The 72,089-nt window shown below is 35.9% G+C and overlaps 3 protein-coding genes and 1 long non-coding RNA gene across 4 annotated transcripts; 3 read left to right on the top strand and 1 right to left on the bottom strand.

Moving 5' to 3' along the window:
* The first annotated feature begins 1,568 nt into the window (after window positions 1-1,568).
* LOC128219789 (uncharacterized) lies at window positions 1,569-13,258 on the top strand. Its single transcript, XM_052927808.1, has 7 exons — window positions 1,569-1,805; window positions 4,134-4,287; window positions 4,587-4,726; window positions 8,142-8,268; window positions 9,379-9,539; window positions 10,270-10,381; window positions 11,651-13,258. Exons 1-7 carry the CDS (start codon window positions 1,772-1,774, stop codon window positions 11,853-11,855), a joined length of 933 nt encoding a protein of 310 aa, XP_052783768.1. The 5' UTR covers window positions 1,569-1,771; the 3' UTR covers window positions 11,856-13,258.
* An 11,811-nt stretch (window positions 13,259-25,069) lies between these two features.
* LOC128219790 (uncharacterized) lies at window positions 25,070-27,485 on the bottom strand. The gene is made up of 3 exons (XR_008258661.1): window positions 26,966-27,485; window positions 25,938-26,054; window positions 25,070-25,647 (listed from the first exon to the last, which is right to left on the bottom strand). It is a non-coding gene; the product is annotated as an uncharacterized LOC128219790 (long non-coding RNA).
* Window positions 27,486-27,775: 290 nt separating this feature from the next.
* On the top strand, window positions 27,776-41,626 carry LOC128219788 (uncharacterized). Its single transcript, XM_052927807.1, has 7 exons — window positions 27,776-27,914; window positions 30,250-30,391; window positions 30,712-30,845; window positions 32,876-33,002; window positions 34,620-34,801; window positions 35,121-35,232; window positions 39,373-41,626. The coding sequence occupies exons 1-7, from the start codon at window positions 27,881-27,883 to the stop codon at window positions 39,581-39,583; spliced, it is 942 nt and encodes a 313-aa protein (XP_052783767.1). The 5' UTR covers window positions 27,776-27,880; the 3' UTR covers window positions 39,584-41,626.
* Window positions 41,627-47,618: 5,992 nt separating this feature from the next.
* LOC128219786 (uncharacterized) lies at window positions 47,619-71,547 on the top strand. Its single transcript, XM_052927805.1, has 7 exons — window positions 47,619-47,777; window positions 61,148-61,301; window positions 61,672-61,814; window positions 64,555-64,681; window positions 65,738-65,919; window positions 66,468-66,579; window positions 70,722-71,547. The coding sequence occupies exons 1-7, from the start codon at window positions 47,744-47,746 to the stop codon at window positions 70,921-70,923; spliced, it is 954 nt and encodes a 317-aa protein (XP_052783765.1). The 5' UTR covers window positions 47,619-47,743; the 3' UTR covers window positions 70,924-71,547.
* The last annotated feature ends 542 nt before the right edge of the window (window positions 71,548-72,089 follow it).

The following is a 72,089-nucleotide window of genomic DNA, read 5'->3' as shown; positions in this document are numbered from 1 at the left end:
TATGCATCAGATCTTCCACTTTAAGCGTAAACGTTGTATTAATAAATGAGTAGACTGTTAGAGTACCCGATAAGGCGAATATAATATAATTTTAAGCAATTATTGTACGACCACTTTAATGTCAATAAATTTACATGTATGTATAATTATTTAATTGTCAATAATGGACAGTCATTAAGTATTTGAGTTTATAAAGGTCCTCCCGTGCATAAAGGGTGGATTGTGGCTTGATTCTGTCTTATCCCTGTTTGACTTAAGCAGAAAGGGGGAAATCAACGATACACGTTCCTTCTTTTAACTTGTTAGCGCCTGAGTTATGCCTGTTCATTAATGCTGCTAGAAATGGCGTGATGCAAACTTCAAAATGCCAATCATTTGACTGTGCTCTACGGTGTCAGTGTACAATAAATGCAAATGGGTGTGTAAAAGTATTAGCTCGTCAAATTTGTGTTGACAAAAATTGTTAACGCATCGTAGTTCCGCTTGGTACCCGGTCGTCATCGTTCAACAACTTAGTTCTTAAGGAAGATTCATAAAACCTATAAATAGATCATATTAAACTTGTTACACATTTTCCCCGACAAAATACGTACCTGTATAGCATGGACCATAACTCTAGCTTCAATAATAGGTACCCCTTCTACGACAACGTTGGCGTTTGCTACGGTTGCTTTTATTATATTAGGTATCGCGAAGTTTGCTTCAAACATCACCGACGTCATTTTCACAATAGTATAGAAATAAATTCTTTTAGGAGGGATGCATTGAGAAATTGCAAAACTATCTTCCTCCCCTCAAATATTCATATTAGGACGTGATAGATACAAAACGGTAAAAAAAAACAATAAAACATTACTTAATTTACTTAAGAATTGAAATTTATTACTGCTAAATGTATTGGGAGTAGTAATTGTTATCTTAACTTATATAAGTGTCTTAACATAGCATGCCCATCAATGCACATACGCCATAATGTGACAAATTGCAAACAGATTGAATGTACACGAGGACTACTCTATGGTATCGCAATGTTTGTTCAATCAATTCAATCAAAAGCCTAAGGAAAGCAGAGCCGAAAGAGTGTCAGCATTTATGGTAATATATAATACTACTTACCAGGAGATGATATGGCCAAATTCAATGTGATGTCTACATGTTTGCCACCATTTTCAAAATATGACTTAATTACTCATTTAAACCTCCTTGTCCCGCTTCACGTTCGCCTCCCTGAAATAGCTCACGTGCAATATACCAGGCTTAATTATAACTTATATCTTTATAAGGATTTAGTGCCTTCATATTTTATGAATCCACCACCATTATCTTTATATTTCCATTCGAACAACGAATTCTACAATCATCCTTGCTTGCACAGTTTTGAGAGCATCGACAATTACATCGTTTTTTTTAAATGTGCGAACAGTCTTGTACAAAAGCCATCTTCACTCACATCACTTCAGCCAAGCGCAAAGCCCACGGGGAGAGGAAGCGGAAAGATTTCAAATAATAAACCGTCTGCCGTAATGTTCACAGATTTGTAACTAATCGTATAATGACAGCTTTGAATGTTATATTTTGTTTTAAATAACATGAATTAATGTTTATTTTCAAACAATATTCGTATTATGTAAATCTAATTTAATCAATGGTGCACCAAAAAAACAAAACAACAGAAACATGCACCCTAGAAACGATCACATATCGCGAATATATTTCTGTGTGGCATAGTCAGCGTTAAGAAGTTCATTTCTAGTTCAGGACTTTTTCCACTATGGTGTTTAGCTGGATTTTTACTTCGCTTGTGTGTAAGTTAATGTTTTATGAAATAGTTAACGGTACGCTTAATATCTTTTATATATTACATTTTGAGTGTCTTGCTTTTGGCGATTTTTAAGAAAGCAGAGCTAAAAGCAATGAAGACTAGAATTCCATTGTAACTATTTATAGAACCGATCCTATAACAATAACCTTTCGTTCTCGAAAGCAAAACATTTAAAATATCAAATACATTGCTTACAGTAGGGAGTTAAAATTACTGCACTGGTTACTAGTAAGACCTTAGCATTAAATCATTTTTTTAACTTTACACGAATTGCAATTACGTTGCATAGCCTGTTATTTAGTTCAAGGGTAAGCGAGATGTTGAATCATGGGAGAGGTGAACGGCTCACCTAGTTTGTCTTCACCTGTAGAGTATTCTGCAAGTATTATTACTTCATCTCCTTGGTTTAAGAATGAGAACGAAAAGCATCTCATTTAATATTTTCAGGGTTATTTGAGATGCATAAGTACTGTATTGTCGCCGAATTTAAGTAATGATGCTAACATGAAAGAGTCGAATCATAAAAAAATATATATATTTTCGAAAAAAAATTGAATTGTATAATTTGGCAAGTTTTTTAACGAAAGATAGAACCAATATGTATATTACACACAAGTTATCTTTCCTTGTGTTTAGACCTGGTGAGGATAATAGTGGTAAGAAGTAACACACACACACGCACACGCACACGCACGCACGCACGCACGCACGCACGCACACACACACACACACGCACATGCACTGCGCGCGAACACACAGTAACACACACACATACGTACATACACGTACACGCACACGCGCGAACACACACACGCACGCACACACACGTATGCACGCTCGCACGCATGCACTCACACACACTATTTGAATAATCATACTCTTTACTGAATGCTACAATTAATACATATGAGAAGACTGGACCTGGCACCACCATAACGTACTAATATAAACTCGTAAAAATGATTACCGTATGCGAGTTTTTCCTAGGGAATGGGTCTTTAAATTGAATTCGAAGTCAGTATAAAATTGTCGATTGAGATTATTGTATCCATTTTAAGGAATATTGTTCACTTTTTATTGGTTAACTAATTTGAAATGATTGAAAACAAATAATTAAAAATGAGAATATTGCCCTTGCCAGATGTTTCAATGGAACTGTAGGGGTATGTCAAGCGCTTTTACTGAAATATTGCATGTTTGTCATAGTTTCTATGTTTGATAACGTTAATGAAACCATGTTTTTGTACCAGCTGGTTTTATAGAAATGTTGTTAGTATGCTAAACACTTTCATGAAAATGTTGCACTAGTGACATTTCCATTTAAATTTCGGACGTGTGTGAAACATTGTGTATACATTGTACACATGATTGTAAGCGCTTGCTGTCTGTTTATTGTCACACGTCACTGCAGTTTGGAAAGACCAATATTATACATTTTGGCCAGTTCGACCACTTGTAACATTATCATTAATGTCTCGAGCATAGAAAAGTTTTCATTTGGTCGGAGCAAATCTTAATGGGAAGACAAGCTATTTAATTAGCATTGAGTACTTGGTGTACACAACGGTCCAGTTTTGTGCTTAAAGTTACAATAAACTATTGCATACATCTACGAGTATATATGTTTTTGTCAAACTGCAAAGAATTTTAAATTTATTATTGTATCTTTGTGAAGTAAAATTGTTATACCTAGTTCTTGTTTATTGTAAGTTTATGTTTAATTTGTAACAAAACTTAACTCCAAGTTTGAAGCAAATGTCAATACTGAATACAGTACTTGGTACAATATTAAACACACTTGTTGGATAAACATGTATGCGGAAAAAACTTATTGCAGTCAACCTCGCTTTATCTGATGCATCAGCACCACTCTTTTCACAATTAATTAGTATAACTTCATTCTCAGAATTATGAGTGGAAAATACATCAGCATTGTCTGGAACAAGACTTTTTAAGTGTTAAGCCGCGTACCAAACAGAGAAATGACCAATCTTAAAAGCGTTGTTGGTTTTGTAGTGGCCTGATAGGAATTAATGCATTTTGTTGAGATTATGCGACGTCATTTCGCATATCTCTCTTCAGTGTTTAACGAACTCATCTTGATTTAGCTCTATCTATTAATGAAAACCCGTTATTGTTTCAGCCCAGCTGCAGCCTGTCTTTTGCCTAAATAAACTCGCATACATTTATCCCTAATATATTGATAAAAAACCGCAAATGATTCGTCTAAACTGTAGCCTGTTAGCGACTGTAACCCATGGTTAACACAATGCATAATTATATAACTTGATCTGCCTCAAATATTTTTCAGGTGTTTTAACAGTCGGCTGGGCCCGGTCTGCATGCGACCAGAGTACTTTGAACAGTGAAGCGACGCAGAACTGTGTCAAAGGTTTCTATAACTATATCAGCCAGGTAATGAGTTCCGTGTCGGATCCCAGGGAGATTGCCACCATTTTCTGCTCGTAAGTTATGTTTTAAGAAATACTGAAGTTTGTTTGATTTTGGTGAGACACATAATGTTTCTTCAACTCGACGGTTTATTATGAAAATCTTGGCTATGTCGTTGTTGTAGCCTTCACCTATTACGGAAACACGTACAAAATATTGTTTTTCCGTCTGTTTGTTTTCTGTAGATATTTTTCAATGCCTGTTTATCTTCCAATTTGCAAGTAGAATTTGTCGGCGCTTTGTTGTTGCTTTAAATAGTTTATAAATTCGATCTTCTGTATTCGTCGTTTTCTTTTGTTTCTTGTTCAACCAGGGCGGAGGGTCAGAGCGTTATTGAATGCATGTTTCCCCTAATGGAGCAGTGTCCGGAACTCATGGCGAACATGGGAGATGGGGCGATGGCGATGCCCTCTCAGGCAGATCTGCTGAAGGCCTGCAGTCAGATTCCTTCCGGTACGTTCTTCTAGAATGGGAAAGGGACAGTGAGGGGTATAACAGAATGCCAAAGGTTGTTATCAAACCTGATATACATTGCACATCGGTTTTAATGCATTCTAAAGGTTAACTCACATTTTTATGGTATTTAACTAAAGGTTTATACACGGCGTAGCCGGGCCATTGAGGGAGAATTGGCCCGAGTGACTCATAATGGTCCGAGACGCAGTCGTTGGACATTTTGAGCACGAGGGCCAATTTTCTGCAACGGCCCGGCTACGACGTTTATAAACATCTTTAATAAATATGTTGTTGTTTTCTTAGTTTGTAAGTTTAAAGGCGTTTTTTCAAAATTTACATGCAATCCAGTTGTGCAGTCGTATTTCCTTCTGGCTTGTCGACGATTTATAAACTCACTCTCAAATCAAATTTAGATTTTGTGAAACAGCCAAAAGGCAATTAAAATTGTGTTGTGACATCATGTTTCCATCAATGTTTTTATTGTTCATCTTGAAAATTCCCACACGTCTATCCGAATTTTCTTAGTACAGATCACTGACATTTGTCGTTTTTTGTCTTGTTACTCAAATTTAAATTAAATAAACATAAAAACGTAGCAATTCGAACGTTTGTTTGTACTAATACAAAAAACATAGTATAATTAATTCCAACATGTATGCACAGTTGTTCTTTCCAAAAGTTTCCCTTTGTTTTGTTTTTTAGAATATCAACATACAACACAGTATAAAAAACGTCACCCTAACAGTCCACACTGGTTATCAAACGCAAGCATATTTTCCTAAACTGCGTTTGCGTTTGTCTCCATTAAGGATTTTAATAATAAGTTTGTTACAGAAAATTAATAAATTGTGATTATTTAGAGGAGGCATTCTTAACAGTCGCCAAATTGGATCTAAAGTCGAAAATTGAATTTATGTGCGTACGTTCTGCGGGCCGCAAAATGATAATCGATCATAGGCACGGGCCGCAGAACTAATAATCGCTGAGTCATGCAAATAATCGCGTAATTCGTGAACAAATACGTAACTATATATATTAACATAAGTATTGATATACTATACAACTGCCATGAATGCTTTTCATCTTTGAAAGGCTGTTCGTTTACATTATGTCTCCGTATATAAGGGTCAAAACTTGACGCGGATGATTATGTTTTAAAAGCCCGTCGTTAGTGGTAGGTGAACGTACTGTTTGCTATCGTCTGTGCGCATGTGCAGTTGTTTTTTATCTTTAACATACAGAAAATGACTATTGTATACTATAATTATTGTAAGGTATGAATATAAACTAGTAAACGCGTGTGCATGTACCACGGATTAATTGACAATAAGATTGGACAAAAAGCCATGTATTTCATGTTCCGTCGATATCTCTGTTGAATTGTTTTACACTCGAGTTCCCGTTGTATCCAGCTAATTTTAAATTGAACCCTCAGGTTATTTTAAAATAGGGATGTGACTTTCATCCACCTTAACTTAGAAAACTTTTCCGACAAATTTATAAATGATGGCTTATTTGTCGTTTTCTGACTGACTCCTGTCCGGAGTTTCCTTTCCTTGGTTCACCAACCTACCCTTCGACCATCAGTCTTTTGAGGATGACTAAAACGTAATTAGGGATTTGATACTGAGACGCACTTAGTACTAATTATGAAATATTGCCCAATGCTGCCAAAATTGTCGTGCCATACCCACTTGTTTAGTTTTTTAGAAATATTAACATACACATTTTCACAGCGATTCCAAATACATTTCAGTTACCAGTCATTTTGCTGGTAAAATTCGGTCGAGGAAACAAGAAAATAAAATAAAGATAAAAACATTATCAATATTCTGCAAATAGCTCAAAGATATTAAAGGATTGCCTTCGCGAACGCCTTCTGTACTCATCTCGTAGAGGTAGAGTGATTGCTTTGTCAAACGCCATCGGTACCCATCTCATAGAGGTTAGAGGATTGCTTTGTCAAACGCTTTCTGTACTCATCTCGTAGAGATTAAAGGATTGCCTTGTCAAACGCCTTCTGTACCCATCTCGTAGAGGTTAAAGGATTGCTTTGTCAAACGCTTTTTGTACTCGTCTCATAGAGGTTAAAGGATTGCTTTTACAAACGCTTTCTGTACCCATCTCGTATAGGTTGAAGGATTGCTTTGACAAACGCCTTCTGTACCCATCTCGTAGAGGTTAAAGGATTACTTTGCCAAACGCTTTCTATACTCATCTCGTAGAGGATTCTTAACTTATCTGATATAGGTTAAAGGATTGCTTTTACAAACGCTTTCTGTATCCATGTCGTAGAGGCAGAATGATTGCTTTGACAAAGGCCTTCTGTATCCATCTCGTAGAGGTCAAAGGATTGCTTTGAAAAACGCTTTCTGTACCCATCTCGTAGAGGTTGAAGGATTGCTTTGACAAACGCCTTCTGTATCCATCTCGTAAAGGTTAAAGGATTGCTTTGACAAACGCTTCCTGTACCCGTCTCGTAGAGGTTGAAGGATTTGAAGGGTTGCTTTGACAAACGCTTTCTTTACTCATCTCGTAGAGGTAGAATGATTGCATTGACAAACGCCTTCTTTACTCACCTCGTAGAGGTAGAATGGTTGCATTGACAAACGCCTTCTTTACTCATCTCGTAGAGGTAGAATGGTTGCTTTGACAAACGCCTTCTTTACTCATCTCGTAGAGGTAGAATGATTGCTTTGACAAACGCCTTCTGTACTCATCTCATAGAGGTTAACGGATGGCTTTGACAAACGCTTTCTGTACTCATCTCATAGAGGTTAAAGGTTTGCTTTGACAAACGCCTTCTGTACTCATCTCGTAGAGTTAGAATGATTGCTTTTACAAACGCCTTCTTTACTCATCTCGTAGAGGTAGAATGATTGCTTTAACAAACGCCTTCTTTACTCATCTCGTAGAGGTAGAATGGTTGCTTTGACAAACGCCTTCTTTACTCATCCCGTAGAGGTAGAATGATTGCTTTGACAAACGCCTTCTGTACTCATCTCGTAGAGGTTAAAGGATGGTTTGACAAACGCTTTCTGTACTCATCTCATGGAGGTTGAAGGTTTGATTTGACAAACGCCTTCAGTATTCATCTCATAGAGGTTGACGGATTGCTTTGACAAACTCCTTCTGTACTCATCTCATACAAAATATGGCTTGCTTTTACGAATGCCTTCTTATATGATATGCCTCTTCTTAACATTTATTTGTTCATTCCCTACTGGTATGTATTTGTTTTTAATTTGAACCTGGAGATAAGAGAAGTTTCGTTTTGGAATATCCTTTGACTCAGAATGTCAATATACTTCATAGCAGTCCATTTAAGGTCTATTTTTTCCAACTAAGCCATTAAGCTGTTATCAATTAGTTTTGATGTACATATGTCTGATCCATTTGTGTACCATTTCAGGCCTTTGTTTGACAGCAATGACGTGCGTATCCAACGCTTCTCATGCGGCTCGCATGGGTATTGACGAAAACTTTAGACCAGCTAACAACCTGACCTTCCTCCTTCCATATATGGGATTGTACTGCGGGTACAAAAGTTTTGTAAACTCTTATGACCGTAAACCGTTTAGTCTTTAGATTCTAAAAACAGTAGTTGAGTATCGGGCCCTTCCTTTTAAAAGTACATTGTGATTGGTAGATTCCTTCATTTTTTCAATGTCAAAGCATTGTGGTTGAGCGAGCACCTTAGCACACGACCGTGTAAAGACAAGTCTGCGAGTTTAAGGACACATTTTGTCATAGAACAGCGTATAAGCCTAGCCGCAAGATCCGCATAAATGCAAGGGCGTTTGTTCATAGATTCATTATGTCAGATTAATGGCCTATTTTAAGCCTTCTATAAGTGACAGCCCCCACCCCCTCACCAAGCCGTGTATAGTACACAACTGATGTGAATTGATCTTTTTATCAATGTGCTGCTTATCAGATCTTCGATCTTATTGCCCAGCTGTGCAGGTGAGGTTTTATTATAGAAATGGACATTACATTTTGCCTTTTAGTTGTTGTTGTTATTGTTTTCGAATGAAAATAATAATATTATAATTACAATACCTTTGAATAAGAATAAGAGTTATGTTATATATAATAGCCAATTAAAATGATTTAACCAGGATGCTTCACAATTTGGATATAACAATTGTGGCCATGCATTTAAAATGGATTTAAATATAAATAATTATATTAATGCTTAAAAACATATCAATCTTATTTGTTTATTACTTATTTCCAATCGGTTAAATTAATAAATACATTTGCTATGCATATTGTTTTTATGTATTAGTGAGACAATAAGATTGTCTACTCTATAAGTGTCAATTCTAAATGGCTCTGAGCCAATAAAAAATACCCAGGAAATGGCCCCTTCTGTGACACCAGTGTATTCTAGCCCATCTAACGATTTGGCCTGATTCATCGTTGACATGCTTACAATATTGATAATTCGGGTATATCTAGAATGTTTCAGTTTAGAACGGCACTTCATTTCATCGGGAAAAAAAGAGAAAACTATCAGTTCGACCCAATAAAAGTGTATGCCTGTTTCCAGACACCGTTTAAATGTTCTGTTTTTGTCGTTCAGTTTTCAGACAAAAATATGCAACAACTTAATGCTGTGATTTTTTTTTGTTTTATCAAATAAGGCCCGTAAAGGAGCAGTTCGACTGTTTAACACCAGAAGTGGAGGAACAGTGTCAAAACCACACTGACCAGATTAAGCAGATGATTCCCATGTTAAACGCCGACATGCAGTACGACACCCTAAAACTGCATATCAGAAATGGATGTAAAGACGTCCCAAAAGGTGCGTTAATTATAACTTCACTGTGTACACTGGGGAGAATGTAATTTAGTTTAATGCTAACAATAAGTGGGAAAAAAATGTGACAAACAAAATGGCAGATTTAAAATGAATATTGACGATCAGGGTACCAGTTTTTGCTTGGTGAGTTGACTTTTTCTTTAAATTTTAATAAAGTCTGGCGTCCAGTATATGGCGAAAGACATATTCTTCGATCGACGTCATAATTTGGTTTTAAAAGTTTTAGAACCGATTAATTTTAGAAGGCGTTTACAAACAAACGTGTTTTATCCAAATATATATATTGTTTTTGAAATTAAAAGAAAGGAACCGCGGCGTTAATACTTTTAATACCTACATCGATAGTTTTCATTATAAATCCGCCATTGTGTTTCCATGAAAACATAAATTATGTCTAACTCTCCCTCCCTTTTGTGTTTGCATGTTGATAGCGCCATTGCAAAAACTACAACAAGTTAACTAGTAATACAATTTGTATGTTGCTAAATGTGACGATTTCCGTTTTAAATGTTCACTCTAGGTAATTGAATGACGAAATAGGTTAAATCCAGGTTCCTTTGCACTTGTTTGTGTAAATGTATTGAGCAGTTGAAAAGGTAATTTAAAAGTAAAATAGAACTCACTGTTTGTACATCGAATTGAAAAATACTAGTAATACCACCAAGAAGTTACATTACACGTTTGACATACGATAGTTTTTCTCTATTAATAGACATCGGTACCAACAAATGTGTAAAAGACCATTTCGAATCGGCGGCATTTATGGAGTGTATGTCAAAAGTGAAAACCGACTACAAAACTGAAGTTGAGATGAAGAGCTGTGGGTATGTTTTATATTATGTATTACTTTTACTAAAATAAGCGGCCACTTGCTGACTAGAGCTATTCCGTTGGTTTCGTTATTCTCGTTTTTTATAGCATTCGTAATTTACTTAACTTACTATGTCAGCCATCAATCTGAATATGTTCCGAAAGTATATGACCTATATGATCGAGTATGGTTCGCATGCATATAACCTTCTTATCAAAGATTGTCCGAATACGTATAACCAAATGATCGAGTATGGTTCGCATGCATATAACCTTTTTATCAAAGATGGTCCGAATACATATAACCTACAGGATCGAGTATGATTCGCATGCATATAACCTTCTTATCAAAGATTGTCCGAATACGTTTTACCTTCATACTCAAGTATGGTCCGTATACATATCACCTACATTATCGCTTATAGTCTAAATACATATAAACAGCATGATAGAGTAGGGTCCAAATACCTACAACCTCGGGTCCGACTGGATATCAAGTTAGATCTGAATGCATATATCTTATATGATTGAGTATGGCCTGAAAACATATAACCTACACGATTTAGTAGGGTTCGAAAACATATATTAGTAATCTAATCGTATGATCTGAATACTTACGACCTATATGACCGAGTATGATATGAATACATAATTATAAACTATGTCATCGTATATTGTCCAGTATATGTTAGTCCACATTTTAGTTTGGTCCAAAAACATAGCCTACATTACTGAGGTTTGCCAAATGCATATATCATTAATAACCAAGTCGGGCCCATATACATAACCTATATGATCAAGTGTTTACCTACATCCTCGATGGTGGTAAGAATTCATAAAGCTTATATGACCATTTGTTGGCCAAATATCTGGCCTACTAATTGAATTTCATCGACAAGTGTACCCTCTCTGAATAAGAGTGTTGTCCAAAAACATAGATATTCTTGACACTAGTAATGTCTGAATCAATGACCGAGTTTGTCCAATTATAATATATATTATATATACATAAATGTTGTAGCCAAGATGCTAAAATGGGTTTTGTTCCCTTGTACTCCGGTTAAATGAATGTCGGAATATAATGGGTGTGTCTTCTTGCAATGCAGTGATTTAGATTTAAACTAATTGTTTGTGTAACATTAAGAATCATCACTCCTAAAATTCTGACGCGTTTTGGACTTAAGAGCGCCACTTAATGACTTTTTCTTCTATATTTCAAGGAAGTTTTTCGCACAGGATTTTATCCAATATGTATTTATGGATTTTACTTTTCGGTGTTGTAGAGCCTCGGATGCCCGCCTTATGTGCCTCAAAGAATCCGTCGAGAAGCCATGTGGTAAAAGGTATTACACCGCCCTAGCCACCAACGCAGACTATTTTCTCTCGAGCAACCTTTTCACGTGTGACCGTTCCATGAGCACAGCCCCGGTCGTCCGACTGTCTGCCGCAGCTTCGCTTGTAGCTGTATTAGCTGCCCTTCTTTTGTAAACTCATTGGTGCATTTCGATGTTTGAATACAAAGGTGTATCCGTACTAAAAACGTTTTGCAATCTGACATCAAGCATAGTGATCATGAATCATCTGTTTAGGATTTGTAAACATATTATTTTAATCAGATTTACATTCAGGTCTTGAAATGTGCTCGTTTCGACTAGTTGGGTTTTAGTTTTTAACAATTTGAAACTCTTTATGTACTCAAGGTTATGGATCAGGGTTAAACAGGGTTAAAATATTTGGAAACACTAAGATTTTCTAAAATTTGGGATTTTTGTTTCTATTTGGTGATGACATTGATTAGCTGGAAAAATGGAGTTTGTGTCTGACATTTTGAAAACGTTATTGTAAGGATAGAGAACCCGAAGCCTTCAGTTATTCAAAATCTGTGAATTGGCCACAAATCTAGGTTTCAAATAGAATATGATATACTTATCAAACGGATAATCTAACGACCACTGTTAATACTGTTAAATACGTATATTCTAGTCAACAAATCAAGTCCGGTCAACTCTCAAATGCATGTAGAACATCAAACTATTAAGGTCGATAATACGGACACTGCAGTTAAGATTCTAACGTTTAAATTAAATATGTTAACAAACGTGGTAAATAATGATTGTAATATTTATTGCTGCATTTCAGCTTGGATTGTTTCTAATATTGCCTTCCAATGTGTGATCGATTCGAAGTGTATAATTGTTATTTCAATGGCCATTTCAAATATGTGTAGTTTATACATCGTATTTTTGAATGATATAAATGATAAATCTGTATCCTAATTGCTTTGTATGCCAACTATAAATACCAATGGCATTATATTCCTCTTACATCAGAGAGGGTTTAGTATACAAACAAATAAGAGATTAACATATATATAAAGAACCCTACGCTACAGGCTTGAAGTAAACAAACATAAGTGAAAAAGGAATTGTTTTTAAAAAAGATTGTCCTCAGAGTGCCATTTTTCCAGAAACATGTGAAGGATTGACGTGTGTCGAAGTTGGTGTGTTATAGAAGAAATGCATTGATTATTAATGGTTGAGTGAGGTTTTTAGGAAAATAAAGACGAACATTCCGAATTGATACGGACAAATATATTTTATATGATTGTTAACAATGACCTTTTGTCTACTGCAAGCCTGCGAACGTGGTCTTAATTCCATGAGAAGAAGACGTTGGTAACTAAGAAAGGACATAGTTTCCAATGAAATCAATGGTTTTCATAGTTGTTAAGGCCTAGTTTAAGCATTCCTAAAGTGATCCCCCTCCATGTATGGAACACAACTTCTGTTTATTGATCTTAATCTTTATTGCCTTGTGCTGTCGATCTGAGTGTCATGCTGTGCAGTTCTAAAGGTTTTATTATAGAAATGAGCAATATATTTTGTCTTTTAGTTGTTGTTGCTTTTTTCAAACAATAATACTAGTATTATCATAATGCCTTAGAATGAGAATAAGAGATAAGACATACATAATATCCTATTAATATGATTAAACATGATGCTCCACAATTTGGAAATAACAATGGTAACCTTGCAATTAAAAATATATATGTTATATAACTTTTTGAAAACTTTTAACTTTTATTTGTTTATTATGGCTTTCCAATCAGTTCAATCAATTAATTAGCCATGCTTATTGTTTATATGTATTAGTGAGACAATGAGATGATCTACTCTAAAAGTGTCAACCCTAAATAGCCCTTAGCCTATAAGCAAAAACACAGGAAATGGACCCTTACTGTGACACCAGTGCAATAAACAGGAGATGCACAACAGGGGATTAGCATGCCATTTAAGGTGGCATTTATGGAAGACATTCAGTTGCATAGGATCAGTAAATAACAACAACAAATCATCGCGTAAATACATGTTCAAACTTTAAAAACAACCTGCTTCCTTACAGTATAAAACAACGACAGAGCCCAGGCCTGGAGAAGGTTCGGTCAATTAAAAACAATGCTCAATAATGAAAGGAACAGGGTTCTCAGTAAAGTCCTTAACACTTATCCATCAACAAATCGAAACACAATTTAATCTTTGTATGCGACCCGTGACCAGTACGGACGCACGTAATGTCAAATTTGCAGTGATACTCAAGTAATAAATTTAAAATAAACACGGGGAGAGTAGGTCCGGGTGTGTCACACAATATTGCCCTATGCATATAATTACCCCGTAGGGTACGCATTAAATAACAACAACGAAACATCGCGTAAATACATGTTCAAATTTAAAAAAAAAACCTGCTTCTATACAGTAAAAACGACGACAGAGCCCAGGACTGGCACAGGTTCGGTCAATGTAAAACAATACTAAAAAAGGGACGTAAACTTAGAATAACGAGCACGATCATTGCCAAGAACCACTTATCTGGACCCCTTACAAAAGGGTGGTAATACAATGACTGCTTTAAATACAATAGTTTCGAGTAGGTTCATAACACTAATTAAACTAAAATGGAAATTAATATATACTAACAAAACCATGAATAAATATTTCAAAGGGTGGTGGTAATACAAGACTGCTTGACACCACGAGCGGCAAACACGAGAGTGATCTACGTGAAGAACGAAACTCTAAAGCGAACAGCCAGATGTATATAAAATATATATTGTTTCACATGTTTTACTGTTTGAAATCGTCGAATATTACGTAAAGAACTTCATGGACTCATGGTATCAAGAACGATAAAATAATTGACTAATAACATATGTCAACATTACCGAGCCCGGTAAACAAACACTTCTTCTCCGGAGTTATGAGACGAACGCGTATAATTTGGGTTTCCAATACTTTTAGAAGTTATAAATTATTTCAATGATGTATATTCTACTTTGAGGTGACAAAACATTTCTTTTCCTTTCTTCTTTCGTTTTCACATGAAAGGACGAGGTATTACAGAGTATGATGGTACACATACAATTCAAAGTTTACGTCACCGAATTATTGGTAGCATGAAGTTATATGTCTTTCCCTTTTAAAGTTTGAAATTTCAACTGGACCGTCAATTATTAACTTAAAATGAATGAGTATACTCTAGACCTCTTAATTGCTCTAAACTAGAAAAAAGAAAACACAATTGATGTAACTTTCATTCAACCCTTGTTTTAGCAACAAAAGCAAAGAATTTCTTGGTAACAAAATGACTGGTAAAATGGAGCTTATAGACGCGGTCGACTGGCCGATGAAAAACTGAGATAAAACCCTCCTTCTGGGGAAAACTCACAAACCTCTCCCCTTTTGTCATCCCGATTTACAGGATTTGTCTCGTACCACTAGATGTCGGACCTCATCACCCATAAGCTCCTTAACATAGATGTATATCATTTCTATTATTCATGTATACGTACTTTATCAAGTTATACAAATGTATACTACATGATTAAACATATTTATCATTCATATGATGAAACTGCATAGTAACAGAAACCTTTCAAATTAAACATTTTCTTGTAAAATTTAACAATCAATTGAATCGATGTGAACGGATCGATTCCCCAAAGCTGGATTCCTTTACATTCATATTCGCACGAATTTCTCGTGCTTATCACTCGCCACCTGGCGGTTATTTCATTATAAACAAGGGAAAATATTTTCCTTCTAATTCGTTTTACTTTAACGTAGGAAATCATATTTAAGTTGATTTTATTGTAAGTAATATTAAAAGTTTATTTTGTAAACATATTAAATGTCTTAAAATCTGTAAACGGCTTTCATCCAATCTGGGTAAAATGCTAGTGTTTAACTTTCTGGCCCTGCTTAAAGCTGAACATGCACATCTTGATTAATTGAAGTTGAAAGAATACATCATTTAAGGTCCCGTTTTTTTGGTTTTATAATTTAGCCGTTTGAGGTTTCCACTAAAAGCTGGACCTTTTTGATAACCTTTTAAATTGATTATTTATTTAGTTGAATAGACCATGTTGTTTCGTCATGACAATTTCTTTTATCATCCACTTTCAGTGAAAACGTTGTATAAATAAATAAGTTTATAGTTACAGTTCCCGATAAGGCAAACAAGCCATATGATATACTTTTTAAACAATGTAAATAGGACCAAGTGACCCCACGAAGCATGCCCATAAGAGATCACACTTAAAGGTCAATACGTGTTTTATTTTATGTAAAATTATTTAATTGACAAAATGGACATTCCTAAAGTATTTGAGTTAATAAAGGTCTTCACGCGCATTAAGTCTAAATTGTGGCTTGACCACCGGCACAGCCCTGTTTGACTAAGGCAGAAAAGGGAACATCAACGATTCCTGTTCAAGAATTCCAGAAGAGATACATTAAGAGATTGTAAAACTATCAACCACACTCTCAAATGTCCATATTCGTTCGTGACACATATTAAAATGGGCCGATTGTTAAGAATTTTGTTAAATTTAGTTTAAACTGATTTTACAACGATTGTGAAACAAGCTAGTGCAACTTATATTAATCACTCTTGTTGTCACGATGTTGCACGAGAGTGTGGTCTTGTGTTGTGGGGGAAACCGGAGTACCCGGAGAAAACCCACTTGTCCGGCTTGGTGACCACTTACCAAACTCACATGCGCCCAGGCCAGGAACCGAACCCGGGTCGCCATGGTGAGAAGCGAGTGCGCTAACCGAACAACGTGGTTAACGTGGAATATGATGTGCTCATATATTTGAATAGAAGTGAAACAGCTGTCTCAAAGCTTTTTCCAAAATCAACATATCGCAAGTCTAACTTCCACAGCAGTAAAGATTTGAACGCTAAAAACGATAACATTAATAACGTTGTTAACTGTAACTAAGTTCTGAGCAACCGGCATTGATTTACAAATAAGTATCGATTATATGGTATAAACAGACAGAAATATTATGAGCGATTGTAAATCTTGTCATGCGTTAGAAATCCCTAGACATTAGCACCCAATTCAATATGTTAGGATTATTCTGATTGGTCAGAGTAAGTGGCTTTTTGAAACATACTAGTACACCTATAGTTTTCTGAAAAAGATATGCAGACATCCACAATTTCCTAAAGATGTAAGTGTAACTATATTCAATGGAGACACTCATATATGGTTTCACCTATTAAGATATGTAAAATGCTCCTTTTTTAGGGTGTATAATATACACGGTAAATCTATTAATTATGCGTGCATCGTGCATTTAGGACTCTTTGACCCTTTCGTACACTTGACATTTGATCGCATTCTGCGTATGTATATTTTGTGTCGTACCTGTTGTAATATGATATCGGCTACCTGCGAGTGGCCAGGCTTATCAGCAGTCTGTAGTAAGCTAGCGTCGATAAACATCGTAAACTACATTGTAGTCTTTATCTCTCATCCCAATAGTTAATAAATAATACGACATGGTGGCAGCGCGGGATTAAACTCAACAATAATATTGGAACTATTTGCACTAGTGTTAATAAACAAAATGGTAAATTTTAATTTCCAACATCCGGATAAATTTGACTTCCAAAATCAAGAACAGTGGGAAAAGTGGTTAAAACGGTTTGAAAGATTTAGGCTTGCGTCAGGATTAGGAGAAAAAGACGAAGAAGTGCAAGTTAACACTTTAATTTATTCAATGGGACCAAAAGCAGAATAAATTATGTCATCGTTCAATGTTTCGAATGAAAACAGCAGAAATTTGACACTGTAGTAGAAAAACTCAATCAGCATTTCATTCCTAAAAAGAACGTTATCTTCGAGAGAGCCAAATTCAACCAACGATCACAAATGGCTGGTGAAAGCGTGGACAGTTTCATCACAGAACTGTACCATTTGGCAGAAAATTGTTTAGAGACTTACACGATAGTTTAATTCGCGACAGGATTGTGGTCGGAATCCGAGAACACAAATTGTCCGAAAGACTGCAGCTTGACCCAACACTGTCGCTAGAAAAGGCGATGACTGAGGCCAAACAACGAGAGTACTTAACTACTCTTATTTCTGAAAGGACGATTCTTGATCTGGACCCCAGAACCACGAGTTTTTGTCCTTTAAAAGGTCTCGCAATTGATTGCTGCACATTCCAAGAAATCTCCGGATATCTGAAATATTCTGCGGGTTTGGCATGTCAATAATTGCTTTCACTTTGGCTGGGTCGGCCCCAATTGTGCCACGACCTACAACATGACCTAGAAATGTCAAACTGTGTTTACCAAACTAGCATTTTTCTTTGTTCTGTGTGATGCCAGCCTCAGAAATGAGCCCTAACACGCGAAATAAACGCTGATTATGTTCATCTTTATTCTCACCGAATATGAGGACGTCGTCCATTTTCGAACTACGCACGGTACTCCTTCTAACAATGCTGACAGAATTCTGGCATAGCATTTATACCGTATGGCGAGACATTAAAGCAAAACCTACCGAGTGGGGTTATGAATGTAGTTAAATGTCGCGATTCACGTGCTAATCTTACTTGCCAGAATCCGTGGCGTGCGTCAATTTTCGAAAAGAAACGTTCTCCAGCGAGCTTTGCAAGTGACTCGTCTACGGATGGTAATTGAAAGCGCTCTCGTCTTACTGACTGATTCAATTTTGACAGATCTACACATATCCTAATTTGACTATTTGGTTTAGGAGCTACTACCATTGGCGAACAGTACTCGGTCGGCTCTGATACTTTTGAAATAACCCCCGATCTCTCCATTTGCTCTAGCTCGGCTTTGACTTTTTTCATTAAAGGCAATGGTACTCGACGCGGTGTAGACAATGAGTACGGCTTTGAGTTTTCACTTAATGTGATTTTGTATTCCCAATCAGTTTTACCTAATTTGTCGCTAAATACAATGGGGAATTTCTCATATACTTTTCATACGATGCTTTGACAGATGAAATGTATTTAAAATCATTTACCTGAACAATTTGTAAAGCCTCAATAGCAGGTCGGCCAAGGAGAGGAAATTCCAAACTTTTTACAACAAACACTTCTGTAACACACATTTTTGATGAAGATTCAATTGTGGTTTGGAATTTACCCAGAACTGTTAATTTAGAATTGCCTGCGCCAAATAATGATCTGTTAGTTTTCTGTATTTTCACTCCAAACATGTGTTTTAACAGTTTCTCTGGGATAATTGTTACGTCTGCCCCGGTGTCGATTTTGAACGTCACGTCTGCTTCATCATTTACGGTTAGTGTCACTTTCACGGGTCCGTGGTCGTTGATGCCCGTACTGTACCAAGGAAGGACTCGTCTTCGTCGGAATGCTCGGTGTTGCTAGCTTCGTTCAAGGCTCCAACGGTTGAGCGGCATTTCTTTTGGAAGTATCCTACTTTTTGACATTTACGGCACTTCGCATCTTTTGCCGGGCACCTGTTTCGAGGGTGCCCCGGCGTGTTGCCACAACGCTGACAATCCCTGCTTGCTGGCGTAGATGGGACCGGTTTTTTCTCTGGCTTCCAGTTCCGGTGCCCGTGAGTCTTGTGTTGTCGTCTTGTCACTGTCTCAACTGTAGATGACGGTTCGCCTCTTCTTGTTGGGCTCGAACCGTCTCTAAGACTCGTACTGACCCCGACTCTAACCGACCGAATAAGTTCTCCCAAGGTTTTGGCCCAGTATGATCCTAATAAGGAAACAATGGTCTCAGCAGACTCTTCTTCATTTGGCATGGGGGGAGTTGTTAGGCAAAAGCAGGGAAGTACATGGAAACCGATAGCGTTTGCTTCTCGTTCGCTTACTGAAGCAGAACAAGGGTATGCTCAAATAGAGAAAGAATGCCTTGCATTAACATGGGTTTGCGAAAAGTTTCAAAACTGTTTAATAGGATCCAAGTTTGTCCTAGAAACGGATCATTAACCGTTAGTTCCTTTATTAAGTACGAAAGACTTGACCGATTTACTTGCTAGAATCCAGAGGTTTCGCATGCGCCTTATGCGTTACGATTTTAGAATTGTTTACATAAGCGGATGTAAACTGGTTACAGCCGACTGTCTATCAAGGTCACCTCTGTGTACGTTAATTGATAAAGAATCCGAAAGTCTGCAGTCCGCGAGTGACGCATATGTTCAAATGATTTTCGATGACATTCGAGCGACCGCTAAACGATTGGAACTAATTAAGTCTCTTTACAAAGAGGATAATATCTGTACACAGCTTTTGTTGTATTGTAAACAAGGGTGGCCAGATAAGTCAGCACTTCCTGAATACATGAAACCATACTGGTGTTATAGGGGTGAAATAACTGTTTAAAGAGGTCAATTGTTCAAAGGAACGCGACTAGTAATACCAAGCACATTACAGTCAGAAATGATTGATAGACTTCATGGTGAAGCGCATCAGAGAATTTCGAAATGTAGGAAGCGGGCAAAACAATCTGTTTGGTGGATTGGTTCGAGCTCAGCTCTAGAAAAGCTTGTAAAGTCATGCCATAAATGCATTGAAAACGGTTGCGATAGAGCAGAACCGCTTATGCCGTTGAATTTCCAAAACGCCTTTGGCAACGCGTAGCAACAGACTTATTTGAACTAAAAGGTCACAAATATTTGTTAGTAGTGGACTATTTCTCGCGTTATATTGAGCTGGCAAAACTTTCAAATGCTACAGCAGCGTGCGTAGTAAATCACATGAAGTCCATTTTCGCGCGACACGGTATACCAGAAATAGTATTTAGTGACAATGGGCCGTGTTACAACGCAGCGACTTTTAAAAAGTTTGCACGGGAGTATGGATTTGCACACCATACTTCTAGCCTAAAAATGCCTCAACGTAATGGTCTTGCGGAAAGGTCTGTAACAACTATTAAAGAGAGAGCTGAAGAAATCTGACGACCCGTATTTCGCACTGTTGTCATATCGTGCAACGCCATTGCACAATGGATTCAGTCCGTCAGAATTGTTAATGGGCAGAAAATTAAATACGTCAATACCGGTTAAACCCGAAATCTTGAGTGGCCAAATTTAAAAATTGTCCGAAATCGGGAAAATAAGATTAAAGGTCAACAAAAAAGAAATTTCGATACAAGACACAAGGCAAAACCTATGCCTTGCCTTAAAAACCGCGACCGAGTTCTTGTAAAAGATCAAAACAAGTATGGGGTAATTAAATCACAATCTGTATTCCCACGTTCATACAATGTTGAGACTGATGAAGGTGTTATCCGCCGGAATAGGCGCCATCTTATAGAAACTCCCAGGCGGCCTAATGGTCAGCAGGGTGGTCAAGGAGAACAGATGGTTCAGAATAATGAGAGTGATAGTGAAAATTCTTTTTATCACATGCTTACCCATGTTTTCCGTGTAATATACCCATTACGAATATTTTTATCTTACACATGTGTAAGATAACCTATCAGACATTTCTATTGGCTAGACTAATCACACGCAACCTAGATATCCTTCCGCATTGTTTGTAAACAAAATGGTTTAAATGCCAACAAATACTTACCTCAATAATGAAGCTGTAAGACTTCCGGGAGACAAATGGCTAACGAATCATAGTGCCAGAAAGCATCTTGTACAAAAACTTTCTGATAACAATGTTCCGCGAACCAGATAATGAAGATCATTAGTCACAGAAATATCCAGTCAGTCAACAAATACAGCTATATAAGTGACGAACACCACACAAACATTTCAAACATTTCCATCTTGACCAACACAAGCAATATGCAATCAATGCCATTTGCTTGCCAGTTTAATCAGCTGTCGGTTACCGAAAACACAAATACGAATTCCGCAGCACAGACATCTCCTTACACATCCCATGGCGGCTAGAACATCATGTTATCTGGAAACATTCTTGGTGGAACTTTTTCAACATCAACATCCATGCAGTACAAAGAAAGGCTTCGCCGTAATCATCTTAAGCATGTTGTGAAACTCCATGTACACTAAGAAAACGCTGCAAAATCATCGTAGAAAGCGACAGCGAATAACTTTTAAACCCATGCACACAGTAAAACTTGACAGACCGATGTAGGTCACATAAACCGCGTAAATGCATGTGCTCTGAGTGTGACGTCATCAAGATTTGTACTTATTGGGGGGTTTTTGGTTAAAATCGTTCGTTATTCATGCTGTTGGATATTTTACTACACATTTTTATAGTTGTGACTTGTTAAGCGCTTTATCAGAATCAAAACTTGATAACTGCTAGTTACTTTTGTCTTTTTAATTTGGAACTATTTATATGGCGCATTGTTGGCATTCTACTCTGAGTACTTTGGCTGTCAAACAATCGGTTCAGAAAGTGGAACTAAATTGGTAATAAAAACACCGGTTTAAGCATGTGATAAAAAAGATCTGACACTAGTTGTCATTTAATACAAGAATTTTATTAAACTTGTCCATGAAAGTTGTTAGTAAGCTCGCCAGAGGCTTGCTTACTAACAAATTTCATAAACTCGTTTAATAAAATATTGTATTAAATGACAACTCGTGTCAGATCCTATATATCTTCATGGGAAAGTAAGGAGAAGACAGTGGAACCATGGAATGGTTACGTAACAAGACCAGGAAGATTGTCAAGAAACCCAGAAAGACTAATCGAATCGTGTTAGTCGAAATATATTAAATGTTTTATATAAAATAAATTGACACTATCTGTTTCAGAAGTAAACACCTCTAATTAATATATTATTAAATTACTTATTAACTTGAAAGGGGGGTGTTGTAATATGATATCGGCTACCTGCGAGTGGCCAGGCTTATCAGCAGTCTGTAGATAGCTAGCGTCGAATAAACATCGTAAACTACATAGTAGTCTTTATCTATCATCCCAATAGTTAACAAGAAAGACCATTGATGCAAAGCATCAAAGGTCGCCGTTTAATAATTTATGCACTTGTTATATGTTGAAAAACAAGGAATGTCAAGGCCAACAAGCATATTATGGTGCATTGAACCGCATCTATGAAATTCTCAAAATGTTTGTAGTTTTCTGCATGACAACATAGGCAAAAGCATTGAAATTGAAGATTTTCAAGTTGAACATTTCTTTAGGGGTGGGGTACATTAATAAACACGACAGAATTAGGGTGCTTGTGCACTGTACTTTTTGTCATTGCCACATACCCATATACCAAGTTTTATTTCAATATCATAAGTAGTTTTAAAGTAATGAAAAAGTAAGAAAAAGCGGCAAAGGGCAATAATTATGTAATTAGCTTAAAAACAGCTATAGTCATTGTGAACTGCACTTCCTCTCGTTGTGCTTAATACCATTGAATGATGTTTAATGAAATTCCAAAAAAGTAGTTTTCTAGTTATGCGTAGACAGGAAAAGATATAAAGGGAATAACTCTTGCAATACGCTGAAATAGAGTTATTGTTCATGTACACTGCAGTTCTAATCATATAGGGGGAGGGGGCAACGTCACCATGCTGGAATGACAACTTGTAGGGAAGAATAAGTTACCTCATTCATCATGAAGAAGTGATATGAAATAACAATTTAACAATTTGTGTAGTACTTTAATAAACATGATCATTTCGTCCGAAAGTTGCAAACATAAATAGAACATAATTATTGAACTGTAAAGTTGCAAACATAAATAGAACATAATTATTGAACTGTTATATAAAAAGTGAACATTGTTTACTAGATGAAATGCATTTATAACATAACATGCCTTTTAGCTGTTTAATAATACTAATGTTAACTTCTTCATTTACATAGTAAAGAAGAGTAGAAAATGGATGTTTTAGTTGATATTAACACAAAAACAGCATGTGTCTTATTGGACAATGGCATTTTTTTCAAATATGATAAAAATAACGCATTCAAACTGAATATGTATCAGACTATGTATGAAGGAAATAATACTGTTTCTATTTTTTCACAAAGGTTTTGAAATACAACAATGCACATATAAGCATAAATAGGCCAAATATGCAAAAACATAATAGTAAACAATGTGTGAAAGTGATACTGAACACTTAAAATAATTTCTTTGTGTATTAAATGAATATATACCAGAAAAGCAATACTAAATCAAGTCCAAAATGTATAATAACATGAAGAACACCCCTTTATGAATATCTTCATAACAAATCAGAGTACATGTAAACAATAACCATTTATATCATTAGTATCAAATGTGTCCAGTTTAAAGTGTGTTTTCATTTGCATTAAATTACATTGTAATATATACCAGAAAAGCAATTATAAAAATCCTTAAATGTATAAGAAACTGAAGACAATAAAGAATAACACCCATTTATGAATATCTCCAAAACAAATCAGAGGTCACCTATATATAAAACAATAATTATTCGTATAATTAGTATCAAATGTGTCTAATTTTTGTGTGTCTGTTCATTATCTTTAAATGAGCATCTTTAAAGTGAAACTCTTATTTGAAATCAATACATATAATTGTATATATAACACACATCAAATTGAATGAAAAAACAATAACTACTTATTTTATGCATTTACTGAAATATCGTTTACTGATAACAAGCTTGTCACCCTGTTTATAATAGCAGAATGCATGACAAATATTAAATGATCAATTGGTGATTGCTAAAAGATTTACTGTGGTCTACTATAGTATCACAAGGCAGAAATACCATGTTTTAAGTTCATTCTTATTAGCAAATTGAACTCAAGATCTTTCATTAAAAACATTGTTGTTGACATCTATCAACCCATTTTGAAAAATGAAAACAATAATATTAATTATCATAAGTCTTATTGTTTAGTAAGAGTGCATCTTTAATAAAAGTGCGTGTGTTTTTTCACTTAAATATGTAACAATTCAATTTGACAAATGAGACAAAAGTTAGGAAATAGAAGTAGTAATTGTACATAAAACAAAACATCAACACAAATTGACAAAGCTCAATATAACAGGAAATCTATATTATGAAAACAAAAATCCTTAAAGGCCATAATTATTTGAACTGAATTAAGGTATAAATAATACAAGCTTTTACGGACAACATAGTTATTATCATGGTACACTATGGGACTTTTATCCAAATTTTGAAGATTTTCTACTGTAAATTAAAAATATTTTGTCTTTATTTGATTTTTTTTTCACATTATCAGAGATTATGAAATAAACACAACAGTTTCTGGTAAAATAAACTTCAGTTAACAGAAAAATTACGTTCAACCGAACATATTATTGATACACATGGAAAAAAAAATCATTTTGATTGATCTTGTGAGTCTTCGGAACAGAGCAGTATTTCGATGTTTGAAAATATATAGCAGTTTTATAAATTCATAAAAAAATAGTTAATAATAAGACAACCTGCTGAAATCATTTAAATATTTTCTATGATGTCTAATGAACAATTCAAAAGACAATTTATGATAGTTTACCGTTCAGTTTTGAAGAAAATATACATAATGTCATGTAACTATACATTTTTATAACTAATAAAATGCTTAAAAATCAACCTTTTTCTTGTAAAAAGCTCAATTGGACTTATTCATAAAATGTAATCATTTAAATAAATGAATTTTACTTATGATACTAACTCAGAATTCAGATTTTAAAACAATGAATGTACTTTTAAATTAAAATATGTAAAGAAACAAGAACACTAAGTAGGCGGTAATGCCCTTCCAAAAATGTCAGAGTGAAAGTTCTCAACTAATGTCTTTTTAATATTATAACATGTAAACAGTCTCTGTTGGTAATCGATGTCTATTTGTTTTATTTAGTCAATGGTATTCTAACATTTAGAACTTTTCACAATAATTCTTCACTCTTCAACATTTGATGTTTGGTTTGTTCCCATGCATTTGTACTTGTAGTGTCTGCACAGATGAAAATTACTTAATGCTGAGTCAATGCTGATTTAACAGGTCTTTACCCATCTAGAATGTTTAGTGCTGTAAAAGAAAAAAAAGTACTTTCTAACTAATTTGTATAGATAATAATACTGCCATACATATACAAAATAAAATATAAACAGTTTAATATTTCTCAACATTATTTAAAAACAACAACAATAAGCTGATACATACATGTATATAATATAAAGAAAATTACTAAATTTATCAATAAAATTCATCATCATCACCACCACAATCACCACCACCACCACCTCTGGATTATTGAAAACAGTGAGTTTATAAAACAACAAACACCAACTCAAATATGTTTTATATGAAATACTCACATCATCTCTATCAGACGTGGATAGACATGGATGTCAAATCTGTCTCAATGATCCAACAAAGTATTTAATGCAGGCTGGAATTCTTCATATAATAGTAATATTCAGTCCTTTTCCTGCCTAAAAGAAATTAGACTTCTGATTATCAACCAACAGAAACTACAACTGTAAAATACAAATACACATGTATTAATTATACATTCTGCACTAATATCCGTTTTAGCCAAGAGTAAGGGTTGGTAGGCACAAATGTGTAGATGTTGTGCATATGGTTGATAATGATTCACAACAGTATGGCGTTCAACGAGACCTACACCAAGCAAATGAATGTCGCTTGTGTCCAAGCTGTTAATTGTGGCTTCCAGCCCGAAACCATGTACATCTTTTAATACAGGTTTATTTTGAAAATATGCAGTTTGTAAACAAATAATAGGTATTTTTAAGTCTAATATTTTTCTAAGATAAAACAATCAAATAAAAGATTACATACTCATATCATATACATAAATGATGTACATAAGTACATTTAAAAATATGGAACATGTACATAATGCACCAGTCAATTGTAACCACGGCCCTCCAGGTCTGGGGATATGCCGGGGATATGCCGGGGAAATGGGCTGTGTTTTTAACTTTCAGGTGGCCTCGCAGTGCCGGGTGAATACGGTGGTTTTGTCTTTGAGCCAGATATAGCAGGGAATATGCCTTACCTAGGCTCCCTGGGGTACGGGGCATATGGCGAGGATTTGACCATCAGTTCGTCCCCGCAGGACGAGGATTTTACCCGGGGTTGGCTGGACAGAAAGTCAAAGTCCCAGCTATTCCTCGGACCTGGTGGGGCTTTGGTTACAATTGACTGGTGCATTATAAGTAGATGTAAAGTATGTAACATGTATATTTATAGTACATGTAGAAATATTAAAACGCTGTCTTAACGTTAAGCAAATAAAAATGATTTAAGAATTCCAAAGAAATTAAAAAACAGACATTTTTGAACACATAAACTTACACAACTACTCAAGGATACTTACATGAATAGCCCTTTGATACGAATATCCCAATTCCATGCTGATTGTTGACATTAGTTTTTTCGACAGAAAATCTTCTCTTACGCGTATAATTCACTTATAATCCATGTTTTACTGTAATGACTCAAATTGTTAGATGTATCGTAATCAACTGTCAGTGTGCACTTTTAGTGTTTACTTATTTTAAACGTATATTCATGACAAAACCGAGTTTCCAACTATTAATCGACGATGTAGAAATTCCATTATTGACCTATAAATAGCGGGGAAATACCTTCTGGTTCTAAAAATAGCAACATCCGGATATGTGTAGTGTTCTCAAAATAAAACAACTCGGGGGCAATCGTAATACAATTTTACTAATGTCACCTTCAACACATTAGAAAATAAAAATAGGTGAACATTTAATCCAATATCGATTAAATTAAAGAAAACAGCTTACCTCATTGTTTATTAATGCAGTAACATAACAAAACAACATAAAACATAATTATTCCCATTCACATAATTACCGGTTCACACATTTTACATTTCATTCGGAACTCCTCCGAATATTTACATTTCCGGCACATGATATTACAGTTAACCAATCGGAAAACGTAAACGAAACGGGAACAGTTATTAAACTTATTTGTCGTTCTTCAAATATAATGTTTTGAAGATAAATTGAAAACAATCTATTCAACCACAAATAGCATTTTTAACACCCATGCAATCGCCATCCATTTGCATTTTTTAATCATAGTAACAGTAAAACCCAACTGTCAATCAACTTAAAAACCGCTCCTACCACTAACTAAAATAAATTCCCATTCCATAATAGGCGCGCTCTCCAGAGCGGCGCTAATAAATAATACGACAGTACCCACGCGTTAGTCAGTTTATTTCTAGTTTAGCAGTGTCGGTGCTTTATTCATCATGGAGTTCAGCTGGATATTTACTTCAATTGGGTGTAAGTTAATACTTTATTAAGTTTTGCTTTGTGTGTTTTATATCGTTGATACATTACCTATTCATTATTAATATTAAATTAGGTAGGATACACGGCAACTTAGATAAACATTCCATAATACATACAAGTTTAAATACCTACTATATGGCATGTACTTGTTACCTGTAAGGCCTTAAACTTCAAAAATTTCAGTGTAACTTACAGGTAATGCAATAAGATCGGTTTACCTGTGCTATACAGTTAATCGTTAAGCAAGATGTATTATTATGGGTCATTGAATGGATCGATTTACCTGTTATTTAAATAAACACACCATTCGTATTCTTCATACCCTGTGTTTCGAATAAGAAAAGACAAACAGGCTAAATTCCACTTATACAATTCAGGTTTAGCTTCGGTTGCTCCTAATATTACAGGAAATTATCATAACATGAAACATGAATAAAGGTATTAATATGTTAATACATGAACCATAGGTACTGGTAGATACGCATACGTGATGCTAATTGTAAAGTTATTGTAAAGTTAAGGTACCTATTTATCTATCTCAGTTCATTACAGGACTCAATGTTAACGTTACTTTGATAAAACATAGCTATTGCATGCGATGCGACAAACATCGACCGTATTCATTGTATGGACTACGTGGATCTTATCGCTGGAGTTTGTTCATAGTTGATGATTTTATTTAATGGTTTTCCCATTCAAAATGAACGACAGTTACTAAGAAATTTTAAATCTAATGGAATAAAAGGATCAAGAAACTCACGCCAGTGGGTGATGCCTTTCTTACGAGTCTACGTATCCAATAAAGAACCTAGGAACCTATACATCATACTCAAATCACTTCTCAAATGTCCAACCCTTTTGCCAGCAATGTGCATGTGCAGATCTCACTTATGACACTGTTTGTGACAACATATTCTATTCACTTTGAAACAAACGTTCATTGATCTTGGAACATACACAACGCAGTTTGTTAAGATCATAATTGAACGGTACCTTTTATGGCCTTTCGATTATTTCAAACTATAGCCACTCATGAGCTGTGAATAGAAAATTTCTCCTGTTGTTGGAAACAAAATTCTTAAAGAAAATATACCTTATTTAATTGCCATTTAGTATGTGATGTAAAAAAAGATTCAAAGAGTATTGCAGGTACGTATAATAGTCAAACTCGATATAGACTGTTGTGAATATTTATATAAAAACTACTGAATCAAGTCCAGTAGTAGAACGTTTCATCATAAACACCGTTTTAATGACACAGGACCAATGCCAATGAAACAGAACACAAAAAAATGTAGTTTGCATATCATACATACTTTTAATTCGATGTAAGGTTAGTATCTAAATATCTAACAAAGCCGAAGTCCCAGTTTAAGGTAATTGTCAAAGTGAACACTGTACCTGTAATCATAGAAAAAACTTCACATGAAATATACATTTATCGGAATAAACTGTCACGGCTCCAGTAAGTATGTTCACATCAAACACCACTTCTAAATTTATATGTTTATTTGTGTGACTACATTTGCAGATTCATGAGTGAAACATCATAATTGTATGGTGTGTTTTTGAAGTAATACGGCTACTTTTAATACTGAATGTAATATGTGCCATTCGGTTAACTTCCATGCATATCAATGCATACAATACGCAGAATACCTTGTATTTGTTTAACTTCCCACTGTAGACGTAATTTAGAATGCCAGTCTCCGATAGCGTCTTTCATGTGTAACGCCGCAGGTAAAAAAGTGAAAAGGTTATCCTTAAAACGTTGGTTTGCAGTGGCACGATCGGAATGAATGCAATATGTTAAGATTATGTTACATCATTTGGAATATCACTGTTATCAGTTATCCTTTTTGCGGCCTATATCCGCCTGTCATGTTCATTTTTTAATCTATTGATCAATACTTGGAATTGTTACACTACAACCTGTCCGAAGCTCGACGAACTCGTCTATTTTCTTTTAGATTGTTTTTTTTACTAACCTATGGATCAACACCCGCAATCGTTTCAATATAGCTGCACCCTGTCAAAAACTGTAACCCACGATGGCTACATTGGGTTTGCATATGGAGACATTCCATGTGCCCATAGATCGTAATACTAAAAGTGCCAATCTTGTGACTGGCGACCCGCACTCATACATGTTTAAGTAAATGAAATATATCAAATATGGGACAGACGGTGGGAATAAGTAACGACATGATACTAACATATTATGCAAACACCAGACGGTAGTGTGTGCATCATTATATTCTATAAATGATTGAATTTCACATTTACAATTAGCAAACCTTCATAGCACCTGGTTACCTTTTTTAAGTCGTTCTGGCGATGGACAGGGCACAGGCTGCATGCGACCAGAGCGAAGCGACGAATAACTGTATGGCCGGTTTCACCACATATATCACCCAGGCAATGAGTTCCGTGTCGGATCCCAACCAGATGGCCACCGTCTTTTGTTCGTAAGTGATAAGTCAGGAGACAATGAAGCGTACCTGAGTCTCTTGATGAAATACATTATCTTTCTTTAAGTCGTCTTCTTTCGAAACAACATAAGTCACAGTTGCAAGAACCTATTATTATAAACACGATTTCAATAATCTTATTAAAAATATTACATATGTTGTTTTAATCTGAAATTAACTTAGCTAACAGAATGTTACTGTAGATAGTATGTAATTTTTTAACTTCAACTTAATAAAAGTAAATTCGTTCGGCAAGATTGAGTTTCTTATTTTTTATAATTCGGTGTTGCATTTGCTCGATGTTTATGTTTAACCAGGGAAGAGGGACAGAGCGTACTTGCATGCATGTACTCTATAGTGGAGCAGTGTCCGGAACTCATTTCGAGTATGGGGGAAGGTGTAATGCCCTCTCAGGAGGAAATTCAAAGGACATGCACACAGATTCCTTCCGGTAGGTGATTCTAGGGTGAAAGGGAGTATGACGAAATAATGTCAAATGATTATATTTAGAACGTTATCAGCCACATAGACCCAAAAATGGTTAACAGCTCGATGGCGTAGCACAAGGGCTCAATCGAATAAATATCGAAAAGAAATAAACAATCTGCAATACACCAGTTGGATTGAATACTTTAGTCCAATTGCTTGACGACTTTAAAGCATTTAATTGTGTTTATACTGTGTTATTCCATACAATATACTATTTAAACGATGGATGGTTTTGATCTTGAACTGCCTGTTTGTTGATATCGTCTCGTTCGTATTTAAGGTAAACACTGGACCCGGGTATGTTTAACAAAACATATTTTACTGTTAACAATTTATCTATAGTTAGTTCGGTGTTTGCCGACTGACTTGTTACAACATTACCCGCGCCCCGAAATATTTTTATTCTATCCGGTGGTCAATATCTGTTTCTGGGCACCTTCTGTATAATATATATCTCATAGATGTTAAAGGGTTGACTTTCCGGTCGCCTTCTGTATTTGACACATATACAGTTAAAAAAACTTTTCCGAGTGCCTTCTGTGTATACCTTATATATGCTGAGGGCTTGCTTTTCCGAGGGTCATCTGTGTATACCTTATATAGGTTAAAGAATTACTTTTTCCGAGGGCATTTTGTGTATACCTTATATAGGTTGAAGGTTTGCTTTTCCGAGGGCCTTCTGTGTATACCTTATATAGGTTGAAGAGTTGCTTTTCCGAGCGCTTTCTGTGTATACCTGATATACAGTAGGTTAAAGGTTGCCATTTCGCGGAACCTCCTGTAACAGAAAAATCACAAAAACATTTTCACAATTATATATTATTTATATACGTAAGGTACATAATCTATATTTACCCAGATTCAGAATAATGTTGTTATGGGCATAAAATACGCCATATGAATATATGTAATAGACTGAATTACCTCGTAGCATTATTCAAAATATGTTATTTGTATTTATATTTAGGTTATTTTTTTATCTGATATGTCATTCAATATCTTCATACTGAAGTTAGAAAACGAATGCTCAAAAAAAGGAGTTCGTGGTACGTTCGTTCAATATAAGTTTTGATGCATATCTCATTAAATAATGTTCATTGTTTGCAAGAAACAATAACAAGCAATAGCAGCTCGCGTTTTATTTACAAGAGTGGCACAGTGTTATTCGCATCGGTCAGTTAAATTTCAGAGATTCTCGCTAAATTCAATTGGATTGCGATCGCTTGTGTTGTTTAAGAATTATTTTTGCAATCTTTCTTTGCAGATTACTTTCTTTACGTATGTACCAATGATTGCCTTTAACCCAAATATGAGTACAAAAGTATTGGAATTTTAAATGCATTGTACAGCATACGTTTCATTTCATATGTAAGGTAAAATATAAAATACTTTAGAAGCTGAATTTCGAGGAGATTTTTCAAATAAATTTATTTTGTGTGTGACATTTTATCATTTTCTATATAATTTTCAGGCAGTTTTTGTACACTAACGTGTTGAAAGATTATTTCATTGATAGTTTAATTTAGATTAGAAGCTTGCTTCGCCTTATGGTTTGTGCATATCATCCATGCATTTTAATTTAGTTGGATGTAAAAAATAGGTTATTTATTTTGCACCAATCATAAAACAATATTTGTGTATGGATGAATCGTCAGCAAATAAATATATATTCATTTTGTTTTTAGACCGTGCATATAATTCAAAAACAATAGTGGTCCAAGTATTGATCCCTGCCTGGTGAGATGATATGAGGAGCAGGCCAGATTTTATATTTCTAACTTTTCACCACAATTTGTAATCACTTTGTACTAATCAAATTAGCCCAGTAGATTTACTTATACAAGTTTATCAGTTAATATATTTAATAAATGTCCACTTCATGCCCGAGTATTCCAACGATGTAACACAGGTAGGTTGGATTGATATTGAACCCGTTAAAATTAGAATCTACCTATATTAATAAAACTATTTCCAACCGTGTGTGAATTTCAGGCCCTTGCATGACAGCGATGACATGCATAGCCAGCGCTTCTCAGACGTCCAATATGGGCTTTGACGAAAGCTTTAGAGCCACTAACAATCTGACCTTCCTTATTCCGCTTATGGGAATGTCCTGTGGGTATGCAACATTGTATATGGTTTAAGGTGGAAAACCGTAAAACGGTTTAAAGCTTTTAGATAAAAGATCGCCCTAGTCCACGGCTACTAGTTTAGGTATTTAGGTATAGACTTTTTGATCGATCATTGAGCGTCAAAGCTCAGGGCCGCTTGGTTAAAGGTGAAGTATCTGATCATAGTAATTGAGTATATGGCTTCTTGTATAACGACATAGCCTGTAAGACAACAAAGCGACTGAGAACGACTGGTGGATATTGTAAAGGTAGAGTATGGCAGATGATGAAGCGCCTATGTACAGGGCCGCTGGATTAAGGATATGGTCTGACAAAGTATAAGGAAGCTCGTTCAAGTGTATACTCTGTCAGGTCATAGATCGACTAAGTATAAGGCCTGGGTTCAAAGGAATTGTCTGTCATGTCATAGAGCGCCTTAGTACAGGGTAGCTCGTCTTAGTGTATAGTATGTCAGGTCATAGAACGCCTTAATACAGGGAACCTCGTCTTAGTGTATAGTCTGTCAGGTCATAGAACGCCTTAATACAGGGAAGCTCGTCATAGTGTATAGTCTGTCAGGTTATAGAACTTCTTAATACAAGGAAACTCGTTTTAGTGTAAAGTTTGTCATGACATAGATCGACTGAGTACACGGCCGTTGGTTTAAAGGAATTGTCTGGCATGTCATAGAGCGCCTCAGTGCAGGGCAGCTCGTGTTAGTGTACAGTCTGTTATGTCAAAGACCGACTGAGTACACGGCCGATGTTTTAAAGGTATTGTATGTCAGGTCATAGAGCGCCTCAGCGGAGGGCAGCTCGTTTTAGTGTACAGTCTGTCATGTCATAGATCGACTGAGTACACGGCCGTCGGTGCAAAGGTATTGTATGTCAGATCATAGTGCACTTCAGGGCAGAGTCGTGATTAAAAGAAAACTTCTTCCGGGTCGCACATCCAGTACAGGGCCACAGGATTAAAGGAATAGTTTCTCCGTATAAAGAGTATTCACCAAGTCAGATTAAAGAACAACTAGTAACAGGGCCGATGAATCAAAGGGACAGCCTGTTCCGACATACAGAGCCTGCGGAGAGGGCTGCTGGTTTAAAATGTACACTCTGTCTGTCAGCTCATAAAGCACCAAGATACATGTGAACTAGTTAAAAGCTACATTATGTCTGTCATTGTGCGCATATTAACAGCCGCATTAGTATAGGGCCCTAGTTGATAGATAAGTTATGTCCTATTATCAACCGCGTTATTATATTGCCGAAAGCTTATAGAAACATTTTACCATATTAGCAAGAACGTAAGTAAAATCAAAACCGGTCCAGTGGTTTAAAGATTGGTAATGAAAAATTTAGAACCGCGTTAGAACAAGGCCTCGGTTTAAACGTATATGCAATATAGAGCATTATAATATGTAGAATTAGTTGTTTCATACTGAAACAGGACTTTCTTCATCAAAACAAAACATGCGCTAGCATTGCTGCTCAAAATGTTTAGCCACAATACTTTCGGGCGCCGTTTAAATGTCCTTCATATGTCGATATGTTTTCAGTCGCCCGTTTAGTTTGCCAATCTGCAACAAATGAATTGCTTGAAATGATTTTATTCCATCAATTTAACAGTCCAATGAAGGAGCAGTTCAACTGTTTGACACCGGAAGTGGAGGAACAGTGTACAGAAATCACTGACCAGATAAAGCAAATGATCCCCATGATTAACACCGGCATGCCGGATGGTCTCGTCTTTCCCGAGTACGACGTCCTGAAAGCGTTCATCAGAACCGGATGCACAGACGTCCCTGAAGGTATTTGAATATTGATGGTGTTATTCCGAAATAACATGTTAACAAGAAGTACCCAGGTATGTCATTTAGTGAGTATTGTCGATGACATCATGCCGAACAATACCGTGTACACAATCGAAACGCTGTAAAATGGTCAAATAAATATTGATGTGATGAACTGACATAAAAGGTTGAAATCCAGGTCCACTTGCATTTGTTTTTCTAATATATGCTCTTGCATTAAAGCAAGTAAAGGAATGTAGAATTTTATCTGAACCTCGAATTGTATGAATAAATGTATGTGAAATTCAAAATTTAACATTTTTTCTCCTCCAAATAGATATGGCTACCAACACGTGTGTGCAAGACAATTTGGAGTCGACGGCATTTAAGGAGTGTATGTGGAAAGCGACAACCGACTTCAAAACTCCAATGGAAATGAAGAGCTGCGGGTATATTTTCTGTAGTGCACAACTTATACCAACTTTCTCCTTAGAGCTTTCCCTTGCCTTTATTATTTTGACTTTTTAGCAATAATAACACGCTTGGCTTACTCCGTCAGACATCAATTTGAACATGTTCTAAATACATACAAGATCAATGTTGATGCTAGGCATCAAAGACGCGGCTGAATGGGTTTTATTGAATATAATACGTGAAAAATATCGATACCCAATTGGCTCAATAAAGTCATGTGACAATATATACAATTGTTAACATTACGAATAAACACGGACATAGCAAAACTATAACGGTTTAATTAACTTTCTAGATCGTAGCTACTCGGTCGTCTCCGGCATGCGTAAATTATTTAGATTGATACCTTGCATTATCACCGATAAAATTATTGGTGTCGGGTCGATATCATTTCGGCCTGATCCTTTTCGGCCTACTTTTATTCATTAATGTTTGTTTTAAATCGTGTGAATTACGCTTTGAACTTTCATTTTATATAAGTTAAATTTAAATTCTGTTAATTTCGTTATTGCGACTTATATTTGTTGGTAAAATCGTAAGCTTTGTGCTTCCATTTTATATCACTTAAACTTAAAGTAGTCAATTAATGTCGTGTTAAGGCACTTATAGTTGTTATCAAATGCATAATTTAAACTATTATTCACAATATGCCCGTAAATTCTCACATGCTTATTTACTACCAAAGCTTGTATATAAATCGTTTTCACAGAAAGTAAATTTCTAAGATAACCAACTCGTATGACCGGCGACCAGTTAATAAAAAACACAGAGAATAACTTTTTTTAATTTACTGTTTTAAACATTAGGCTTATTCGTTTTATATGACGTTTTGGAAGTTTAACACGCATCAAAACGGTTATTGACGACAAATTTTAAGTAAAGTTGAATAAGAGTTGATATCATTAACAAATATTGTTTTCCATAACTAAAATTTATCCGTATACACTTCCCCATTGACAATTGCAAACATGTATCCCTATAAACGTGGCCTCCAGGCCTCGTCTAATAATGTACATAATCGAGTAAAGTCCAAATACGTATAATCTTTATAATCGACGCAAATACTGTCTGAATACATGGCCTACATGACCGAGTTAAGATTGAGTACAAAGCATATATGACTAGGCCTCACATTAAAACATAACATTAATGAAGGGGTGTAATCCTACAGTATATTTATAGTTAACATCACTGATTAGCGAATATGATCCAACGGCACATAGCCAACTTGCCCGAATATGATCCAACGGCACATAGCCAACTTGCCCGAATGTGATCCAACTGCACATAGCCAACTTGCCCGAATATGATCCAACTGCACATAGCCAACTTGCCCGAATGTGATCCAACTGCACATAGCCAACTTAACCGAATATGATCCAACGGCACATAGCCAACTTGACCGAATGTGATCCAACAGCACGTAGCCAACATGACCGAATGTGATCCAACGGCACATAGCCAACATGCCCGAATGTGATCCAACTGCACATAGCCAACTTGCCCGAATGTGATCCAACTGCACATAGCCAACTTGCCCGAATATGATCCAACGGCACATAGATAACTTGACCGAATGTGATCCAACAGCACGTAGCCAACATGACCGAATGTGATCCAACTGCACATAGCCAACTTGCCCGAATGTGATCCAACTGCACATAGCCAACTTGCCCGAATGTGATCCAACTGCACATAGCCAACTTGCCCGAATATGATCCAACTGCACATAGCTAACTTGACCGATTGTGATCCAACAGCACGTAGCCAATATGACCGAATGTGATCCAACTGCACATAGCTAACTTGACCGAATGTGAGCCAACGACATATAGCCAACATGACCGAATGTGATCCAACGGCACATAGCTAACTTGACCGAATGTGATCCAACGACATATAGCCAACATGACCGATTGTTATCCAAAGGCACATAGCCAACATGACCGAATGTGATCCATCGGCACATAGCCAACATGACCGATTGTGATCCATCGGCACATAGCCAACTTGACCGATTGTGATCCAACGGCACATAGCCAACTTGACCGATTGTGATCCATCGGCACATAGCCAACATGACCGATTATGAACCTACGGCACATAGCCAACTTGACTGATTGTGATCCAACGGCACATAGCCAACATGACCGAATGTTATCCATCGGCACATAGCCAACATGACTGATTGTGAACCTACGGCACATAGCCAACTTGACCGATTGTGTTCCATCGGCACATAGCCAACATGACCGAATGTGATCCATTGGCACATAGCCAACATGACTGATTGTGATCCTACGGCACATAGCCAACTTGACCGATTGTGATCCATCGGCACATAGCCAACAAGACCGAATGTGATCCCTCGGCACATAGCCAACATGACTGATTGTGATCCATCGGCACATAGCCAACTTGACCGATTGTGATCCTACGGCGCATAGCTAACTCGACCGACTGTGATCCTACGGCACATAGCCAACATGACCGATTGTGATCCATCGGCACATAGCCAACTTGACCGATTGTGATCCAACGGCACATAGCCAACAAGACCGAATGTGATCCCTCGGCACATAGCCAACATGACTGATTGTGATCCTACGGCACATAGCCAACTTGACCGATTGTGATCCATCGGCACATAGCCAACTTGACCGATTGTGATCCTACGGCGCATAGCTAACTCGACCGACTGTGATCCTACGACACATAGCCAACTTGACCGATTGTGATCCGTCGGCACATAGCCAACTTGACCGATTGTGATCCTACGGCACACAGCTAACCATGTCATGACATGTCTAAATGGGGTCCTACGGCGTATATATAACGCCAATGTAGATCGAATGTGCAATTTTCCTAATCTGGGATTATCTTCAAGTTAAATAGTCAAGCAAAAGACCCTTTTAGTTCCAATGGTGTTTAGAGAAGATAACGTAACAATCCTGTTTAACACATTTTTTAATATTTTAACTTATCGCGTACATTTTTAATCCCCCATGCACATGCTCGCGCCCACGCTATAACTTACTTATGCATTGATGGATTACCATATTACTTGGTGCAAATGTTGTCCTCATTGAGACGATGTGCTGTGATCTTGACCCGGATCAATACCTAAAAGGTCAAGGTCACACGAGACATTTAAAGGTCAGAGTACACATGCTCGTGCCCACGCTATAACTTACTAATGCCTTGATGGATTACCATATTTCTTGGTACAAATGTTGTCCTCATTGAGTCGATGTGCAGTGACCTTAACCCGGGTCCATACCTAAAAGGTCAAGGTCACACGAGCCATTTAAACCTCAGAGTACACATGCTTGTGCCCGGGCTTTTTACATCAAGCAGTGTAGTCTTGTCAATTCTTACTGGATTTATTGACCTTATACATGTCATGTACTTTTAGCAACAATAACTGAATTGATCCAAGAACTCGAACCAATTGCAATTTGTGCCAGTAACCCATCATTAGGTTTTGGGTCCATAATATCACAATGCTATATAGAGGATAAGATATAAATGTTAATTAAAGGTGTTAAACAAGTTGCACAGATTGATACTTAGCACACTCTACCAAGCATTATCATTTTGTGCAACAAGCTTAATATTTAAAAAAAACAATGGACACAAATGTTATAATATATTTATAACATGTGTTTTCTCTTCAAAAGCAGTAAAACAATGTTATGACGTCACCACACTATATATGTATCATTTTATCGAAAATACTTAAGGCTTGCTATTTCATCGATGTTATAAATCAAGGACTCATTTTCCTTCCTATTTTTAACCAAAATAACCTTGACATTGATCTTACCTACACTACACACAATATGAAAGACAGATATCCTTTTATAATATGTTCAAATATCCAAGAATATTTAGGTTATCGACAACAACAACTTGTTTTTTCCTATATTCCCACTTTTGTATAGGTAAACGTGTTAACATAAATTAACCTGATGTAAGCAAAGGTTGATAATTAAATGACATAACTTTCATGCATTTGATGCCGTTCAATGGCGAATTCTTATGCATTTTAACGAATGTTTCCGCACAGGAAAAAACATGAAAAGGAATTGGATTTTACTTTTTCTGTGTTGTAGGGCCACGGATGCCCGGCTCATGTGCCTAAACAAATCCGTCGGGAAGCAATGTGGCAAGAACTATTACACCGCCCTGGCCACCAAAGGAGACCACTTTCTCACGATGGACCTCTTCACGTGTGACCGGGCCATGGGCGCCGCCCCGGTGGTCAGTCTGTCTGCCGCGGCATCGCTTGTAGCTGTAGTTGCAGCCCTTTTATTGCATTTTTAATTGTGTATTTTTATGTTTGATTACAAAATTGTATCTGTACTCAACAGTTTTGAAATCTGACTAAAGACTATGATATAGCTTAATCTGTATAACATTAATGACGATGTGGTTTATAAGATAAATGACGAAGTGGTATATAAGATAAATGACGATGTGGTATATAAGATGAATGACGATGTGGTATATAAGATGAATGACGATGTGGTATATAAGATGAATGACGATGTGGTATATAAGATGAATGACGATGTGGTATATAAGATAAATGACGAAGTGGTATATAAGATGAATGACGATGTGGTGTATAAGATTAATGGCGCTGTGGTATGAATCAGAGTGAACAGTTTTTCGTTTAGATCTTGAAACGTTCTAATTTCGACTAGTTGATTCTAAGGATACTATTATGCATATTTGTAACTGTTCATGTACTCTTTCACTTTATAGTATAGTATAAGTATATAACACTTGTGAAAATTGTTAAAATGTTATATTCAATTTGTTTGTCGTCTACAATATGATATGTATCTTTTTTATATATCTATCTGATTGATACATGCATACCGGAAGTGATGTCTTGCAAAACATAATGTTCTGTTGCGGAATGAGAACAAAACATATCTTAGTTGCATTCAAACTTTGAACACAAAACATACATTGGCGCTAAGCAATTGTTTTACAGAGCTTAGTTTTTTGAACGAATTTCCGCTAAAGCTTAGAATTTTATTTTTTTCTTGTTTCTGTTTTCATTGCCCAGATTTTCAATCATACAAACATATATATATGTTTGTATGATTGAAAATATATATATATATATATATATATATATATATATATATATATATATATATATGTGTGTGTGTGTGTGTGTGTGTGTATGTATATAACATATATACATTTATCCTGCATTACAAAGTGTTAAACCAAAAATATCCATGTAAACAAGTGCATATTGATCTAAATCTTTGTTTATCAAAACCGATTTGGAACTATTTTTCTACAACATCAAAAAAAAGTAGATTTTTTTGAGAATTGGTGTGTAGTTTATGCAATCTATTTGATATACTTTCTTTCTTTGTTCGCATTAAGCAAACACTACTTCATTGAACATACATGTGGTGAATAATCTGAATTCAGTCATAAACGTTTGCGAAAAATGATATTTCCAAAACACTGATGTTTGAGTCTATGTTCATTAAACACAAGTCACATGACATGTATGCAACACTATTGTACGTGTATAGCTTGTCATTTTAAATTAGTTATATTTTCACTGAAAATAATTTTTCGAAGACATTCAAACCTAATGCTGATCTAAGCTGTCGAAAACTGTATTGAAGTCTGAAAACGTATCAGGCCGTTTAAATCGTTTCCGTTTACAAAATTAACAGCTTCTTGTTAAATGCGAACAATATAAATTATATGCTTTTTAAAAGCTTTGTTAAATTTATGTAATGTTCAAAATTTCCGTTTCTTTCTCATTATTGTTTTCTTTTTATTGCTTAAATACTGTATAGATTTATCCCTTATATGGCCTTAAATTATTTCCTATAGGGTATTCGGGTTCGATTCTTTATAAAATTCTACAAACTCTTTGATACATGCCTTGATTTCATTTTGAAAGTTGTTATCTGCAAAGAATGAATTATTCAATTAAAAAAAACCTGGACCTGGAGAATTTTCGTTTAAATTAGGTTTTAAGCTTACTAGAGAATGGCCAGATTTATACCGGGTTTTAAATTGCAAGCGATAACTTCATTGAAGAATTAAGTTGATTCCAAACAAATAATGAAGGTGACAAAAACATGTTGCTTTGCTGCTAGAGTACCTTCGTTTGTCTTTATGTTTTAACGCACTATATACAAAAAGTATCACAATTTTCTAGTATCATATGTAGCTGTCTGCTGCAATTCTTTAACAGTATTAAAATATTCCCATTTCAAAATAAGTTTATCCTTGTAGAGGTTAATATTGTTTTCCAATGATTGTAAGAATTCTACATCATCTAATTTCGGACCATACACTTAAATAAATATCATAAACATATCATTTGTATTGATATTTAGAAGGTGTAATCGACTTGGTATTATTTCTTTATATTCTTCAAATGTGTACTTGGAATTTGAATTTAGAAAGGTTCCCACGCCTTTACTGTATGTGCTGTATCTAGTTAGGAAGCACTTGTCCGCCAAAGGTTTCTTCCAATCATTTACGTTATTCAATGAATGTGAAAATTGTATTTCTTGTAGCATACATATTGAAAAAGATATTTTTCGCGCTTGGGTCGAGAACTTATGTGCTTTACTTTACATACACTTTATGGCAAGTTATTATAAATGATAGTCAAGTACATAACATGCTCCTTTATACAAGTATTTACAAGAATGAAATCCACATAACAATACAAAATGTAGTGTGCTGATTATCAATCTTAAAGTATAGACAAAAGGTATCAACAATACTTATGTAGAAAGGAGGTGTGGTGCAATGTGTTGTCATCACGAAGCCTCTTCATTATGTACACATAACAAATAGATGTAGAAATATCTCATGTATGTATTATTACAAAAAAAGTTTATAACTAAACGTTCTCACAGCAAAAAAAACCCACACAATACAATGAGCATTATGTACATAGAATAAAAAAGCATTACAGGTATGTCATATTTGTTATTACCTGATAGAATTATCTTATTACAATATTGATTTGAGGTTGTTTGTCTCGTCGACGAAAACATTTGTTGCATGCATGTATCTTGGTTTTGGAGTTAAGTGTACACGTTTACTAGTCAATATCTAAGTGCCTTATTACATATAACAAGAAACAGAAGTAGGGTGTTTAAGATGGAACCCCGTGAGATATTAATATGGCATAATAAATGTATTATATTTCGCAAATTTTTTTATGAACAGTAAATGGAATTCAGAAAAAATCTGAAGTTAGTATTCAAGCAAACGCATATAATATTAAGGGCCTTCCGCCAATTAGCGCCAGCAATTTTGTGCCCTATCTCCCTTCCGCAATGCAAAAGTGGATGGGGTAGGCCAAAAATTAAATTGTTTGAAACGTTCATGTTTAACTTAGTTTTGAGGAACACCCTTTTTCAGGAGTAGAACAAACATCCTTTGCATCATTTTGGGGGGTAAAAAGGAGGAGTTGAGCAAATTTTACGAAACAAGATTTTATCAGATTATGGTTCAAAAGGCATTTGCATTTTTTCAGAAAAAGTCTGTCGACAATAAAAAAAAATATGTTTGTGACAAAATGCTCCAAACTACCAATACAACAATGTATTGCGAGTTCTTCATGATGGATGTGTTATGCTTGCTTAATAGTGAACCATAGATGTTTAAAAAAATCATTTTATATTTAGTTTTCATATGGTTCACTATTTAGCAAGCATAATGCATACATCAGTTGCAACATGTGTTGGTGTAATACGTACATCGGTTGCAACATGTGTTGGTGTAATACGTACATCGGTTGCAACATGTGTTCGTGTAATACGTACATCGGTTGCAACATGTGTTGGTGTAATACGTGCATCGGTTGCAACATGTGTTGGTGTAATACGTGCATCAGTTGCAACATGTGTTGGTGTAATACGTGCATCAGTTGCAACATGTGTTGGTGTAATACGTGCATCAGTTGCAACATGTGTTGGTGTAATACGTGCATCAGTTGCAACATGTGTTGGTGTAATACGTGCATCAGTTGCAACATGTGTTGGTGTAATACGTGCATCAGTTGCAACATGTGTTGGTGTAATACGTGCATCAGTTGCAACATGTGTTGGTGTAATACGTGCATCAGTTGCAACATGTGTTGGTGTAATACGTGCATCAGTTGCAACATGTGTTGGTGTAATACGTGCATCAGTTGCAACATGTGTTGGTGTAATACGTACATCAGTTGCAACATGTGTTGGTGTAATACGTACATCAGTTGCAACATGTGTTGGTGTAATACGTACTTCAGTTGCAACATGTGTTGGTGTAATACGTACATCAGTTGCAACATGTGTTGGTGTAATACGTACATCAGTTGCAACATGTGTTGGTGGAATACGTACATCAGTCGCAACATGTGTTGGTGGAATACGTACATCAGTCGCAACATGTGTTGGTGGAATACGTACATCAGTCGCAACATGTGTTGGTGTAATACGTACATCAGTCGCAACATGTGTTGGTGTAATACGTACATCAGTCGCAACATGTGTTGGTGTAATACGTACATCAGTCGCAACATGTGTTGGTGTAATAAGGTGTTAAGAATTTTTTATGGAATAAGAATTTAATAGATTTTCAATAAAAAAAAACATTAACATGTTTACAGCTCTAAATGCCTTTACATAAACTACCTTTTGCACGGTGAAAGTCAAACACTCTTAAGAGTCCCGTCTCAGAGTAAACGTGCCCAATATTCAGCGTATTTTACACTTGCCGGTGATGACATTGTTTTGATAGTAAAGCAGATGCTGTAGGTGAGATGGTGTTTTTTGTAATACTATAGGACCATATAGAACCCGAGGCATACATATATCCAATAACGATAAGTAGGCAACAAATCTAGGAGTCTTACAATGTGGTATAGAATATTATATTAAGCGCTTAATACTGTTAAATATGTTTAGTCTAATCAACAAGACAAGTCAATTTAACACTCTTATTCCCTCAAATGCATAAACACCGTGAACATATTGATGTTAATAATAAATGCAAAGCAATTTAAATGCTATTTTGAGGACCATGTTGCCTGTGTGTAGTTTATATATTGCATTTTTGAAGAAGCCAAGTTAAGATGAGAAATGTTAGTTGATAATTCTAAGTATGCGATGTAAGAATAGATTTTTAGAATAAGTTCAGTATATTTTTATGATATAATGTGTGCAATACCAGGAGGATAGCGTAGCTCCACTTACATTTTAGTTAGAAAATAGTATAAAGTAGTTAAGTATAGCAATATATAAAATTGTCTAGTTTTATTTCATATATGTTAGAGTTCTGTAGCACTCACGCTACCATTGTGAATTGAAGTAACTGTAAAGGACTGTTTAAATTGTGTACTTTTTATAAATTGTAGCGTGCTCGCTGAATGGATTTTACCCGATGGCGAGGTTAAATAAGCTTACTACACAGCAACCCAAATAATTAATACATATGTATCGGGTATCATTAAATGTCTGATAAATTTAACCAATGCAAAAAACTTCGTATTTGAGTTTAGGCCTAAAAAAAAAATATGTCTGTTTCCTGTAACCCGACCGACCGTAATTTTTACCGCCGACCGCAATTTTTTTATGCCCCAAAATTCGAAAAGTCAGATTTTTAGCGATCTCTGGCCTATGATGACAACGATAATTTAAATATTTTGGTAGTGTCCGAATCGTTGCATAGTTACAAACGTTTCCGGTTTGGCAAGTTGAAACAATGGCAAAAACCTTAATGGCTGTGACATTAAACTGCAGGGCTTTCAATTGACCCGAGCTCCCGGGTTTTGACGCACAGGAATCGTAAATGACCTGAAATCAACGCATCATCCATTTGTAATATGCATCAGTTTTGACACGGGATATTTCAGTGTGAGAGTCGGTATCATCTGAAAGGAGCCTCAATGCATGATCTGAATGTTTGTTTAACCCGCAAGAGCAATTTACACCCGAAGTGACAAGTGATTATCGATCTGGAATCTGATCGGTAACCTTGTCAGTTAGCAGCACTCAAACTCAATGACGTAATATTAACTCCGCCCATTATGCAAATTAACGGATACCTTCCGCTTTTTCGCTAAGTGCAATGGTTTTGAAAAACAACAATGCTAGGATATATTTTGTTCATTTATTTTAAGTTTTTTTTATTATATCTCCAGTTAATTAAAAAATATTCTTATAAGTTTTTAATGAGTTAACAGAAAAATAAACATTTTTCATACCACATGGTCTAAAAGGCACGGAAAACAGGTGCACGCTAACTTCCTGTCAATTTTAATGAAAGTGAAAGGAGAACTACGTAGATCGTTGTTAGTGTTATAGTTTAGTTCTATCACGGACCTGGTTTATAGGTCCGTGGTTCTATAACAAAACTGTTATGGTTTTGCCATTTATGAAAAATACGATGTTGCAATACTGGCAATAGGAACTTTAAATGTTTTTGTTTACTTCCGGAAAAAAAAGATAAACCTGAAAGTGAAAGTTAAAGTAAGAAAGATGTCGTTGCAACTAAACAATCGCTGGTGCATATTGGAATTTGACAAGGATGCACTGGATTACATAACAAAGATGCATTAACTAAATAATATGTTCGTCAGAGTCAGAACATATTTTACCAAGTTTTGACTCTGGGAATGTTTTAACCCCCGTAGTCCAGTCAAGTCCAGAAAAGGAAAAAACAATAAGGTATTCTATTGAAAGTTACATTGATTATCGTGCTAGAGATTTTTACAGAATGAACAGTGGATCTAATACAGCAGATCTTTTTAAAACACTGAAAATTGTTAAAAAAAATAAGTTGTGGAAACTATTTAAGGTACTGTACGTGTACTAGTTTTGCTGTTTTACTGTTTAAAAAAGAAAATGGTATTACTTTTTATTAGTCAGTCTAAGCTTTTTTGATACTGATTCTAGTCTATTTAAACATATTCCAGTCCAATCTGTTATTTTACACTGTTCGCTGTCAAGTCAGCAGGTAAGGTTTAAGTGTCCAAGCAGTGAACGGCGTAGACTATGGGTCTACACTGGTCCCAAAGATCTGTACAATTCTGACAGCCTCTAAGAGTTAAATGGTTTAGTCATTGATTCTAGTCATTTATCAATCGAAGTATTGATTTATATAAAATTATGTTTTGTGGAGATTCTTGCCTGTTCTTGTTGTAACAGCATTTTATTTTATAATAGTTGTCATGTACATTTAATTGTAATACAACTTGATATTATTACCCAGTCTATCTTAAAATAGTCTGTGCAATAATATCATGTTTTATTATTAGAAAATGTATGCATTTTGAAAGTTTTGTTTAAAACATTTGCAAAAAATAAAGTGTCTAAATGTTCTTTGATTCACTCTTTCACTGGGTTATATTTGCAAAGTCTAAAGATGAACTGCTTCCCTGGTGAACATACTGACAATGCTCAAAATTGCACATAATGTTGCCACCGCTGGGAGTCGAACCCATGGCTTGCCCTTCAACAGGATGCATTCTACAACTGAAATACATGTACCATGGCTAAAAATAACTGATAAACAATGCTGTTTCTTTGTCAAGCTTCACCTATATATAGATGTGAAAAATGCACTTAGTCTTGATGTATTTCAATGATGATGTATTTTATGTTTTGATGGCTGTCAAGCTAGCAGTTTTAGCTTATAAGTGGCAGAAAGATTGAATCTATATATCACACTGAATTCTTATTAAAATAATTCACCTGAAATAAACTTGAATATTGGATCATTCTGACATTAAAAAAAAAAAAAAAAAAAAATCCCTACCTACCGACCCATCTTTTTTTCAGCATGTTACAGGAAACAGACATATTTTTTTTTAGGCCTTATAAAGTTGTTATTACCAACAGTCGTGTACCGTACCATTTAATACCAAACATGCGCACAAACCAACCGGATTTTGAATAGTAAAAAACGCTTCCGCAATGTTAAATTATTGTTAACAAATCTTGTAATCACAACTTGGTATGCTTTTTTTTAAATATCATTGAATCATAGTTTATTTTTTGAAATTATATTTTATTTTTATTTTATTTACATCAATACTATGTTTAAAACAGACAGAAAGATTTTACGCAATTCGGTAACGGCTCTAGAAAGTAGTACCAATTCCCGTACATATAAGAATCGTTCTGATTAGTCAGCGTAACTGACCTTTTACCAATATGTGTGCACACATACTGTCCTTTAACTTTATATATAAATTCATTCATAATTCCCTAAAATAACGTTAGTTTCAATTATGTTTATGAGAGCAATACGGGGTATGGATGCAACCATAAATTAAAGGCGCATCGTATATAAAGTTATGGGTGCATCCATACGTTACTGGAGTACCGTACATTTTGACCTTTTGAACCCTTCTGTACACCATACAATTGATGCGAACGCACGCGTTAGTGAATTCATTTCTAGTTCAGTACTGTCGGCGCTTTGTTCACAATGGATTTAACCTGGATTTTTACTTCGCTTCTGTGTAAGTTAATATTCCTATTTTAAATTAAGAAAAATAACATAAACATTCCGCTGGTATCATTAACTTTCCCGAAAGCAGTACAATTTACCAGCTTGGCAGCTACAATTTTAATACAAACTACATAGCATGTTGCGGGATGTTTAAAAATCATGGATATATTTGCTTCTGGCTCTGCATTAACCTTACGATACTATAGTTAACCTAAGATGGGTTGTAATTAGGTCGTACTATCTGTGTTATTTAGTTCAAGGTTAAGCGAGATGTTTTATTCATGTCAGATGTAAACGGCTCACCTTAGTTTCGGTGTTTACCTGTTGTCGTAGCTAGCAGAATTCTGCAAATGTTATTCCTCAATCTCCTTGGTTTTCGAATGAGAAAGAACGTATTTTATTTCATTCGAGATGCATTGGTGCTGGGTTTTTTTTATTATTTTCCGGAATTTTGCTTCATCTTTAAATGTAAAAAATGTAGTTGGGTTCTTTACATAACATGACTGTGTTAGTTAACGTAATAGTTGGGTTATTTACATAACATGACTGTGTTAGTTAACGTAATAGTTGGGTTCTTTACATAGCATGACTGTGTTAGTTAACGTAATAGTTGGGTTCTTTACATAACATGACTGTGGTAGTTAACGTAATAGTTGGGTTCTTTACATAACATGACTGTGTTAGTTAACGTAATAGTTGGGTTCTTTACATAACATGACTGTGTTAGTTAACGTAATAGTTGGGTTCTTTACATAACATGACTGTGTTAGTTAACGTAATAGTTGGGTTCTTTACATAACATGACTGTGTTAGTTAACGTAATAGTTGGGTTCTTTACATAACATGACTGTGTTAGTTAACGTAATAGTTGGGTTCTTTACATAACATGACTGTGGTAGTTAACGTAATAGTTGGGTTCTTTACATAACATGACTGTGTTAGTTAACGTAATAGTTGGGTTCTTTACATAACATGACTGTGGTAGTTAACGTAATAGTTGGGTTCTTTACATAACATGACTGTGTTAGTTAACGTAATAGTTGGGTTCTTTACATAACATGACTGTGTTAGTTAACGTAATAGTTGGGTTCTTTACATAACATGACTGTGTTAGTTAACGTAATAGTTGGGTTCTTTACATAACATGACTGTGTTAGTTAACGTAATAGTTGGGTTCTTTACATAACATGACTGTGTTAGTTAACGTAATAGTTGGGTTCTTTACATAACATGACTGTGTTAGTTAACGTAATAGTTGGGTTCTTTACATAACATGACTGTGTTAGTTAACGTAATAGTTGGGTTCTTTACATAACATGACTGTGGTAGTTAACGTAATAGTTGGGTTCTTTACATAACATGACTGTGGTAGTTAACGTAATAGTTGGGTTCTTTACATAACATGACTGTGTTAGTTAACGTAATAGTTGGTTTCTTAACATAACATGACTGTGGTAGTTAACGTAATAGTTGGGTTCTTTACATAACATGACTGTGGTAGTTAACGTAATAGTTGGGTTCTTTACATAACATGACTGTGTTAGTTAACGTAATAGTTGGGTTCTTTACATAGCATGACTGTGGTAGTTAACGTAATAGTTGGGTTCTTTACATAACATGACTGTGTTAGTTAACGTAATAGTTGGGTTCTTTACATAACATGACTGTGGTAGTTAACGTAATAGTTGGGTTCTTTACATAACATGACTGTGGTAGTTAACGTAATAGTTGGGTTCTTTACATAACATGACTGTGTTAGTTAACGTAATAGTTGGGTTCTTTACATAACATGACTGTGGTAGTTAACGTAATAGTTGGGTTCTTTACATAACATGACTGTGGTAGTTAACGTAATAGTTGGGTTCTTTACATAACATGACTGTGGTAGTTAACGTAATAGTTGGGTTCTTTACATAACATGACTGTGTTAGTTAACGTAATAGTTGGGTTCTTTACATAACATGACTGTGGTAGTTAACGTAATAGTTGGGTTCTTTACATAACATGACTGTGGTAGTTAACGTAATAGTTGGGTTCTTTACATAACATGACTGTGTTAGTTAACGTAATAGTTGGGTTCTTTACATAACATGACTGTGTTAGTTAACGTAATAGTTGGGTTCTTTACATAACATGACTGTGGTAGTTAAAGTAATAGTTGGGTTATTTACATAACATGACTGTGGTAGTTAACGTAATAGTTGGGTTCTTTACATAACATGACTGTGGTAGTTAACGTAATAGTTGGGTTCTTTACATAACATGACTGTGGTAGTTAACGTAATAGTTGGGTTCTTTACATAACATGACTGTGTTAGTTAACGTAATAGTTGGGTTCTTTACATAACATGACTGTGGTAGTTAACGTAATAGTTGGGTTCTTTACATAACATGACTGTGGTAGTTAACGTAATAGTTGGGTTCTTTACATAACATGACTGTGGTAGTTAACGTAATAGTTGGGTTCTTAACATAACATGACTGTGGTAGCTAACGTAATAGTTGGGTTCTTAACATAACATGACTGTGGTAGTTAACGTAATAGTTGGGTTCTTTACATAGCATGACTGTGTTAGTTAACGTAATAGTTGGGTTCTTTACATAGCATGACTGTGTTAGTTAACGTAATAGTTGGGTTCTTAACATAACATGACTGTGTTAGTTAACGTAATAGTTGGGTTCTTTACATAACATGACTGTGGTAGTTAACGTAATAGTTGGGTTCTTTACATAACATGACTGTGGTAGTTAACGTAATAGTTGGGTTCTTTACATAGCATGACTGTGTTAGTTAACGTAATAGTTGGGTTCTTAACATAACATGACTGTGGTAGTTAACGTAATAGTTGGGTTCTTTACATAACATGACTGTGGTAGTTAACGTAATAGTTGGGTTCTTAACATAACATGACTGTGGTAGTTAACGTAATAGTTGGGTTCTTAACATAACATGACTGTGGTAGTTAACGTAATAGTTGGGTTCTTAACATAACATGACTGTGGTAGTTAACGTAATAGTTGGGTTCTTTACATAACATGACTGTGTTAGTTAACGTAATAGTTGGGTTCTTAACATAACATGACTGTGGTAGTTAACGTAATAGTTGGGTTCTTAACATAACATGACTGTGGTAGTTAACGTAATAGTTGGGTTCTTAACATAACATGACTGTGGTAGTTAACGTAATAGTTGGGTTCTTTTCATAACATGACTGTGGTAGTTAACGTAATAGTTGGGTTCTTAACATAACATGACTGTGGTAGTTAACGTAATAGTTGGGTTCTTTACATAACATGACTGTGGTAGTTAATGTAATAGTTGGGTTCTTAACATAGCATGACTGTGGTAGTTAACGTAATATTTGGGTTCTTTACATAGCATGACTGTGGTAGTTAACGTAATAGTTGGGTTCTTAATATAACATGACTGTGGTAGTTAACGTAATAGTTGGGTTCTTTACATAGCATGACTGTGGTAGTTAACGTAATAGTTGGGTTCTTAACATAGCATGACTGTGGTAGTTAACGTAATAGTTGGGTTCTTTACATAGCATGACTGTGGTAGTTAACGTAATAGTTGGGTTCTTTACATAGCATGACTGTGGTAGTTAACGTAATAGTTGGGTTCTTTACATAACATGACTGTGGTAGTTAACGTAATAGTTGGGTTCTTTACATAACATGACTGTGGTAGTTAACGTAATAGTTGGGTTCTTTACATAGCATGACTGTGGTAGTTAACGTAATAGTTGGGTTCTTTACATAGCATGACTGTGGTAGTTAACGTAATAGTTGGGTTCTTTACATAACATGACTGTGGTAGTTAACGTAATAGTTGGGTTCTTTACATAACATGACTGTGGTAGTTAACGTAATAGTTGGGTTCTTTACATAACATGACTGTGTTAGTTAACGTAATAGTTGGGTTCTTTACATAACATGACTGTGTTAGTTAACGTAATAGTTGGGTTCTTTACATAACATGACTGTAGTAGTTAACGTAATAGTTGGGTTCTTTACATAACATGACTGTGGTAGTTAACGTAATAGTTGGGTTCTTTACATAACATGACTGTGGTAGTTAACGTAATAGTTGGGTTCTTTACATAACATGACTGTGGTAGTTAACGTAATAGTTGGGTTCTTTACATAACATGACTGTGTTAGTTAACGTAATAGTTGGGTTCTTTACATAGCATGACTGTGGTAGTTAACGTAATAGTTGGGTTCTTTACATAGCATGACTGTGGTAGTTAACGTAATAGTTGGGTTCTTTACATAACATGACTGTGGTAGTTAACGTAATAGTTGGGTTCTTTACATAACATGACTGTGGTAGTTAACGTAATAGTTGGGTTCTTTACATAACATGACTGTGTTAGTTAACGTTATAGTTGGGTTCTTTACATAACATGACTGTGTTATTTAACGTAATAGTTGGGTTCTTTACATAACATGACTGTGGTAGTTAACGTAATAGTTGGGTTCTTTACATAACATGACTGTGGTAGTTAACGTAATAGTTGGGTTCTTTACATAACATGACTGTGGTAGTTAACGTAATAGTTGGGTTCTTTACATAACATGACTGTGGTAGTTAACGTAATAGTTGGGTTCTTTACATAACATGACTGTGGTAGTTAACGTAATAGTTGGGTTCTTTACATAACATGACTGTGGTAGTTAACGTAATAGTTGGGTTCTTTACATAACATGACTGTGGTAGTTAACGTAATAGTTGGGTTCTTTACATAACATGACTGTGGTAGTTAACGTAATAGTTGGGTTCTTTACATAACATGACTGTGTTAGTTAACGTAATAGTTGGGTTCTTTACATAACATGACTGTGGTAGTTAACGTAATAGTTGGGTTCTTTACATAACATGACTGTGGTAGTTAACGTAATAGTTGGGTTCTTTACATAACATGACTGTGGTAGTTAACGTAATAGTTGGGTTCTTTACATAACATGACTGTGGTAGTTAACGTAATAGTTGGGTTCTTTACATAACATGACTGTGGTAGTTAACGTAATAGTTGGGTTCTTTACATAACATGACTGTGTTAGTTAACGTAATAGTTGGGTTCTTAACATAACATGACTGTGGTAGTTAACGTAATAGTTGGGTTCTTAACATAACATGACTGTGGTAGTTAACGTAATAGTTGGGTTCTTTACATAACATGACTGTGGTAGTTAACGTAATAGTTGGGTTCTTAACATAACATGACTGTGGTAGTTAACGTAATAGTTGGGTTCTTAACATAACATGACTGTGGTAGTTAACGTAATAGTTGGGTTCTTTACATAGCATGACTGTGGTAGTTAACGTAATAGTTGGGTTCTTAACATAACATGACTGTGGTAGTTAACGTAATAGTTGGGTTCTTAACATAACATGACTGTGGTAGTTAACGTAATAGTTGGGTTCTTTACATAACATGACTGTGTTAGTTAACGTAATAGTTGGGTTCTTTACATAACATGACTGTGGTAGTTAACGTAATAGTTGGGTTCTTTACATAGCATGACTGTGGTAGTTAAAGTAAAAGTCGGGTTCTTTACATAACATGACTGTGTTAGTTAACGTAATAGTTGGGTTCTTTACATAACATGACTGTGTTAGTTAACGTAATAGTTGGGTTCTTTACATAACATGACTGTGGTAGTTAACGTAATAGTTGGGTTCTTTACATAACATAACTGTGGTAGTTAACGTAATAGTTGGGTTCTTTACATAACATGACTGTGTTAGTTAACGTAATAGTTGGGGGTATTTACATAACAATCGGGATCTTTTAAATAACAGTCTGGGTCTCTTAAGTGTTAGCTTATATAATAGTTTCGGTCTTTCGCGTACCGTTTGGTCACCGAGTACATTCATACATCATAAATAATAAACATTTGATTACTACTGACCTGGAAAGGATAAGAGTGACAATACGTAAAGTAAACATTACAACTGCTGTACTAAAAAGATTATACTGAAAGATTCATTAAGATGACACCATTTATGCATAATTCACACAAATTAAATACCTCCCAAGTTAAGCAAACCTTTACTGTTTAGTAAATCACCATGTGTCTATAGTTATGTAGTACTTTCATCACTGACACGGTTTGCTGAATTTAATATTTAAATTTCATGTTTTGCTTCGGCTGTTCCTTCTATCATCAAACAATAAAACGTGAGTAATAGTACTAACTTCAAAAACATACGTACAGGTATGCTAAACTTAAATTTAGGTTATATATATATATATACGGTACGGCTTATTTACAGTAAAGATTAAATGTTAACAGTGATATAATCTAGTTATTGCACGCAAAGCTGGAATACTTAAAATTAGCATTACCATGATGTAAAACTTTGACATAAGCTAACACAAAATTGCGCTTAACGGGCTTTTGAGCTGATCGGCTGCACACATGGAAAGTTCATAAAACAAACAAACAAAAATCTTCTTTCAAAAATATTCCGATTCATTGTAAATTAACTATGAGATTATCTAAGAGTTCTTTCATTATTGATGATTTCGTTACATTTCTTTTTATTTACATTTTTACAATAATTATGATGTTATAAAACCAAATCATCAAGATATCAATTTATGGCATAAGAAGGTTTAAATCATACAGCAGATAACACAGTTTCCCATCCCAGTGACAGCGTTGTGCCAATGTGGATTTTAATTTAGTGAAGTTTTTGTGAACGCGACAATCTGTGCTATTTAACATGGAACACATTTTAATTTATCTTGGAGCTTGGAATGATACCCTGAAAGCCACAGACGGGGAATTTAACTAATTTTGAGAAAATTTAATAATTATCAAGGGAGGGAACTCTTTCTCAGCGCCGAATGTTTAATTGTCCGCCCTTCTTTATTTTGGCGCCTTTCTCACTTGTTCTCTAGTTTTAATCCGGTTCGGACGTGTGTTTTCTAGCAGAACAAGCTATACTTTCATTTCTTTGTTTGCATTCTTGGGTCGCTGGCTGTGCCATTTAGCTTTATTAAGTTATTATTATACACATGCACTTTTATTTTGCACAAGCCCAGTAAACACCACTTGCACTACTTTTACGAAGAAGACTATGAAAGCTAATGCTCCAAGAAGAAATACACTTAATGCATAGCATTTATACTTGTTTCATTATGCATTGTGCCATTAAATATTGTATTAAACAGTTGTATGTATCAACAGTGTATAAACAATCTAATATCCCCATTACTCAATGCTAAGAAAATTCGCTATCTGCCTAGTAGTAGCAAATGACAGTTTGTGGAGGCGGTTCCGGCGGTTCGTTTCCCAGATTCAGGTCTGGTCAGCCTGCCGAAGGTCTATGTCCCAAAATCTAGGTCAGGTCACACTCAATCTATCATCGCTGCGATGAGCTCAAATACTCATACCTACGTCATCGTTTCAAGGATGAATTGACACCGTGTAGGAAACCGGATTCACTTGACTTTATTCGCGCTCGTTTACCTCAAGGTCATATCATGGTTTCACTACGCATGTCAGTAGCTCAAGCTTATTCCAAAATCAGTTTAAGGCGATGGACAGAGTCAAGGTCATACCTACGTCATCGGTACAGGGTCGAACTTATACCCAATCAGGCATATAAGAAAATCATTTGGGCATCATTTTAACAGAATGGCACAACCACAACTCGCTTTTCCTGAAGACACGTTGAATTACTTTAAAGAGAACGGATTTACTTCTGTTTAGTGATCACCTATTTATCATCCGATTAGTTTATTATTATTTGTTTCTTATAAAGCTCCCTCATGTTAATGTATACTTTGATAAGATATACGTTATAAGTTTTCACTCTATTCCTGAGTGTTGGGATAAGAGTGAGGTTGAGAACGCAAACTGGGTTAAACCCCCAGTAAATTTACATTTTACTGACCGTTCCAAGGCGGAACCTAAAACTCCTTGATAAACACACCTTATTTTTTATATAGTATATATGTTATGTGTTGTTTGTGGAGTTTTGTGTTGTTGTTCCATGTTTCTTTATTGTGACTTTTTTGTGTTTGTGTTCTATGTCTTTGGCGTTTTCCCTGTGCCATTAAACGCGGTTTATGTTTAAACGTTTGGCTAGTGAGCTTGTTTCTGTAGTATTTCAAAAAAAAAATAACATTAATGGTAGAGCAGACATAACATTCTTGTTACATATTACTGAAGGAATGATCACTGCAATTAAACCTAAGTGTCAAACAGGTTAAACCGCTTTGTGATTGAAAAGAGAGTGTGTTAGTGTTGTTGTTATTGTTAACAACATTTCTTCATAGACACCGAATGTATGGGTGTTTCTGACTATTTATCACAGAAAAGTTGCAACTTTTACGAAGATTGTCTTGCTACATTTGATACTTGGTATTCACAACTTATGCCTGACAAGCACTAGTTAGCCAAGGCAGGATTTTATACTACTGGATTCGCAGACAAAGTCAGCTGTTTCTCCTGCCATACAAAACTTTACCAGTGGTAAAAAAACTGACAATCCGTGGGAAGAACATTCTCCAGAGTGCACTTTTCTGAAAATAGTTGGATTTACCGCTGGAACAGACTTTATAAATACATCCAACACTTCAGGCGTCATTTTAATAGTTTCGGAAATACGCGGTGGTCACAGATATCGCTGTTTCACGGTTTAAATTAAAGATAAATCATTCCAATTGAAACGTACATTATTAAGCGAGTATTCATATTTGATAATATGTTTTCTTATTGTTAAATGTATCGTTGCCAAAAGTTTTTCAATTTTACGCTTAAAAGTGATATCAAGTGGTTGATCTTTTCCCGCGTTTTCATTTGATAAAACGTTTCCGGTAATGTTCAGTCGGGTCGTTCTATTTACAGAATGGGTGAGAAAGGATTACTGAAAGTTTTTTTTAAATGAAATGAAGTATTTTTTAACAATTCTTGAATAAAATAATGCACTATTGGTGTAAATATAAGTAATGAATTGCGGGATTGATATTATAATCGATATTATTATCGGGATATGAACGCAATTGGGCTGGTCAAAGTACGCGCGGAGTCCTTCGGACTCCACACACTTTGACCAGCCCAATTGCGTTCATACCCCGATAATGACATCAACCCCGCAATTCATTCCTTAATTGACGTCTTCGTAAAAAATCGAAATGGTCGTGAAGCATCATTTTATCAAGACCGAGTTCCACTAACATAACAGTTTGATGAAGATAAATGAAACCGGCAATGTATTCACCACTGTATGTCTGACCAATGTTAAACTTCAAAACAAACTTTCAAAATAACCGCAGAATATAAAACAATTAAGGTATATCAAATACCGAAAGGTAACAAAAATTGTCTATAAAAATAAGAGTAACAGAAAGTGCTGCTGAGTAACAAAAGCGAAACAAATCTTTTTACAAAGTAACATAATAGTAACTGCTCTTGTTACACAGTAACAAATCGTTAACATTTAAATTAATGTGTAACAACTAACAATAAAGGAAGAAACCTGCATTCTAAAAGCGATTCAGGCTTTTAAATATTCATTCTTGCTAAGAGTGTCCTAGTGGGGGAATCATCATGAATTCAAATGCATACGTCCAGAACCCTAAAAGATTCAAATATATTTTCAGTTCGTTTTGGCAAGATTGGTTTAAACCCCCAGTAAATTTACATTTTACTGACCGTTCCAAGGCGGTACCTAACAATCCTTGATAAATATAACTGTTTTTTTTTAGATATAGTATGAATGCACTGTGCTGCTTGTGGAGTTTTGTGCTGTTCTTCCAGGTTTCTTGTTTGTGATTTTATGTTCTATGTCTTTTGCGTTTACCCAGTGCCATTAAACCGGGTTTATGTTTAAGCATTTTGCTACTGAGCTTGTTTCTGTAGCTTTTTACATAAATATTGTCAAATAAACATAGTTTTAACATTACGCGCATAACACAAACACGGGCCGCAGTAGCTAAGTCCGAGTTGAAATGTATATAATTACCAACAACTGCACACCCTGCAGCATAGTCTCACAGCTAAAGGGTGAAAGAAAAACATCTGTCCAAAAAGAAGTACAAAAATTAAGTCACTGTTATCAGCTCAAATAAAAAAACTAGCATAGCATACCCCTTACAGACTAAGAAAAAAATAGCTAGAAATATACCAAAGTTTGACGATATATTTGGATAGTGCATCTTTGAACTCAGACAATGTGTATTCATGTAACAATTGTGATAAAATATTCTGTAAAAATATAACATGGACGGACATAAACAAGGAATACATCAGCAAAAACGTAAAAAAGACAAAGAAAGAGTAGCACTATGTTGGACGATGACGAATGGGATGATCCAATGGTTCGATTGGTGGATGAAGAATTTGAGCAGAACCAGCCGAGATACGAAGAAGAAGTATTACTTTTAATGAACAGAGAAAACATATTAAAAGAGGAGGCAATAGTCAAATGTACAAAAAAAAATGAAAAGCATTTATCGCAAAGCTCTTCCTAATGCATTCACAGCCGATGAGTTATGGATGATATCGCTCAAGGACACCCCACTTTTTCGAAGTATCAGGAAAATAATGTTATGGAATCTGAGAATTGCGACGTAGAAGATGCGTACACATATGATATAAAATAATTATTTTGTTTAAATCAATACTTGATGAGTACAATCCACCAGAGCTTAATAATTAAGGACAAACTGACTAAAACAGATGTCTGTGTATTTTATTAACTGTATGCAAAAGACATCTTATAAGTGGTGCAATGAATTGTTTGAAATACCTGTGTATGCTATAAAACGTATATATGCATGTTTTGCATGCAGATATGATGTCAACATTCCTCGGTATGTTTTCAGTTGAAACATAGTGTTGAACTCACTTTACATCTTTATCATATGAATATCTAGGTTTATGATATATCGAGCATGGGTTAGGCAATACATAGTCAATAGAGCTACTTTGACCAAAAACCAACCATAAATCTTTATCCGGGTGTTGCATTGTTAAAATGATAACTAAGATTATTCCATACAGGACTTATGAACAATGAATGTTATTATGTTTTCGGCTATTCTATTTCGACATGAGCTTATATCATCAGTTGAAGAGTTTACTCCTGCATTAATGGTCATGTCAACCAGATCGGTCATATTGCGAGTAAATGCTGATGAAGAGTTTACTCTTGCATCCATGGTAGTATCGATCAGTCGAATCTGTCATATTGCGAGTAAAAGCTGATTAAGAGTTTACTCTTGCATCCATGGTAGTATCGATCAGTCGAATCTGTCATATTGCGAGTAAAAGCTGATGAAGAGTTTACTCTTGCATCCATGGTAGTATCGATCAGTCGAATCTGTCATATTGCGAGTAAAAGCTGATTAAGAGTTTACTCTTGCATCCATGGTAGTATCGATCTGTCGAATCTGTCATATTGCGAGTAAAAGCTGATGAAGAGTTTACTCTTGCATCCATGGTAGTATCGATCAGTCGAATCTGTCATATTGCGAGTAAAAGCTGATGAAGAGTTTACTCTTGCATCCATGGTAGTATCGATCAGTCGAATCTGTCATATTGCGAGTAAAAGCTGATGAAGAGTTTACTCTTGCATCCATGGTAGTATCGATCAGTCGAATCTGTCATATTGCGAGTAAAAGCTGATGAAGAGTTTACTCTTGCATCCATGGTAGTATCGATCAGTCGAATCTGTCATATTGCGAGTAAAAAATGATGGAGAGTTTACTCTTGCATCCATGGTAGTATCGATCAGTCGAATCTGTCATATTGCGAGTAAAAGCTGATGAAGAGTTTACTCTTGCATCCATGGTAGTATCGATCAGTCGAATCTGTCATATTGCGAGTAAAAGCTGATTAAGAGTTTACTCTTGCATCCAAGGTAGTATCAATCAGTCGAATCTGTCATATTGCGAGTAAAAGCTGATGAAGAGTTTACTCTTGCATCCATGGTAGTACAATGTTCCAATCAGTCGAACCTGTCATGTTGAGAGTACAAGCTGGTTCGGTTGGTTGTGTCGAAAATACTAAATTAGAGTTGAGCTGATGTCATACTGTTGAAATGATGCTGAAACTTGGGGTTACATATACGATGGACTCCATGTCCTAATATGTCTCACTTTGAACTAATGACGTAGATTGACCTTGAGATATGTTCTAGATTTGAGTGACCTCATAGACATGTCCTTGAATTGACCTCAAATCTAGAACACAGATCTTTGGAGGACTTGCCTGATCTGAAACTGGGACAGGAACCATCGGAACCGCCTCCTCGTTTAGTCATTTTCTTGTACTGTTATTTCATTTATTAGCATTGAATACTCGATATACAGCCGTATGCTTATTGCATACACGTTATGTCATTATGTCAAACTGTGAAGTTAGGATGCTTTTCATTGTGTTAATCTTGAGAGTTAAGTTTACGTTTTTAACGTTAAATACACATAGTGTGACTGCATTCTCCGAGTGGAAAAATACATGTCTATTTACATGCATATAAGTGAATACACTAGTCATTACTATTGTCTCTGACAATGCGCTTCAGTCACGTTTGATCGTCAAATCGCATGGACACTAAAATGGTCATTCAGTCGTTTTGTATTGTTTTCAAAGTAATAATATGACTTTAAAATAAAATTCTAAGAGTTTTACTTGAAACCAATATCATTATAGGTTTTTATCAAAGCTTTATCAAAGGGCGGACTTAAAGGCCATATATTATAGTATCCAAGCTTTATGGCAATCACGTGTGCTTTAAAGCTGCGGAAAAATAACGAAAGGAAATGTTTGTTTAGAGTGGCCCAACCGGAATGAATGCATTATGTTTGTGTGACGTCATAAGCTGAACAAACTGCCCTGTTTTTCCCTATGCTATATTTATCTCTAATATTTGGATCAAAAGAATGAATGTTTCAGCCCGGGTAGCCTGTCCGAAGCTGAACGAACTCCTATTTAGAGCCTATTTCCCTCAAGCTTGATTTTCTCTAGTATATGGATTAATATCCATAGTTGTTTCCTCTTATCTATAGCATGTCAGCAACTGTAACCCTTTGTGAACATGAGTGTATCCATGCGTCCTTATGTATTACCAAAAGAGCCCGCTTCGCAGGGCAACTTGATCTTATTGCATGTATATCTAAATCAAAGAAATGTATCAATTACGTGACATATGGTGAGAACAAAATTAACGACATGTTTAAGACAAATGCATTAATTTAACTTATTATGTTTTCGTGTGCTCTAAATGATAGAAGTTTCAAGACTATATTAAGTTGTTGTTTTTTATGACTCGACTGAGAAATCTTGATCCCCGTTTGGACTTTGGACATGCCCACGAACATTCTAATTATCTATATCTGTTTTTGCTTTTTTCAGGCGTTCTGACGGTGGACTGGTCTCAGGCCGCATGCGACCAGAGCACTTTGACGAGTGAAGCGACGCAGAACTGTGTAATGGGTTTCGCCAGCTATATCAGCCAGGCATCGAGTTCCATGTCGGATCCCAGTCAGATGGCCACCGTCTTCTGTTCGTAAGTGAATTGTCTGGCTACAATTGCGTGTGTTCGTTTCTGGGTGAAGTACATAATGTTTCTTTAATTTGTCGAGGTTGTATGATAACATTGGTTATGTCGTCGGCTGCGGCGTCGTCGTCTTTGTTAAAAGCTTCACCGATAACTCAAACACGTTCAAATCATTCGAATTTATCTTAGTACACAGGTTGCAAAATCTGCAATTTGCCTTCGGTACCGAATTTTACTTAAGATATTATGTACCTGTTTACCTTCCTAATTGCGCCATGTAAACACGTAGTTTTGTCAGCGATTTTGGGTTAACTTATCGTAATTTATCACGTGAAATTCAGTTTTCTGTATTCACCATTTTCTATATGTTCATGTTCAGGGCGGAGGGACAGAGCGCAATCGCGTGCATGTTTCCCCTAATGGAGCAGTGTCCGGAACTCATGGCGAACATGGGAGATGGGGCGATGGTGATGCCCTCTCAAGCGGAACTTCAAATGGCCTGTTCTCAGATTGATCCTTCAGGTAGGTGTTCCTAGGATTAGGTGGGTACAGGGGTATGGCGGAATAATGTTATAGGCTTGATACATCTTTTAGGTAATAGTAAGATGACATTCAGTTACATTTTAATGATTAAGAATGGGCATAGTGAGGGTAGCGATTTCTTTAAAATCTTGATAAAAAAGAAAGAGACAAATGTAACATAATTAGCTTTTAATTAAATGGATATTTGTCTTCATACTGAATGTTTAGTAATTATTGTAGGGCATAGTTGATTGTCAATGAATGCGGAAGTGTTTGACAGCCGACTTGGTACAAATGCGCTTTGGGTTGTTAAGCTGTCCGTTGTTAAGCTGTCACATTTGCCTCATATTCATAGTATTTAAGTTGGATCATTTTCTATGTGAGGCAGAGAGGGCCGGGGTCCTTTTTGGACTGGAAATTACTTTAGGGAGCAGACTGTCATCTCACAATCTGACGTAGGGAGTGTGTATCGGATGAGTGGCAGTAGACGGACAATTAAACACCCGCGAAAGTAGTAATTCTTCAAGATTAAGCTCCATAATTAATGACTGTCTATCTGCAATTTCATTGGTTGGAAATGTAGGTTGAAAAAATTGGTTTGCAGCTCTAGCGCGTAGCAAGATCAAAAGCATATCCAAATGAACACTCTCACAAGCCACTAAGATCGAGTACTTTAGTCAGATTGCAAGTGGGCTATTAAAGATGCAATCTTACTCTCAAATAGGATTTACCACAATTAATTATATTGTTTTAATATTCCCTAAAGAATGAATAAATGTCGAAAACAATGGTTCTTTTGAAGGATACCGGGTTTAATATGGAAAAAATGAGCTTAGAGCTGCACTCTCACAGATTTACCGTTTTTTTCAACTTTTTATATAGTTTTTGTCTTGGAATGAGTGAATGTTTGCGTAAATATCTGCAAATCAGTGATACAAGACTTCTGACAGAAGATCAGATCGCAGATTTTCATATTTCCCTTCCAAAATTAATGTATTATGGCTAAAACCGTTACTAACGGTTTAAGAAAAATGCATAAAACATAATTTTTTGAACTTAAATGTAAACATCTGCAATCTATTTTTTGTCAGCAGTCTTATATGACTGGTTTACATGCATTTTTCGCACAAATTGGCTCGTTCCAAGACAAAAAAATAAAAAAAAGTTGTCAAATTATTCAATCTGTGAGAGTGCAGCTTTAAAACAATGTGAGGTTTGAAATTTTTTATTGTCCCGGCTCCCGTCCGTGCGTAAAGCTGAGGACTCCAAGCCGGATACGGCCGCGACGAGCCGATGTGAATACAAGTAGCTCAGCTTGCAGGATTGATCTTCCCAGCGTCTCTGTATAAATATATTTTTTCATGCTTTTCGATGAAACATGGGGTTTTATCAGTTAAATAACAGCAGTGAAAATATAATTTGATATTTTCACAGCAAAATAAGGAGTGAAAATATCAACTTTCAGAACAACTTTTAAAATCCTTTGTCGTAACTTCCCCTTGATCAAAACAAAACACTTCACTTTGAACCAGAAAATGATGGCAAAAAATGTTTAATATTTAAAGAAATGTTTAATAAATTTAAATAAATATATATTTAGAAATTAACAACTTACCGTTTATTACCGATTATCCCGTTTTTTAAACGTTACTTCATCTTGAAGCGGATCGAATGTTCGAACATTTGCTTGCATACCAAACAAATTACAGACAAAAACAACTGTTCGAACATAAATAGAATTTTATATCATCGTTCAAATGTATTTTGAACTGTTTGTCGTTGTTTGTCGTAAAACGAGCTTCCCGGAAAATTCACACAACAATTTCCAGATAATCTGATATTTTTTTTAACCCACACAAGCATCAATATTTGTAAACAAACTAGCGTGGCATTCACAGTATATCTGGAAAACAAAGCTGTTTTCAAGCAAAACAGACTGGTCTCTGACAGTAAGATGACTGAATATCCATGTATTATGAAAAACAGTCTAAAACTAAGAAAAATGTTTAAAATCCAATGAATATCCGCATTTGTTTTGCTAACACATTTGACCTTCCAAATTTTCATTCATAAAATGGCGGCGTAGTAATTTGGTTATGTATTCATGCCCCGCTTAAAATAAAAGTGTTTTCGTTATTTTTTGGAATATATTTGCACTTATACAACTTCATTGATTACTGTTCATAAAAGCTTTGCACTAAAAACATGCGAATAATGAACTATAAGAATAAATAGCAGAGAACTTTTTCTCAACAAACCGGAAATTGAAAAGTTGACAGCTATAATTTTGCGTGAGGTGCACCCCACGGGTAGCGGCATAAATAACACCCTTTTCAAAAAATGGGGTAATTAAGAAAAAAATAAAATAAAACTCCGAAAAATCAGCATAAAAGAAACAGAAAATTGGTTAATTTCAGTGTAAGATCGTATTTAATTTCACTCGTGATCATAGAAAAACTTTATCATGTCAAGGTTGAATTTAGTAAAGTATATTTTTTTTCTACATTTGTTTGTTCTTTCCTGTATATTAGGTAGATTTTTAAACTTTGAGCTAAACATAGGATCTAGTTGGTATGACCTTGTACTATATATGATATATGATGTCAATATGTCTAATGACCATACATTTCAGCCCCGCAACGATGCCACACTTGTGGAATGAATTGACATGAACCTGTCTTCAGCGTTTATCGACCAGTATTTATGTAATTATTTACGACCTGTCTGTGTATGATTTCAGGCCCTTGCATGACAGCGATGACGTGCCTATCCAGCGCTTCTCAGGCGACCAGCACGGTTATTGACGAAGTTTTTAGACCAGCTAACAACCTGACCTACCTCCCCCCTCTTATGGGAATGTCCTGCAGGTATGAAATATTTTACATGCCGAAACCTATAAGGCATTGATATGATTGAAAGGTGTAGTCTGTCAGATTATAGAGCATATGAGACCTTGGTCGCTTGGTTAAATTATAGTCTGTCAGATTATAGAGCGCCTATACGTACAGGGCCACTGACTTAAAGGTATAGTCCGTCAGGTCTTAGAGCTCCTATACGTACAGTGCCACTGACTTAAAGGTATAGTCCGTCAAGTCTTAGAGCTCCTTAGTACAGGGCCACTGACTTAAAGGTATAGTCCGTCAGGTCTTAGAGCTCCTAAGTACAGTGCCACTGACTTAAAGGTATAGTCCGTCAGGTCTTATAGCTCCTAAGTACAGGGACGTGTAACAAATGTAAAGTTTGTCATGCCGTAGAGGAGCTGAGTACATAGTCGCTGAATTAAAAGTGTAGTCAATATTTGTGCGGTACCGCTAGTTTAAAGGTACAGTATAGCCAGTCAGGTTAAAGAGCGCTTAAATACAAGGCCGCTGGAATAAATGTCTGTGAGATTATAGAGTGCCTAAGAATAGAGACGCTGTCTTAAAGCTACAGTCTGATTATACGGCCCATACTTACAAATCTGCTGCCTTAAATTTGCATTCTGCTAGAGTTTTGGTGACCGCCGTGTTTTACCTGATTTTACAATAGACATCTACAATTTACATTTAAACATATGAGGTTATATTTAACAGTTAAATTATGCAAATAAACTCATTTGGTTATATTCAGCATTATAATCGTGCCCGTAAAGTGAGTTCAAAGGTTAGATTCTGATTTGGCAGGATGCACCGTTGACCTGATAAAATATCATTTGAGTACATTTATTTTTGTTCTGATTAAAAACTGCACTTTATTCCATCGGAATAAAAGCGATCGCCAACATTTCGTTCTATTCCCTGTCTATATTTTGTTGTTGTTTTTTCAAGCGCCGATTATAAGCACGTTCCTATGTCTATACGTTTTTAGACACCAGTTTAGTTTGCCAAAACAATCTGCAAGAAATCAATCATGTGGTTTTATTTTTAAATCCATCATATAAACAGTCAGATGAAGGAGCAGTTCAACTGTATAACACCTGAAGTGGAGGAACAGTGTGAAGCTATCCCTAACCAGATCAAGCAAATGATCACCTTAATCAACGGCGAATTGCCTGATGGTATCGTCTATCCCGAGTACGACGTATTGAAAACGTTCATCAGCACCGGATGCACAGAAGTCCCTGAAGGTGTGTTATTACTTCACTTTGTATGCAAATTACATTTTGAATGTGTTATTCCGAAATAACATGTTAACTATAGGTCCCGGAAGGTACGTCAGCACAGTGCACATTGTCGATGACGTCATATCGAATGATATGCTGTTATATGGGACTTTTTACATTTGTTCTTCTAAGTAATGTACGCCTTTGAATTGAACAGTTGAAACGTATAGGAATAGTATTAGTAATCGCCACTGGCACCGGATTTTCAAACTCAATCATTTTTTAAAAAAATCAAAAAAAAATCTTATAATTCCTTACTAAAATTTATAATACCGAATATGTAAGAAAATATTAAAAAATATTTTTTTTCTTACATATTCGGTATTATAATTTTTTGTAAGGAATTAAAAGATTTTTTTTGATTTTTTAAAAAAATGATTGAGTTTGAAAATCCGGTGCCAGTGGTATTCGCTTATTGTACCACACATTGAAATATAATATGTATACCTTAAAGTAGTCGCAAACCCATGTGACAATTCACAGTTGTTGTTGTTTTTTACTTCTCCAAACAGACATGGCTACCAACAAGTGCGTACATGACAAGTTTGAGTCGGCTGCATTTACGGAGTGTATGTCAAAAGTGAAAACCGACTTCAAAACTCCAATGGAAATGAAGGGCTGCGGGTATGTTTTCTGTAATGTATTACTTGTACAAAAATAATTGGATCACAAGCGTCACTCGAGTTTTCCTTTTGATGTCGTCATATATCATCATAACATGCTTGGAAAACTCCGGCAGACAACAATGACCAATCAAAAAATCGCTTAAAGCGACAATCGAGCCTGGTCCGAAAGGATATAACCTGCGTGATTAAGTATGGTCCGAATACATAAAAACGACATGATCGAAAATGGGCGAGAACATAATTATAACCTACTAGATTGAGTATCAGGGTGAAGAATCACGTTACTTCAAAGGGGTCCTCACATTTGTCACCATGGGTCACTGCAGATGTTAACAAACAAGGAAGTAACATTTATAAATATGTTTTGGACAGAAAAGATATGAAAATATTTCTTAGCCTGTGCTATTTTTTGCTTCTACACGTGTGAAATATTTGATATTTGCTTGATTTTTTTTCTACCAAAAAGGTTATTTAGAAATTACGTCACTTACTATTTAGTCGTGACCCGTGGTGACCAATGTGAGAACCCCTTTTGAAGTCACGTGATTCCTCACTCTGAATATGGTCCGAATATTTCTAACCCAGATGAGCGAGTATGGTCCGAATACCTAAAACCTACACGAATACAAAGCCTGCGTAAACGAATGGTAACCTACGGCATATCGATAGAGAACATTACCGAAAGTGATTCTACGGCAAATATATACATGTATAGCTAACATGACCGAATGTGATCTTACGTCAATTATATATTTGTATATCTAACATGGCCGAATGTGATCCTACGGCAAAGATATACTTGTATAGCTAACATGGCCGAATGTGATCCTACGGCAAAGATATACATGTATAGCTAACATGGCCGAATGTGATCCTACGGCAAATATATACATGTATAGCTAACATGGCCGAATGTGATCCTACGGCAAATATATACATGTATAGCTAACATGGCCGAATGTGATCCTACGGCAAATATATACATGTATATCTAACATGGCCGAATGTGATCCTACGGCAAAGATATACATGTATAGCTAACATGGCCGAATGTGATCCTACGGCAAAGATATACATGTATATCTAACATGGCCGAATGTGATCCTACGGCAAAGATATACATGTATAGCTAACACGGCCGAATGTGATCCTACGGCAAAGATATACATGTATAGCTAACACGGCCGAATGTGATCCTACGGCAAAGATATACATGTATAGCTAACATGGCCGAATGTGATCCTACGGCAAAGATATACATGTATATCTAACATGGCCGAATGTGATCCTACGGCAAAGATATACATGTATAGCTAACATGGCCGAATGTGATCCTACGGCAAATATATACTTGTATAGCTAACATGGCCGAATGTGATCCTACGGCAAATATATACTTGTATAGCTAACATGGCCGAATGTGATCCTACGGCAAAGATATACTTGTATAGCTAACATGGCCGAATGTGATCCTACGGCAAATATATACTTGTAAAGCTAATATGGCCGATTGTGATCCTACGGCAAATATATACTTGTAAAGCTAACATGGCCGAATGTGATCCTACGGCAAATATATACTTGTATAGCTAACATGGCCGAATGTGATCCTACGGCAAATATATACTTGTAAAGCTAACATGGCCGAATGTGATCCTACGGCAAATATATACTTGTATAGCTAACATGGCCGAATGTGATCCTACGGCAAATATATACTTGTATATCTAACATGGCCGATTGGGATCCTACGGAAAATATATACATGTCTAGCTAACATGGCCGATTGGGATCCTACGGCAAATATGTAACCAACATGACCGAATGTATTCTAAAAGGATAACCTTCTTGACCAAGCGTAAGAAACGTCGAATGTTTAGTATACGTGCTACAGAGTGGTCTAAATGTAGAAAGCTCAAGTAAGGATTTTAGAGAACAAAACAAATGATGTCATTTGTAATTGCCTAGCTTCTGCATTGCAGTCTCTTTCTTATTATATCTTGTATAAATTGTAGTGTGTGTACTTTGTTGTGTTTGATAGTCGAGAAGTTCTCGCATTCGCGCGTTCGCGTGAGAAGCGCTCGTCATTCTTAAAGAACGCTCACGGTATATATTGCTTTCATGTGTAAGGCGCTCGTCAGTCGAGAAGAAAGCTCGCCGTATGTATTGCTTTCATGTGTAAGGCGCTCGTCAGTCGAGAAGAGCGCTTGCCGTATGTATTGCTTTCATGTGTAAGGCGCTCGTCAGTCGAGAAGAGCGCTTGCCGTATGTATTGCTTTCATGTGTAGGGCGCTCGTCAGTCGAGAAGAGCGCTTGCCGTATGTATTGCTTTCATGTGTAAGGCGCTCGTCAGTCGAGAAGAGCGCTTGCCGTATATATTGCTTTCATGTGAAAGGCGCTCGTCAGTCGAGAAGAGCGTTTGCCGTATGTATTGCTCTCATGTGTAAGGCGCTCGTCAGTCGAGAAAAAACGCTTACCGTATATATTGCTTTCATGTGTAAGGCGCTCGTCAGTCGAGAATAGCGCTTGCCGTATGTATTGCTTTCATGTGTAAGGCGCTCGTCAGTCGAGAAGAAAGATCGCCGTATGTATTGCTTTCATGTGTAAGGCGCTCGTCAGTCGAGAAGAACGCTTGCCGTATGTATTGCTTTCATGTGTAAGGCGCTCGTCAGTCGAGAAGAGCGCTTGCCGTATGTATTGATTTCATGCGGAAGGCGCTCGTCAGTCGAGAAGAGCGCTTGCCGTATGTATTGCTTTCATGCGGAAGGCGCTCGTCAGTCGAGAAGAGCGCTTGCCGTATGTATTGCTTTCATGCGTAAGGCGCTCGTCAGACGAGAAGAGCGCTTGCCGTATGTATTGATTTCATGAGGAAGGCGCTCGCCAGTCGAGAAGAGCGCTTGCCGTACGTATTGCTTTCATGTGTAGGACGCTCGTCAGTCGAGAATAGCGCTTGCTGTATATATTGCTTTCATGTGTAAGGCGCTCGTCAGTCGAGAAGAGCGCTTGCCGTATGTATTGCTTTCATGTGTAAGGCGCTCGTCAGTCGAGAATAGCGCTTGCCGTATATATTGCTTTCTAGTGTAATGCGCTCGTCAGTCAAGAAGAGCGCTTGCCTTATGTATTGCTTTCATGTGTAAGGCGCTCGTCAGTCGAGAATAGCGCTTGTCGTATGTATTGATTTCATGTGGAATGCGCTCGTCAGTCGAGAAGAGCGCTTGCCGTATGTATTGCTTTCATGTGTAAGGCGCTCGTCAGTCGAGAAGAGCGCTTGCCGTATGTATTGCTTTCATGTGTAAGGCGCTCGTCAGTCGAGAAGAGCGCTTGCCGTATGTATTGCTTTCATGTGTAAGACGCTCGTCAGTCGAGAAGAGCGCTTGCCGTATGTATTGAGTTCATGTTGAAGGCGCTCGTCAGTCAAAAATAGCGCTTGGGGTATGTATTGCTTTTCATTTATATATATATATATATATATTGCTTTCATGTGTAAGGAGCTCGTCAGTCGAGATAAGCGCTCGCCGTATATTATATTGCTTTCATGTGTAAGGCGTTGGTCAGTCGAGAAGAACGCTAGCCGTATGTATTGCTTTCATGTGTAAGGCGCTCGTCAGTCGAGAAAAAACGCTTACCGTATATATTGCTTTCATGTGTAAGGCGCTCGTCAGTTGAGAATAGCGCTCGCCGTATATATATATATATATATATATATATATATATATATATATATATATATATATATATATATATATATATATATATATATATATATATATATATATATATATATATATTGCTGTCATATGTAAGGCGCTCGTCAGTCAAGAATAGCGCTCGCCGTATATATATATATAGTGTATACCTTAAATGCCGCTACAACTGTAATTTACAGGGTATTTTATACCAACACCGTGGACAGACATTCTGAGGTTTTAGATCTGTATTTCCTTCCTTAATGGAGAAACATTTGTAAGAAATATAAACATACTATTCAAGTCGGATGCCAGTTGAGATATAATGGTGAAAACATATATTTCAGTAAACTGAACTGCTCCGTTTTCGGGGTCAAACTTGTTCACAGCCTGATGTAAGCTATATGACGTTCATGCATTTATCAAATATTTATTATACTTGTCTGTGTTGTAGAGCCACGGATGCCCGGCTCATGTGCCTCAAAGAATCTGTTGAGACATGTGGCAAGAGGTATTACACCGCCCTGGCCACCAAAGGAGACCACTTTCTCACGATGAATCTCTTCACGTGTGACCGTTCCACGAGCGCCGCCCCGGTCGCCCGACTGTCTGCCGCTGCTTGGCTTGTAGCTGTAGTTGCTGCCCTTCTATTGTAGACTCATTGGTTCATTTTGATCTTTGAATGAAAAATTGTTTCCGTTCTAATACAGCTTTGAAATCTAGCTAAAGCACCATGGTCTATAACATTTAGGGCGATATGGTCTGAAATGGATGGTACAGATTTGCATTTAGGTCGTTTTGCCTACTTGAGTCTATGGATATGACTCTTATATGACTCGTATACTCTTTCGGACACTTGTTCAGGATGGGACAATTATAGTTTGAAGCTACATTCATTTTGTATGGAGTCTACAATACGATATTTATATTTCATAAACATTGACGTGATTTCAACATGTATACCGGAGGTGATGAAACCCTAATGTTCTGTAACAATCTGCGAAATGGAAGCATAACCATTATAAGTGGCATTACCTTGATGTCACAGTTAAAAAGTTCATATTATTTTTTTAAATATCTACTTGACTCTATTGCACATAAAGTGCTTATCACGAGATTATCATTGTTTTTAGATTATTTTTTATTTTTTCACAGGAACATCTAAAGCTATATGTTGTTTATGGAGATTTGGTATTCACGGTTTTATAAAGAGCTTGTCAAAATATAAGCCTTAGTATTGTAGTGTTGTTTCTTGAAAAAAGAAATGTTTTGTAAAGAAATGTTTTGTTATTTTTGATTATTGATAATAGTGTTGCTTTTTTCTTGATTTTGATTTTTGTATCAAGATTGTTATATTTTACTCGAACTTCCTTTGTCTGTATTTAACTTTAACTTTACTACGATAGGTGAGCTAGTACAATAGCTGTTATTATTAGTTAGCAGGCTCGAAACATCGGATAACTTATGAAAACAGAACATTGAATTCACACGAATGTTCAGATTCATCCCAGACAGAGCATACGCATGATAAATATTAGCATTCGGAGCTCCTCGGCCATTATTTCCAAAAACAACCTCGGATGTATGCCGTTACATCAGTTGAAGTAGTCCGTATATTTTTGAATAATATCATTAATTAAATGTAGTGTTTAAGAGTTGTATTCATTGCTCTCAGTTTAAATTGATTGCCAGTGAAGTGTATTATTGCAAACATAATTAAGATTCCCAAGAGATAAGTCATAAAGTTTAACAACTAATTAAGATTACTACGCGATCTATTTGCAGAGGACTTAAACGTACCGCTTTTTGAGTATGTAAACCG

Source organism: Mya arenaria, chromosome 15 (assembly GCF_026914265.1).
Source record: "Mya arenaria isolate MELC-2E11 chromosome 15, ASM2691426v1".
Lineage (NCBI taxonomy): Eukaryota > Metazoa > Mollusca > Bivalvia > Myida > Myidae > Mya > Mya arenaria.
The sequence above is the reverse complement of the archived record's forward strand: the minus strand, read 5'-3'. Positions and strand labels throughout refer to the sequence as shown.

Bases quoted from the DNA above. Each gene is read 5' to 3' on its own strand.
- LOC128219789 (XM_052927808.1), top strand. From the start codon at position 1,772: ATGGTGTTTAGCTGGATTTTTACTTCGCTTGTGT. The intron at 1,806-4,133 runs GTAAGTTAATGT...AATATTTTTCAG, and splicing joins GATTTTTACTTCGCTTGTGT to GTGTTTTAACAGTCGGCTGG. The intron at 9,540-10,269 runs GTGCGTTAATTA...CTCTATTAATAG, and splicing joins ATGTAAAGACGTCCCAAAAG to ACATCGGTACCAACAAATGT.
- LOC128219788 (XM_052927807.1), top strand. From the start codon at position 27,881: ATGGAGTTCAGCTGGATATTTACTTCAATTGGGT. The intron at 27,915-30,249 runs GTAAGTTAATAC...ACCTTTTTTAAG, and splicing joins GATATTTACTTCAATTGGGT to TCGTTCTGGCGATGGACAGG. The intron at 34,802-35,120 runs GTATTTGAATAT...TCCTCCAAATAG, and splicing joins ATGCACAGACGTCCCTGAAG to ATATGGCTACCAACACGTGT.
- LOC128219786 (XM_052927805.1), top strand. From the start codon at position 47,744: ATGGATTTAACCTGGATTTTTACTTCGCTTCTGT. The intron at 61,815-64,554 runs GTAGGTGTTCCT...GTATGATTTCAG, and splicing joins TTCTCAGATTGATCCTTCAG to GCCCTTGCATGACAGCGATG. The intron at 66,580-70,721 runs GTATGTTTTCTG...TCTGTGTTGTAG, and splicing joins ATGGAAATGAAGGGCTGCGG to AGCCACGGATGCCCGGCTCA.